A 72,089-nucleotide genomic window follows, 5' to 3' on the forward strand; every position below is an offset into this window, starting at 1 on the left:
GCATCTAGTGAATGTCATCAATGCAATCCTAGCTGTAGGTGATGGATATTGATAAAGGCATAAAGCTGGTCTTGGAGGTCTGGGTATTTTTAAATGTCTATGTTGGTTTGAATTTTATTTGTATAAATACAGGTATTGTGAATGTTAGAAGTTGGTTCATGTGGTTCTTTGTTGCAGAAGTTATTATGTGCTCTAAAGTTAGAGACTTGTTGTTTATATGTACTGCATAGTGATTAAGAGATGTTCTTGCAAGTTTTTTATTAGCCGAGGTAGTCCATACCTTTAATTATCAAAGTTCTATTTTAGCTCTGTGTTGCCGATGTCCTTCATTGTTTATTATTATTCTATAAAATAAATGAAATTGGTCTTGGAGGTCTGTGTTTTTTTCCCATCAATTTGTGGCCAAATAATATCAATTCATGATGATAGCTCCTGAACTTTTATAACTTTGCGAATGTCACTGCAGTACTAAAGCCAACAGGTTGAGGAGGTAGAATATCCAATTGTATTTTGGTTCTTCACAAAATGTATAGCTCGAGCCCATTAGAGGTACCTTACAACTCTCATGTTTCCATTTACATTTCTCTCATGGTAACATTCATTTAGCTTCTTCTTTGGAGATAATGCTTTAAAAGTATCAATGCTGGTGAGGTTACTGTGAGATTAGTGTTTGAGAAAATGATGATTACTTAGTTATTAGTATCTTCTGACTGAATTAGAAGAATTTTTCTGTAAGTCAGTTGTGCTAGTATTTGTAGATTGTTATTTCTGGCGGAATGTATATTCCCTATGTTTTAATTGGTTGGTGTATTTTTTTTCTTCTCCTTTAGGTCATTTTCTACTATATCTTTTTGGTGTGTATATACCGTGAGATTTCCTAAGAATTTTACGAACCCATAGAGGAAAAAGAACCAATAGATGTCAAAGAAAACCTCTGACCCAAATAACTTGAGATTTTCCTTACTCGCCATCAGTTATTCAAGATCTTGTTCAAGGTCTCAAAATCTTGTTCAAGATTCAATATTTTCGGGTTGGATTAATTTTTAACAGGTCTACTAATGGATTTTAGGGCGTATGTCGAGCCTTCCCCCACCATTTCTCCACTGACTGATCGAACACCTGCATTAAAAGAATTAAATGAAGCCAAAGTACAAAGTATCCTTTCAAGTACTTGGCCATATGAAGACGATCCTTGTTTTGATTCTCGGTTTTATCTTCTTTGGAAAAGAGGGTCTGAATTACACATGGTCGTGGGTATGATCATAGCTGTATCAGAGATGGTGTGGTATAGCAATGCCTCCTCAAAACCTGGAGGCAAAGAGCGCCGCAGCCTGTCGTTGCCTAAGCAGCAAAAGAATGGAGCAGATTCTGCAGAACGAATCAGGTTATGAGGGTTTAACCAATATTTGAACATGAAAGCTCTGAAAATTATCTAAAAGACGCACACCCAAATAACGCGGTTGTTGCTATGTTTAGATACCCTAAAAATGAACCTTAGAAATCTTAATTATGAATTCTAAACATATTAAACGTGGAAAGCAAAGCCCTAAGGGGCCAAATAAGAAACGACTAATTGTAAAGTAAACAAAACTTTTCTCAACTAACTAAACCAAGTTAAATTGTGATTTCCACCAACTCTAATTTGCATCAACTATGGTCTAGCTTCCTAACGCATCACAAAATTACCGGTAAGGGTTAAGACATGAAATCATATTTAGTTCCTAACATACATGGATATGACAAGCTCTTTTTCATTACTTCTCCTTCAGGTTATGATTTGGTGTCTATTGTATGCTTACTCATTTTTCCTTCACTGCTTTTAATTTTAGTTTTCAGTTTGATTGATATATCTTTCTTATGATTATGTCTTTTCAGATCCTTGTAGGAACCATTTGCTCCCAAGAAATACTTCTCAATAGATCGTGTGTTCAGAAATGAAGCCGTCGATAGGACACATCTGGCAGAATTCCATCAGATAGAAGGTAAACGGAGTTATATAGTACTTCTTATTAACTAGTGGAGTGGGCACCTAGCATTGACTGCTTTGACATGGGTTATGAGGAGCTTATTTCTTACTCCTATTTCTAAATAATTGGGCACCTGTGAGGCAAACTTTGGCTGCAATTTTCTTGTTGCATATAAATGACTTCATCGGCGTACTGCATGATTTTTTTTCACGTTTAGGTAGGTTTGTCTTGTTTCTTCAAGTTTGTTACGGAGTATATAGACACTGGAATGGTCATATTACAAAACTATACCAAGTATAAATTATTCTAAGTATATATGACAGAGACTTTGGATAAAAATTACATTACTGATTTCAATATATTGTTGCAAACTTTATAGTTCATAGAATTCTTACATCAAACTTGCAAAAGAAACGACCACAGATAACTAGAAACAACATAAAAAGGTAGAAGTATGGTTCTTTTCGAACCCAAAAAATGGAATAAATTAATTATACATGACCACTGTCAAAAGAGGACGGTTTCCTTATTTAACTTCTATTTTTGCAGGCCTACGATGATCTTGTATGGAATAGAAAACATACGGGATCTGTTCGGACATAAGGTACTTCAACATTCTATTCTTATGAATATCTAAAACTCCGTAGTATATTAATACAACGTAGTAATCTATGTGGCATTTCGTTAAACCAATCGAATTTTCTTGTAGGGGAATACAGTTAAAATGAGGCATTTTCGCTCCCAACTTTGAACTAACGAACCTAAGAACTCATTTCAAACTTACTACATGATTCATATGATTAGTTTTAACTTTCCAACACTCAATCCGATTTATTTATGCATATTTGAGACTTGTTTGGTCGTTATAGGTCATATTTAGGCTAAATGAGACATTTTCGCTCCTAACTTTGAAATAAAGAACCTAAAGACTCATTTTAAACCCTTTACATGATTAATATGCTTATTTTTAAGTTTCCAAGACTATTTCCAATATATTTATGCACATTTGAAACTTGTTTGGCCATTATAGGTCATATTTAGGCGAAAATGACATTTTCGCTCCCAACTTTAAACTAACGAACCTAAAAACTCATTTCAAGCTTACTACATGATTCATATGATTATTTTGAAATTTTCAAGACTCAATCCAATCTATTTATGCACATTTGAGACTTGTTTGGCCGTTATAGTTCATATTTAGGCTAAAATGACATTTTCGCTCACAACTTTGAACTAAGGAACTTAAGAACTGATTTCAAACTTATTACATGATTCATATGATTAGTTTTAAGTTTCCAAGACTCAATCCAATCTATTTATGCACATTTGAGACTTGTTTGGTCGTTATAGGTCATATTTAGGCTAAAATAAGGCATTTTCGTTCCCATCTTTGAACTAAAGAACATAAGGACTAATTTTAAACATTTTACATGATTAATATGATTAGTTTTAAGTTTCCAACACTCATTCCAATCTATATATGCACTTTTATGGCTCATTAGGCCGTTATAGGTCATATTTAGGCTAAAATGACATTTTCGCTCCCAACTTTGAACTAATGAACCTAAAAACTCATGTCAAACTTTAATACATGGTTCATATGATTAGTGTTAACTTTCCAAGACTTAATCAAATCTATTTATGCACATTCGAGACTTCTTTGGCCGTTATAGGTCATATTTAGGCTAAAATGACATTTTCGCTCCCAACTTTGAACTAACGAACTTAAAAAATAATTTCAAACTTATTACATGATTCATATGATTATTTTTAACTTTTCAAGACTCAATCCGATCTAGTATGCACATTTGAGACTTGTTTGGTCGTTATAGGTCATATTTAGGCTAAAATGAGACATTTTCGCTCCTAACCTTGAACTAAAGAACATAAAGACTCATTTTAAACCCTTTACATGATTAATTTGCTTAGTTTTAAGTTTCCAAGACTCCTTCCAATCTATTTATGCACATTTAAGGCTCATTGGGTCGTTATAGATCATATTTAGACTAAAATGACATTTTCGTTCCCAACTTTGAACTAAAAAACCTAATGACTTATTTCAAACTTATTACATGATTAATATGCTTAGTTTCAAAGTTTTCAATACTCATTCTAATATATTTATGCACATTTAAGGCTCATTGGGTCGTTATAGGTCATATTTAAACTAAAATGACATTTAATCTAATGTTCCCTTCAAATTTTTGTTTTTGTAAGGTCTATACTCCGAGGACTGCGCCTTATGCTAGTGAGGAAATTGATGTGGTTCGTGAGCAATGGGCGAAGTTTTTTACCACCAAGTATTTATTATTGACCCGAGGGCGCTTGATCGAGTTGGTTTAGATGTTATAGAACAATCTTTTATGTTAAAATGTATGCGTACATTGAAATTAGAACGTAAATATATTTAAATGTATCGGTATGTGCACTTTTGGTTTTGGGATATATACAAAACTCCAATTGTTGTTTTTATATTTGTTATACAGGTTGCGTTATTCTATTATTGTTTTGACAGGTTTCTATATTTGGTGCAAGGCACTCTAGGTATCCCTAAACAAGATTAGAATTTTCCCGCCAAAATTGCTTTGTTGCAGCGTACATATATATTGTACGCTGCAACAAGGGAAAAAAATTTCGCATTTCCAGACTTGTTGCAGCGTACAAATAAATTTACGCTGCAAAAAGTTGAGTCTTTTGCAGCGTACATATATATGTACGCTGCAACAAGTCCAAATTTTTGCCAATTTTTTGGCACTTGTTGCAGCGTACATACATATGTACGCTGCAAAAAACCACTTTTTGCAGCGAACATTGTACGCTGCAACAAGTTCATACTTGTTGCAGGCCCCCCAGTTGCAGCATACGATGTACGCTGCAACAGGGGTCTAAAAGCCCGCTGCAATAAGAGTTTTTTCTACTAGGAACTCCATTTCTTTTTCCAATACGTACCCAAATTATGCTCAAATGAAGCACATCAAAACTCCCTCGCCTCACTCACTAATAGCTCCCCCAAGCTATGCTTGGGACTAGTAACCAAAGGGGCTTAAATGGGCTTGTAATATGGCTAGTGACCGAATAAAAGGGCACATGCAACATCATGGTTAGCAAGAAGGGAACGAATGTATCTAAGATCATCTAAAGGCTACCTAAATAGAAAAAATGCCTTCGTCCTCCTCAATGTGCATGTATATGAGTCATAAAACATTACTGACAGTTGTAAACCAATACTCAAAATCAATGACATACCAGGAAGCTAACACACATTCCTAACCAAATCAACTAGTCAAGCACCAAGTTCACAAATAGTTGGTCAACGTTGACCCATGCTAAGGCATGAAAACAACCAAATATCAAATCATAGCCAACATATCCACATTATTCGTCATCAAATACTAAGAATCAAAATAATTTTCAATCAAGGGGCACAAGGAAGCATGATTTAGTATTCATCGGAACGTATTTTGGTTATTTTATTTTTAAAGCAATAAATCTATCCTAAGAAGAAATTAAGCCCACCAAAGCAGTAAATAGAGTATATACAGGGAAGAAGAGAAAACATACCTAAATATACATGGAAAAAATGAACACCCCCCTAAGCTAAATCAGATAATGTCCTCACTGGCTTAGAGGGGTATGGAACCGTCTCCAACTCATCCTTGGTGGCTCGGTCCACCATCATCCATATCATCTCCATGTCCACCATGACCGCTAGGAACCTCTCCGTACCCCGGGAAATCATATCAGAATGCCCGTAGTAGCTAGTGGGTGTGAAGGTACCCTTAGCTTCTTGAACTCAATATCCCTCAAGGGGATAGCCAAACCATGAAGGGTGTGGATGCTCCTGAGGCACCACTCCCTGCCTAGCAAAGTGGTCATAATGATACAAGCCCAACTCGGCCTAAAGTTGAAACAGTAACCTAATTGGCAATTCACAAGAATATGAGGTACGTCCCTTCAAAAATTGACTCAAAGCCGAGACTCACCGATCCAAACTTGACCTAAGTTGGAGAATTGCCCGATCCGAATATGGTCACAATCGCAGTAAACTAGTTAAAATTGTACCCAAACCAAACTCGACCCGAGCCAAATCGAACCGAGACAAAATCGTTTAAACCCGATCCGATTCCAACCGAATATGAGATTGACCCTAACATAAATTAACTAAATTGAACAGATCCAAACCCGAAACAATATATGACTTCATCAAAATAGAAATTTATCTGAACCGATGAATCGACCCAAATAGAAACATTGACCCTCATCATCCGTTTTCAAGGAAACCCAACCCATTTATAACAAATCTGAAACCGATCTGACGACCGGATTGACAGCTCTAACCCTGAGCATAGGTCGGGTTTATAAATTGATATTGTTATTTTGCCTCTTGTTATTCAAATTATATGGGAGGAGCTTGAGATTGTTTATAAATGGTGTGGGTTACGTCGAAATCGGTTAATGCCGGGTCAATGGTTTTATTCGTTTTAGTTCGGATAAATTTGGCACGGATGAAGTCGGGTCATAAATTATTTCCGATTTAACTCGGTATCGGTTAGGGTAACTTTAGTTTGGGTAAATCTTGGGTTCGGTTGGAACTGGTTCGAGTTTAAAACGATTTTATATATCGGTTTGATTTGGTTTAGATAGAGTTTGGTTCGGGTGTATGTCGGTTCAAGTACAGTTTATTATTTAATATAAAAGTTACATAGAATAAAGTTTCTATATCGAGTTGGATATACATATTAGTAGATCAATTTGGTTTACTTGTGTTAGATTAATAACGACTAAATTGAATATGATTTGGGTTAGATTGGATATGCTTTATCTCAGGTGGCTTTCGTTATCAAGTTAACTCGAGTCTGGTTCTTTTCAGAAATCAGATTAATCGGGTCGGATTGAAAACATTTTGATTAAATTCTGAATCGGTTTGACGCGGTTCGGGTTGAATCGGATGTCGGCTTTTATGAAGCCGGGTTGATTGCGATTGTTATAGGGAAAAATCGGTTATCGGATTGCTATTGGATCAGATGCGGTTTCGGTTAGAAGTTATTAGATGCAGACCGAGTTACGAGTTTCCTCGGGTTACTAGCGGTTCAGATTCATATCTTGAGTTCACGGGTCAATTCGGATTTCGGGTCAACAATAGACCTGTTCAGGTTGGTTTTGTGATCACTATTTCTTGGATATATTTTGTAATGTCCCGAATTTTTGGGTATTTTATAATAAATTATTTTGGTAATTTAAGATAATTTTACAATTAAAATAAAGTTTAAATGAGTCTTACCAAAAAAAACTACAAGTATATTTTCAGATTTATTTTATAAGCTTTTGAACTTAGTCTCCTAGTTATACCCTAATACCCTAAGCTATAAATACCCTACTATAATCAAAATTGCCTTGCATAATAGAGGATACTATCAAAACCCTTACGCCTCTCTCAATTGTTTTGTGTCGTCATCTAAGTCACTTCCTCCTCCATCTTCTGGTAAGCTACGTTATCTCCTTCAACCTCAATATACCTAAGACTTAAGGATTAAAGTAATTCCTTTATTTATCTTCCGGTTCGCATACTCTGTTATTTTTCTTCAAATGCAATTCTTGCATGAGGATTTTTGTTATTATAATATGGGGGTTGACCTTCTGCCTCTTATTTCATAATCACACTCAAATTTTGAAAGATATTTATTTAATTCATGATTTTCTTTATTAAAAATCAAAACTTGGGCTTTTGTTTTATGAATTCCATGTTGTAGTAACTATTTCAAATAAATATTTGATAGTTACGCAATGATTTCGTAATTTGATTTTAAATTATTTTATTATCCAAAATTAAGATCGATAATTTATTAATTCTATTGTTGGGTATGGCAGTAGTCAAGTGGATCGACCTTCATGAAAATACTAACTCGCGATCGTACTGATTTAGGTTGTATTTCTAACTAGTTGATTACCATTCTGATTTAGGCTTGTTGTTATTTATTTGTAGACGGAGACTACTAGGTGACTCTTCCGAAGATCTCGTACCTTGATAATTACGCACGCTTAAGGTAATTTTCAATGTCCATCGTCTTTAGGTCCCGTTAAGTAAAATATTTGGACATATATATATGTTATTATGTGATAGGGAGATTAAGTGTTTTATATGTGAACCATGTGATTTGAGTTTATGGACATGTATGAAGTTAGTAGTATTATGTAAATCTTATTTGTGCTACTACCATTATTTTATGAAACAACTACTTTTGTTTATATTTTACGAAGTGGAGTATGTATTGGATAGTGTGGAAACTAGTATTGGATTGTTATTATTAAGTGTTAATGACTACGTGAACACAATGCATTAAACTATGAAATTTCGAGTTGCATCAGTGGAGTAACCTGATGTCATATGTGATAATAATGAATTAAGGTTGCGTAATTTGATATTTTGGGGTTTGTATGACTACTGTATGCGCTTCAACCTTATTAAAATATTAATTACGTAAAGTGTAATATTAGAGGGAAAAGCCCGTAAGGGTTAGGAACAGGTTGCCCTTCTAGATGTTGTTCTATCGGTGCACTTTAGTGGAGACCCGGTAGGCTTCTAGTAGGTTTCTATTATTCTGTATTAAACTTTCTGCTTAGTCTTCCTCCTAATTCTATTGGTGCGCGGTCGCGGAGACCCATAGTTAATTAATGAGGGGTGTGCACACTAGGGACATTCTGTACTCATCTTACTTTGGCCATTTTCAAGGGTTACGCGCGACCCTTAGCGTTCTCTTTCCCTCACTTAATTAATATTGATCTTTATGTGATAAGTTTAATAATGGAATTATTAAATTGACACTTGTTATTTAATTGCTTATTTTACATACTCAAAACGTTTTCAAAACTAAAATTATTTATTTTACGGGATGGAGTTGGAATTACTCAGTTTATCTGATTTTTGGGAGTTCGCGTCTCTTGTCTATTTTCTATTTATTTTTGCAGGTTGGTAAAGGTACTTGGCTACGAGTGAGGAGACGCTTAGAATAACCACCTAGTCAAGAGACAATTTCTATTTCAGATTAAGTTGGATTTTGTTATTCATTTTGTGGGAATTGGTTGTAATGTTTTTATGGGCCACCCTTTAGACCACTTAGTTAATTTTGACTTTAATGATTTTAAATTGATATGTTGTTTGCTTTGCATTTATTTTCTATGGAGAATAAATGTAGCAGTGACAGTCCCAAGGTTTGGACGATTGTTTTATGAAATGAAAACAAGGTTTTCGATTATATAAAAGGTCCAAATTTTGGGGGTGTTACATATTTAGTTCGGATCTCTGTTGGTTTCGTTCGATTTCCTAGGTTAGCCAAATATTACCCTCGTCCTACATTACACGTTACGTTCAGCTTTCCATACAGTTATAGGTGATGTTGTTTGATTACCAATCGTTATTTTATGTGAATTGTTATACAACACCCTAAGATTAAATAAAAATGCCCTAATTTACTATGAACTTCCCATTGTATCTTTCCTAGAATCTTTCCAAATTACCTTCCCCTTTACCCCTTTACTGGCTCTCTCCTCATCTATAGTTTTTTTCTCACTCTTCACTCTCTCCTCGCCTTCACTAGTTCTCCGGCACCGCCGTTACTATCCACCGCCCCACAGCGGCGCTGCCCTTTGTAGTTCTCTAACGTCCTGAATGTATGTTTTTTTTCTCGTATTTCGTATTATTTGTAATTTAGACTTTGAATGTGAGTTTTAAGCATTTAATGAACCCCGCTTAGGACTCACGCATATGGGTCATTTGGGTCGATACAGGTCATTTATGGCAAAAAATGGCATTTTCGATCCCAACTACCAACAAACAAACTTATTTCCACATTCTAAACCTTTTTAATGATTCATATGATTATTTATATGTTTATGAAACTCATTTCAAGTTCGTTATGCACGCCTATGGTTCATTTGGCCCGATATAGGTCATATTAGGCCAAAAATGGTATTTTCGACCCCAAATATCAAAAAATGAACCTAAGAACACTTTCTAAACCTTTTTTATGTTTTATACGCTTAGTTATATGTTTATGAAATTCATTTCAAGTTCGTTATGCACGCCTATGGGTCATTTGGGTCGATATAGGTCATTTATGGCCAAAAATGGCATTTTCGATCCCAACTATCAACAAACGGACGTATATTCAAATTCTAAACCCTTTTCATGATTCATATGATTATTTATATGTTTATAAGACTCATTTCAAGTTCTTTATGCACGCCTATGGATCATTTGGGTCGATATAGATCATTTATGGCTAAAATGGCATTTTCGATCCCAACTATCAACAAACGGACGTATATTCAAATTCTAAACCCTTTTCATGATTCATATGATTTGTTATATGTTTATAAGACTCATTTCAAGTTCATTATGCACGCCTATGGGTCATTTGTTTATGGCCAAAAATGGCATTTTCGATCCCAACTACCAACAAATGAACCTATTTCCACATTCTAACCCTTTTTCATGATTCATATGATTAGTTATATGTTTATGAAACTCATTTCAAGTTCGTTATGCTTATATCTACATTACAATAACTTATATCTTAACCCAAATTGTTTATATTGAAACTTCATTTGGACAACGTTCTTGTTACTAGGCAACTACGAAGCATAAGAATATATTTAGTATACCAATACTAAGACAACGTTCTTGTTACCTAAAGAAAATAATCATAAAGCCTAAGTATAGAGAGGATTGGATTCAAGTAAGGGCTAGTAACTTCAACTCACAGCATGGGTTCAGATTAATTCAAATAAGTTTATGGTTTTCACGTGAAACTAACATGCCCTAAGGCAATTTTTTTCCAGACTGCAAGACAACATAATGAAACAATTAAAGTATATGCTTATACCAAAAAGTTCAAGGCAGTTCATGAAATTTTCTATCTCCCAGTCTGCTTGTCTATAACGAGATTATGATGAAAAACTAGAAAGGCTATAGAATGACAGACGGCAGTGCACGACTCAAAACAAGGAGATAAGATTAGTGAGAAGACTGAACAAGAGGGAAAAATACCAAACTTAAGGTTCAGTTACCCTCAAATTCTTTTCAAAAATGTTCCATGATTCAAAAAATGACAAACAGCCTACACATCAACCTATCAAGGACCGTACATAGCAAATTCCTACTTTTCTTACCTCCCCTCTCATAGGAAATAGCCCTTGTTCACCACCTGTTACCTTTACCGTTGATAACAGAGTTGGCACAACTCATTATAGCCACCTTAATGGTGAAGAAACAACAATTCGTTTAAATAAATACGGAGAGAGTAGTTTAGTAATACGGATGGAGTAGTTTAGTATTAAAAAATATACTTCCTATTAAAATATCTACTCAACCCCACTTGTTTTATTAGTTTATTTCATTCAATTCTTCTTCTTAATACCCGTGCCCGGCTAAGTGTATCTCTTAAATAAATACAGAAGGAGTAGTTTAGTAATTTGCGACAAAATCACAAGCTAATGATCGGCATATATCATTTTCCATCAAATCTCTAAATAAAAGCATAAAGGTCTTAATATGTGAAACATAGCATCACACACATAATTAATTATTGCATACAAAGCATAAAACCCAGAAATTCAAAACTCATCAAATATACAAAGGTCAAACAAGCAATTCCAGACTACACAGTTCACTAGGAGATACAATAATCTCAATTGAATTCGGAAAACTTACGCAGTAGTCTCCTGGCCGCCGCCTTGTGTACCAATACTAACAAAAAAAATTCGGCAGGTTTTCCGGCCAAGGTCTGCTCCTTCCACAATTAAAATCCCGAAATTGAAATCAATTAAATCAATTTAGAGAGGAAGTTTGAGTAATTTACCGGATAGATGATGAAGCATCAACGGTTGGAACCAGAGGCCACCGACAACGGCGGTGGCGTGGCGGAGAAGAACAACACAACCGACAACATAGAGGAAAGAGAAGAAGAAAGCAGTTACCCCAACTGCCGTCACGACAGGGCCGTGTGGGAGCAATGGTCACAGCGCGTCGGCGCTGAAGAGAAGAGCTAGAGGAGGGGAGATCGAGTGAAGTGAGGGAGACAAGAGGGAGACGAGTGAGTGAAATTCAGTGATGAAGTAAGGAGGGAGAAGTTGGGTGTGAAACCGAGGAGGGAGCAGCTGGGAGGAGGGTTAGTGTGAAATGTTTAATTTAGGATGCACTTTTCCAAAATGGAGGGAAGGGTTTTTTGTTTTAATTTTTTATTTTTTTTAACCATCAAAGGTGGCACTTGTAATATAAGGGCAACCTTTGATGAGCCACCTATAAGGATTTTTCCTCTAGTGTAAATTATTCTTTTAGTTGAGATTTCTCAATGGGACTAAGTGCATATAACCTCTTCCCTACAACATATATAAGAGACATGGCAGAAGCAGACATGATGAAACTAAGCATTAGGGCCTTAAGATTACTCAAACACTAAAGCAAATCAAATAAGCAAGAAAATATGAAGAACATTGAGCACAACAAGTCGTTATTTATATAGTCGAGCCAAGCACATCCTAAACTAATCCCCAAAACGGAATGGGTTTGAAGTTTGCAGAAATTATAACACTAGCGCGAAAACTTTCTAACGCCTGGCAGAAGGCGCAAGAAAACTTTCACACGCCTCGGCTGCGCGAGAAATTTCTTGCGCCCAATAAATAGTTTCTGCACAGGATTCGTAGGATGAAACCGTGATTTACTGGAATTGTTTTAAATCGTTTCCTATAAAAACTCTTATATAATTCGACTTTATTTAGGAAAACTGAGATTTACGCAATACCAAAATCTCACTGGAATCGGATTTTTTTAAAACATTTTTTGAACATTTTTGAATTAATATACTATATCGTTGACTTAAAAAAAAAGTAAATGTGCACTTGTCATTTTTATTTTTTTCTTGTAAGGCGAGTTAGAATGTGTTCATCAAAATAAAGCAACTCAAGGCCCACGAAAATAGGCCTATTTTTCGCAAAATTGTGATTTCAGTCAAGACAAAGATGAAATGCAAGTGCAGAAAAGTAAATGGGCTACTACATACGTACGTGCCTGACAAATGAACACAAGTACGAAAACATAGTATATATCCTATGTATACAAAATATGCTCCATTGGCGCGACTAAGTCTCAGGAGGCCGAATTTCGTTCCAAACGTCGTGAGTTTCTAAAAACTCCGATAATTTTACATGCATCCATTCGTACAGTTCGATCATTGCTCCAGGAGACATTGAAAAAAGAGGTAAATCCGAACAGTAAAAACAAGTAAGAAATGTTAAGACAGCTCACAAAAATATCAAACAAAGAAGCAACAGAAAACTCGATTTTAAGGAAGTTAGAGCGCGAGAGAATTCTTGCCCCCACCAAATAAGTGCAAGAAGATTCTTGCGCAGAAATGTTAGACGTCGAAAAATCGGGCCACTTAGCCTTCGTCTAACTGCAAATCAACCGTTATAGTTCACAATTTCCTTTTCGCGGGAAAAGTAATTGTTTTCCAAAATTATTATTTATTCAAAAAATAATAATAAGTATCGTGGGGCCACTAACAGGCCATGATCTCTCGGGAAATAATCATGATCCACTAACCAGTCACGACCCCAATATCATTTTCATCGGGATTTCTCATTTCTAAAAAATAAAAATCCCCAAGTTACTTTCAAAATTTAAAATTCCGTTTTCCAAAAAAAAAGAAGTTAAATTTAAATTTTCTGTTTTCTAAAAGACAAGAGCCAAATCCAAATTTTCGTTTTCAAAACGAGAGTCAAAGTTCAAAATTGAAAGTTTTTCGCTTCTAAAAGCGAGAGTAAAGCCAAGTTTTCCGCCTCTAAAAAGTGAGAGTTAAACCAAGTTTTCCGTTTCTAAAAAACGAGAATTAAGTTTTAAGTTTTCCCCTTCTAAAAAGCGAGAGTTAAGTTTTTCCCATTTTCTCTAAAAAATAAGGTAGTAAAGTTTTCCGCTTTCTTTCTCAAAAAGAAGGACCGTCAAGTTTTCAATCCATCTAAAGTTTAAACAAAATTCAAATATCGATATGTTTTCGAAAAGTTCTATCTTTATCAACACCTTCAATGACATTGTGAGAAGGTATAAATTCAGTTAACAAATCTTCAATGATTTGTGAGGAGAAATGTTGACATTCCAAGTAACGACACTTATGTCAAATTGCTATCACTCGGGGGCTCGTAAGACACTCGCGCCCGAATCAGTTTCCCAAAATTATATTCGTTAGACGCACTCCGTCTACAATACTTTGATCTTTGTCTTAATCAGACTCAATCAAAGTGGGGGCTAACTGTAGACACCTACATTTGACCCCAGGCCAGAAGCGGTAAGTTCAGTGACGAAACAAACATCCACTTGTCAATGTATAAATCAAGCAACGAATGTTCTAAGACCGACTGACTCATTCCCCAAACCCACATTTAAATTTATAGTAAATTAGTAACTGCCATCCCAAGCAACTACAAAATATATAACCGTCCAAGTAGATTTACGCCAAAAAGGTAGATTTGTACCCCAACTAAACCCCTAAGAGTCCGTTTGGGAACTCACATTTCATTTCAAATACTGAATTTCAATTTCAGAATCACAAATGACAAGTTTCTATTCCAATTCCCCCGTTTGGGAACACTAGAATTTGATTTCTGGAATTTGAATTTTACTAAACTATTTACTCCTTCATCCACCCCTGCCCTCTTTTTCTCTCTCTCTTACCATATTTCTTTTACAAAGAGGGGAGACGGAAAGATGGTGATTTCTCAACAATAATATTCGATTGAGAAACTATGTAAAAAAAAAATCAATTGACATACGGGGAAAATTCACAGCAATATAATGCCCCAACGTGGAAGAGGAAGAGTAGAGGTGAACCAGAAGAAAAATCATGGTGGCGCCGGGTTAAGCGTGGTGGCGCGGTTGAAGCATGGTGGCGCGGTTGAAGCGTGGTGGCGCTGTTGAAGCATGGTGGCGCTGGTGAAACCATGAAGTTACAGGAGAGGAGAGAGAATGAAGAGAGGAGGCAGAAAAATGGAGATCCCGTGAATTATTTTGAAGACGGGCTTTCTACTAGGTAGTATAATGTAGGGAACAAAAGAATTTCAAATGACAGGGTAAACAAAGTAATTTCAAATCCAATAGTTTATGGGCCTTTTGAATTGGGTTGGGAATTGGGCCAATTCCATATTTGAAATAGTTCACCATCCAAACACTTGAATTGTTCAATTCCAGAATTTCAAATGAAATCCAAGTTACCAAACACACCATAAAAGAGATTGAAAAGCATAAAAAAGAGTTTTAATTGGAGATAAATCGAAATAAGATTGAAAAGCGCAAAAGGAGTTTTCATCCTGAATAAACGCGTGGATAAGAAAACGTGCGCAAGACTTTTCTTGCGCACAGGGCCCAGCCCAAATATATTTTCTTGCCATAATCCACGCTCAAGAATTATTCTCACGCCCTTATTTCAATCCAATCCAAATAAGAACTATGAATCTCATCTAAAGCCAAACCTGATAAATTTGGCGCTTGAGCTGGAGCGTGAGAAATTTCTCACGTCAATAGTTGGGCGCAAGAATTTTCTTGCGCACAGGCGAGTTTTAGCAGAGTTGAAACTGCTGGAATATCTATCTTTCACGACACTTTTTACTACAAGTAGGGCCTTAAACCACCGGATTAAGGGCACCAAATCAGAATCCCTATACTAATCCCTATTCTATACCCAAGTTATAAGGCTAAGTCTAAGCCTTCAATACGTCCTCTTAATCATCCCGTATTCATCGTAGTTCTGCCATATTAACTCTTGTTAAGCAGAACTTTGTCCGTAAAAGCACTCAAACCAAGCCTAAAGGAAGTTCTGGATTTTTTCCCAAGAGTCTAGTCAATTCGAGGAAAGTACGTTGCGTAAAAGGAAAACGAGTAAAGACAAGTTGCTAGTTTTTGAGAATCGCAATATAGCCTAAACTATATTATAACGTGACGTATTCTGCTTATTGCTTTAATCGCCATTATAAATCTGCTAACTTAATCTGATTAATCATAGCTCCTAATAAGATATTCTTTGAACAATCTGGATTATTGGTAGGTACCTTAAATTAATCTTAATCACCCTCTTGACTTTTGTTAGTTACGGAGTAATACTTTTACATTAAAATTAATTCAGATTAGTAATGTAGTTTAAATCATGTCCCGTCATCATTACATTGAATTAGTAAGGACCGTCACATGGGCTAATGATGGGCACTCCCCGTATTAGTAAATGTCCTACGAACCCTCAATCTCTACTCTGCGGATGTACATTGAGCGATCACCACACCAGGAATCACAAGGGAACCATAGGCCGCTGTGGTCAAATACGTGAGCCTGAGTTTCGGTTGTTACTCTCGTATCACAATAACTGGGTTTTGTCAGTTTTCCTCATTGTTGTTGAAAACTGAATGACGACTCCATGGTCTAGTAAACAGGAGGCTACGACCACCCAGTTATCCCCCGTTTACTTAATATTGATTGTCACGTCCGCAAGGAAAAGAATAAAGAGATTCTAAACATGTCTTTTCTGCCCCCCTTACAGGAACAAAAGAAGCGGAAGGTTCCCCATTCATAAGGGCTAAATAAGACACAGTTGAAACACATTGCATAATTCGATGAACCCATATCTCAAGGAACCTCATGGCCACTAAGATATATACCCTCCATAAAGTCCTGTTGGACTCTATCATAAGCTTTACTTAAATCAACTTTTAGAATTGCTGTGAATTTTAACCAAATTACAACCTAAGCTTAACTTCAAGAGGCACGAACCAACTAGGTTGGACCTTACCACCAAGAAGCAAGCAAACAGAAACACCTATACAAGCTCACAGAGCCAAAAACCAAGTACAATCCCTTCTACTAACCTTCTTAGGCATTACAACTTTGATTCTATCTCTCACAGCATGCTTAATGCTCTTTACAGAATTCTGCACTGTAGGAACATACTTATCCCAAAAGCTACCATTTCTGCACTGCCAAACTACATAGACAATTGCTGCAAGGCCTGCATACCAGACTTGCTTCTTGAAATGAGAATGCCTGCTATGATCAATCCCCCTTGTGATCTGCTGAAGATCAGAAGAAACACCAGGGATACTCATCCAGCTTCTAATATCATTAAGGCATTGCTGACTGTAGGAGCAAGAGAAGAACAAATGATTATGATCCTCATCCTGTTGCCCACACAATAAACACAGTGGGGACACACTAACACCAATTCTAGCAAGCTTTGTTGTGGTTTGAAGCCTAGCTTGAACAGCCATCCAGCAAATAAATCTATGTCTTGGAACATTTAGCCTATTCCAAACTAACCTGTCCCAGGTGACCAAAGGTCTAGCCTCAATTAATTTCTCATATACCACTTTAACTGAGTACTGAGCAATAGTACTAAACTCATTCTGAGAGTAATATTGCTTCAAAATCTCCTTAGTTTCACAAACTTTCCTCCAATACCAGCTGGCTGAAGCATTAGGCTGGTAATCCCACCAAACCCCATCTTTAACATATACAGCATTGACCCACTTAATCCAAACATTATTCTGTTTGGAAGCAACAGCCCACACATATTTGCCCATCAGTACAATGTTCCACTTAACAACATCTCTGAAGCCTAAACCACCCTCTTTCTTGTGACAGCAAGACTGTGCCCAAGAGATATTACTTGGTTTTGTGCTGTAAGCTTTGCCACTCCAAAGAAAAGACCTGCAGATCTTATTAATCTCATATAAAACTTGCTTAGGGAGCACATACACCTGGGCCCAATACATATGCAAACTCAATAAGACTGAATTGATCAGTTGCATTCTAGCTGAGTAGGAGAGATTCCTGGAGCTCCAAACTTTAATTCTTGCAATCATCTTGTCCACCAACATATCACACTGAGCTGTGGTGATTTTCTTAGAACAAATTGGTACCCCCAAGTACTTGAAAGGCAAAACACTTCTGGTAAAACCAAAAACCAATTCTACCCTATTAATATCAGAATCAGACATCCCATAGCAATAGATAGAAGATTTCTGTTTGTTAGGCTGTAAACCAGAAGTATCAGAGAATAGCTTGAAAGCCTGTAGCAACAGATAGATAGAAGCAAAATCACCTTTGCAGCACAAGATCAGATCATCTGCAAAGCAGAGATGAGTGAGCTTTACAGCTTTACACCTTGGATGATACTGGAACAAAGGCAGCAAGCTCATGCTGTGCAGAACTCTGGACAAATATTCCATGCAAATGACAAAGAGCAAAGGAGACATGGGATCACCTTGTCTTAGCCCTCTCTGAGATTTAAAAAACCCATGCATAGTGCCATTGATCATCAAGGAGAACATAGGAGTGGTGACACACTCCATCACAATATGCACAAAATGTTCAGGGAAACCCAATTGCTCCAACATCTCCTGTAAGAAATTCCAATCCACAGTATCATAAGCTTTTTGTAAGTCAATCTTCATTAAGCAGCTAGGTTTGACATCCTTCCTACCATAATGCTTCACTAAGTCCTGCACCACCATAATGTTATGGACAATGTGCCTTCCATGAACAAAACCACCCTGATTTTCCATGATCAAATCAGGTAAGATTTGTCTAAGCCTATTACACAACACCTTAGTAACACACTTATACAGTGTGTTACAGCAAGAAATGGGTCTAAAATCACTCACTGTATTAGGACATTTAATCTTAGGAATAAGAGTGATCACTGTGTGATTAAGCTCTTTCAAAAGCTTCCTTTGCTGTAGAACATCTAAAACAGCAGCCACCACTTCATCACCAACAATACTCTAGGAATCTTTAAAGAAAAAGGTACCAAAACCATCTGGACCTGGAGCTTTAACCCCAGGAATAGAGAACAAAGCCTTCCTTACTTCATCTGCAGTGTATGGACCATTCAGAATTGCTCTATGTTGATCATTTATGAGAGGACCTAGCTGGACCACTTGACTGAGAACTGCTTTCCTATTGGTCTGAGTAGTACCCAATAAGGAAGTATAATACTCCAAGAAAGCCATAGACACCTCAGTAGAATCTTCTTTCCAATTGCCATGCATATCATGAATACTATAAATCTGATTCAGAGTTCTTCTCTGTCTGATGCTCTGGTGAAAAAGAGCAGTGTTTTCATCACCTGCTTTGAGCCAGTCCATCTTTGCTTTTTGTCTCAAAAAATCCAAATATGCCTGATGTTTTAATATATATTCACTGATAGCCTGTAGTTCCAGATCATCCAAAGTTACATCAGAAGGATTCAGATGCATAGCCTGTTGAGCTGCATTCATATCATTAAATGCCTTAATATCTGCAGCCTGAATATCAGAGAAACCCACTCTATTCAGATCCTTCAAAGCACCCTTAACTTGCTTCAATTTGTTAACAACCACATACATCTTTGTGCCATGAAATTGCTTGTTCCATTGATGCTGAATGATCGAGAGAAAATCAGGAGAACTCTTCCACTTAGTGAAATATTTAAAAGGCTTCTTTCCCCCTCCAGTTCTAGGATAAACAGTAAGCCAACCAGGGGAATGATCAAAAGTGCCCTCATTCATAAAACAAACCTCAGCTGTGGGAAATTGAGTTTGCCAATTAGAATTTGCCATAATTCTGTCAAGCTTTGAAAATACTCTGGCAGCACCTTGCTGTTTATTGTTCCAAGTGTAATAATTCCCCACACTCTTAATATCTTCCATTCCACAGAAATGCATACATTGACATATATCCACAATCTCAGCATTCCTAACAGGAGCCCCAATCTTCTCTTCAGTGGTCATTACACAATTAAAATCACCACACATAATCCAAGCATCCTGAGTGTATAAAGCTATGAGATCACTCCAAAGATCCAATCTCTTATGACTTTCATTGAAGGCATAGATGAAAGTACAATAAAAACTAGAAGAACCACCCACTGGCTTAACCAGACAGTGAATAAGCTGGCTTGTAACTTGTAGAATAGTCACAACAAAACTGCTAGGATTCCAAGCAAGCACAATCCTACCCCCATCATGATAACTGCTATTACTAGTGAAACACCAATTCAAAAATACTTTTTGGTAAAGATTCCCAAGATTAGGAACCTTCACCTTATGCTCCAGAAGTCCTACTAGCCCTACATGGTGTTTGTGAATGAATTGCTTCACTACACCTTGCTTATGAGCTAAATTAAGACCCCTGACATTCCAAGTTACAATTCTATCCATAAGAGTGGGAGGAGTTCCCTCCTCCTAGCTCACCTGCCCCATCTTCAATGTCCACCTCCACTACTACAGGTTCAACTTCACCAATTTCCTCTTCATTTAACAAATGAAAAGTGTTTTTCAAGTGTGTTGGTGCTGCAATTGAGTTTCTCACCCTGATAGGCCTAAGAGCTTGTTGAAAACCCTCTTGATCCACTGCAGGAGCTTGCACCATTGGTTTCACTGGCTGCACTGAGTGTTTCTGCACCCAAACTTTCCTATTACCTTGCCTACATTCAGCATCTTGGTGTCCCACCATCTTACACACCCCACACTTACTAGGTTTCCATTCATACTTTATGTCTACCTTAATCAATTCACCATGCTCATCCATGAAAGAAACTTGATCAGGCAAACTGTGAGTAATAGGCATGTCCACTAAAACCCTAGCAAAGTGAAACTTATCCCTATTAGTAGTGGTAGAATCTCTTTTCACAGGTTTCCCTATTTGATTCACAATTTTGAAGAGTGCCTTTTCCCCCCAATATTTGATATTAAGTTTTAATTGGATCCATATAGGAGCAGACCTAATCTCCTCCTTCTCCATGTCCATATCTACACTCCATGGCTTCATGATCAATGGTTTACCATCAAAGAAAAAGTGTCCTGTTAACACCTTATCCCTCATGTCCATAGTGTGAAATCGAACTAGGAACATCCCTTTTTTCACCATGACTACCTTATCAAGCTTGTGATTCTTCCATATTCGTCTAACAAAACCCTCCATAACATGAGCAGGTGGATTAGCACCAACAACATAGCACAAAATAGCAGAATTCCAGAATTCTATTTCTTCCTGAATGTCATCCAAATCAATCTGAATAGGGTCTAGATTTTCAACCGATTTATTCGAAACTGATTTATCAGATATGCTACCAACTTCATCATTATTATGCACAGATATCTCATCCAATTGCTGCAAAATAGGGACAGAAATTGTACCTACATCCATGTTTGCTCTGTTTTGACGCACCAACTCAGAAGAATGGTGAATCTGCTGCATCCACTCATTGAATGAGTGTCGCACCTCTGATCTCAGTTGAAGATGTTGCACACTTGATTTCGGAGTGAGAATTTCATTCTCCATTCCAAAATCCAGTGCCTCCACGCCTAATAGTTCATCAATCGGACGCGTTCTGAGAGCCTGCGAATCCGATGAAGGTCCACGAGGCTTCGTCGTCACATTTCCATGAGAATTATGCTTGCTACCTTGCCCTTTGCCCCCAGTTTTTCGTGCCATGGCAACGGAGCACGATAAGGCTATCGTGCACCGAGAGAAAGCTTGGGGAGAAAGAAAAGGGTTTTTTGTGGCTACTTTCGTTGTTGAAAAGAATTTTGATACAAATATTTACATGCCTCTAGAACTTTGTGGGAAATTGGTCAATTACAATTGCTGTGAATTGCTTCCCCTTTTTCTTTCTTCGAACATAAGACAAAAACTACGATGCGTTATAACAATTATCCACCACTAATCTTCATGGAAAGTAAGCATTATGATAGTCGGCAACAATGTCAGGCATGATGGCCTTCAATCACAATAACTGGGTTTTGTCAGTTTTCCTCATTGTTGTTGAAAACTGAATGACGACTCCATGGTCTAGTAAACAGGAGGCTACGACCACCCAGTTATCCCCCGTTTACTTAATATTGATTGTCACGTCCGCGAGGAAAAGAATAAAGAGATTCTAAACATGTCTTTTCTGCCCCCCTTACAGGGACAAAAGAAGCGGAAGGTTCCCCATTCACAAGGACTGAATAAGACACAATTGAAACACATTGCATAATTCGATGAACCCATATCTCAAGGAACCTCATGGCCACTAAGATATATACCCTCCACAAAGTCCTGTCGGACTCTATCATAAGCTTTACTGAAATCAACCTTTAGAATTGTTGTGAATTGCTTCCCCTTTTTCTTTCTTCGAACATAAGACAAAAACTACGATGCCTTATAACAATTATCCACCATTAATCTTCTTGGAAAGTAAGCATTCTGATAGTCGGCAACAATGTCAGGCATGATGGCCTTCAATCTGTTCACCATACACTTGGAGATGATTTTGTACATCGAGTTACACAGATTTATCGGTCTAAACTTGTTCACCTCTTCCGGTCTGACCTTATGACCCAAAATGTACCTGACCTTATGACCAAAAGTGTATCAGAAACAAACAACTCGTTTACCAACTATAGGATGAAGCATACAATATCCTAGAAAAAATAATAAGATAACGAAGAGTGCACCATATTATAATGTGTGTGCGCGCAACAAAAATGTCAACAAGTTAAAGAGTACGGCTGGTGTAAGGGTAGTAAGTAGTAAGAAGGGACGTGCAAAAGATGGTAAGCACGTCTAGGATAAAATTGGAAGGCATGCATCAACGGTTACAGACATTAACCGAATTTCGCGCCCAACAACTAAATCCATCCTCATCAAACCCCCCCTTCTCCCTCCACCTTTGATTACTCGTTGACACCATTCCCTCATTGTCTCTAATTCAATTTTCCCATTTCTCTCTCTTCTTCTTCTTCGTTTTCTCTCTCTCCCCTCTGTTGGAGATCAGGGTGTTCTGGATTTTCGAAAGATTCATCTTTTCCAGCAATTAATTTGGTAATTTGCTAATTTAATCTTCTGGCTCGTCTTTGATTTTTGTGTTCGGATTGTGTGATCATGGGTTCAATTTGTGTTTGTTTTCTTCTTTTTTCTGGGAATCATTCAATTTCTTAAATATCTTTCTTACATTTATGTTGGCTATTATAATGAGGTCTTATCTATTCAATAGGCAATGAATAATGATTATATGTTTTTAGGTAAACAAAATTATGTTTTCCTGCCATACTTATTTCGGCAGCCTTTTTTCATAATTTTGGAACATTTGAAGTAATTCTTGTTTAATTTTTGGGTTTTATCTTATGCTATGATCGTAATAGGGTGTTTACTATGCACCCAGATGCACCTAGCTCTTGATTAATTATCCAAATGAGCAAGAAAATAGTCTTGGGTGCGAAACATATTTCCATTATAGACTTTATAGTGTTATTGACTTTTCATGATCTTACAGCTAAAGCTTTTGAATTACCAAAATTTTCCTTCTCTTTGATGATATGGTTCTTATAACCCCTTGAACAGATGTATTATTGAATTATTAATATATAATCGTATCCCATTATCTGTAACAATTTGGTGATGCAGGAACTTGATTTGCTACATATAACTGCTCAAGAACGATTCAGGTTGATAAAAAAGCGAAAAACAAATAAACAAAAAACAGACCATTTGTGTGTTGAGAGAAGGGGGTGCTGCACTAACAACTTGAACTATGTTCTGCTGTGGAGGTGCAGAAGAAGAAAACGCGGGCCCACCTGCTAATTACTCAGCCCCTCCTAGAGGAAATAATCCAGTTGGTGGTAATCACTCATCTAATTTGGCTTTTCTGAGGAAAAATAAATTCATTGGTTTATTTGTGTATATATGTTGCAATAAGAAACAAAAAAAATTGGAATATTAGGGGAAGGGGGTTAAGTGTGAGCAATGCTTCCATTGACCTAGCTAGGCTGTGGAAGAATTGCTACACATTGTGCTGGAATATTGAAACCTTGTACTTGATTCTTGAATGAGTCGAGTTCCACAAAAACATACTTTGTACACTATTTTGCATGTGTAGTGAAAATCTCTTAGTTTTTGAAACCGAAGTTTGATTAGGGATAATTTTATAGGCGGCGATAGAGGAGAGCCAAAAAGTGGTAATACCAGAAGTGGAGCTCCAGTAAAAGCTTTACCAATAGAATTGCCAGCTGTGCCTTTGGATGAACTAAACAAATGTACCAACAACTTTAGTCAGAAAACATTGGTAGGAGAAGGTTCTTATGGCCGGGTTTTTCATGGCAAGTTAAACAATGGCCTAGAGGCTGCAATAAAGAAATTGGACACAAGTTCTGCACAGGATTCAGATTCTGACTTTGCAGCTCAGGTACCTTATATTTTTCTTCAAACACTTGTTAACTAATTTGGGATAGTTATTCTTAATTTACTTGTTATGCAGTTGTCGATAGTTTCAAGACTAAAGCACGAGCATTTTACGGAGCTTATGGGTTATTGTTTGGAACAAAATAACAGAATTTTGGTTTATCAATATGCAACCATGGGTTCATTACATGATGTGTTACATGGTAATTCATCTGTTTCCTTAGTCATCTCTTAATTGATAAGTTTAGCAGTTTTGGTAATCAAAATAATCTTGTATTGGTGTGGACAGGAAGGAAAGGAGTTCAAGGTGCAGCACCAGGGCCTGCTCTAACTTGGGCACAAAGAGTTAAAATTGCCTTTGGAGCTGCAAAAGGACTAGAGTACCTGCATGAAAAGGTGCAACCATCTATTGTTCACCGAGATGTTAGATCTAGCAATGTCCTGTTGTTCGATGACTACTTGTCAAAAATAGCTGATTTCAACCTCACAAGTGCGTCTTCAGAGACAGCAGCTCGCTTGCACTCTACTAGAGTCCTGGGAACATTTGGTTATCATGCTCCTGAGTATGCTTCTCTTTTCATCTTAATTCCATTTTATAAAAACAAAATTATCATTCTTGGGACTAAAATCTTGATAAGTTATGTCAAGATTGATAGAGAAATAAGTAAGAATTACTAATCAAAGCTCTGAATGATCTGTCAGAACACGATAATAATCCCTGCCCTTTTCTTAACCAGGTATGCCATGACGGGGCAAATAACTCAGAAAAGTGACGTATACAGTTTTGGTGTTGTTCTTCTTGAGCTTTTGACCGGACGAAAGCCAGTAGATCATACTATGCCTAAAGGGCAGCAGAGTCTTGTTACTTGGGTATGTTTCCTTGTATTGTTGCTTGTGTTTTTCACTTGACTTTTGAATTGCAGTTTTTGTTACATAAATATCTTGTTACAGGCAACTCCTCGGTTGAGTGAGGACAAAGTGAAACAATGTGTTGACCCCAAGCTTAATGACAATTATCCACCAAAGGCTGTTGCTAAGGTTCTTCCTCTTTTTTCTTAGAATTTCACTTTGAACTATTGTTCTTTCTACCTGTTTACTTACATTGGCTCTTCGGTATTGATCAGATGGCAGCAGTAGCAGCATTGTGTGTTCAGTACGAAGCTGACTTTAGGCCCAACATGACGATTGTGGTTAAGGCTTTGCAGCCTCTTCTGAATGCTAATAAACCAGCAGGAGCTGACGCACCAGCTTGATTATTAAAATGTGATACCAAAGATATTTCATCATTCTTTCTTTCTTGTGCTCTTTTTGTGTAACTTACACTTTTAGTATTTCTTCATTTAGACATTTGATGCAGATAACAGTTCCAGTTCGGTTCAGAAACACTGAGAGTGAGTCAGTGTTACTCTATCATTGCCATTTACACATTTTAGTGGCTGGCAACATCAAGTCTTGTTCATTTAGGCAGAAAATTTCTCCTAGTCAAGTCTTTTGTACAAGATCAAATTTCAATTTAATTTCACAAGAACGCGCATATGCATGCTTCTCTTGATTTTTTGGATAAATGAGTCATGCAGCCTGTTACAACACTGTACCATTTATTTTCTTTTCTGTTTTAGTTTTCAAGTCTTTGCAGCACAAGATCCTATTATTCATGGACTATACAATGCTTTCACTCAATTTCTCACATTTTTCTTTTTCCTATTGACTTATAAACTCAAAGCGAAAAATATTGAAAGATGTTATGAAATAACAAAACCATTGACGACAGTTAGTTATGTATAGCTCACAATTCATAAGCACAAGCACAAGCACATAGACAGATGACAAAAAACGAAGTAGTAAAGTAACACTATATAAAAAGTTTTGATCTACCTAGAAGTTGTAGCAGAAAAAAGAAAAGAAGAAAGATATTACTTAATAAAGTAAGGGTTACAATAAGGTCATAAACTTGAATAATACGAAAATCATGAATCCATCAATCTGTACTTGTTCCCGGTGAATGGTTTGATTGTCTTCCCTGTATTTGATGGTTCCAAACTTGCGTCTGCAGGCTTGGTGGATCTATTTGACATTATAGTGGTGGTCCCAACACCAAAAACAATCTTGTTGTTGCTCTTTGATGAATCAACATGATTAATAAGCACAGGATTAGCAGCAGATAATTCTTTGGTCTCATTCAACCTCAACCTCCTTGAACTACCAGTAAAGGGCACAAACATTGATGGTTCTTCTTGTTTCAATTCCTTGGGTTTAGATACTGGTTTATCTGGTGGTTTATAGTCCAAAGGACAGGCAAAATCGACCTCAAGATCAGTTTCAATGACACAAACAGCATTCGATGGCATAGCTTCAACAACATCAACATACAACTTGTTACCCTGATGCATAATCAGAATAGTATCCCCAACTGTCAAACAAGCATACCCAAAAGTAAAGGTAGCTTCAAGAACATCTTTAGGATTTAGAATATTTAAAAAGTCAACACTATGTGGCTGCAACTTGACATAAGTAGCCCTATCAAGATTAAGATTTTCTAGTTTGATCATACCTCCTACTTCTAAGGACATGTTTTCCATCATCCACTCAGGCATCACAACAACACCTTCTTCGCTACTAAACTCCAAAACGCCGCAGTGGGAGATTTTGCCATTGTTAATGTTTTCAATCTTGAATAGCATCGGAAATCCAACTCCTTTATTCATCAATTCCTCGAAAGCAGACTGTGGCATAATGATTTTGTTTCCTTCCTCCAAGTGTGTTTTCTCAATCCAAGATAAAGGATACACATTATACTTTTTCCTAAACCCTTCCTCCCATCCATCATCACCGTAACTTTCCTCTTTCTCCTCCTCCTCCTCCTTGACATCGTCTTCGCCACCAACACCACTCAATTGCTCATCATTATAATTTACATTATAATCATCATTAAAACATTCTTCATCATAATAATCTCCATTATAATCATCATTAAAACATTCTTCATCATAATTATCTCCATTATAATCATAATTATCTCCATTATCATATTCTTCATCATATTCTCCATTCAAATCTTCATATTGCTCGTTATAATCACCGTTATTGTTCAACTCCTTGTCGGCTGCGCCCTCATGATCATCAGAAGCATCCATGGAGAATAGAGAATTACGGATGCTCTTTGTTTTGTTTTTTCTTTTGATCTCTCAAGTTCTGTGTGAATTATAATACGGAGTAGGAAACACCCAATTTATAGACTTGGGAAACTTGAGTTTAAGTAGGTATTCATCTTCTTTTTCCAGTCGGTTTTGGAAGTACATTATTTAATTCCTACGTAGTATTCTGTATTAATTAGCATACGCATAAAATTATGTCCGGTATTATAATATTATTTAAACATCTTTTATGTCCGTATTACATTATGTCCGGTATTATAAAATTATTTAAACATCTTTTCATAAATATTTAACTGAATTTTTTTTTATTTTTTTTAAAGCTTATATAAAAACCATAATTACTTAATTAGGTCTTTTTCCTTGCTTGAGTAGCTGGGATATGGGCCTTATTAATACAACTTCTATGGACTTTTAATATAATACACGAATTAAATGATTTTGCTCTTTTCCTAATCACGAATTCTTATTTACAATGGATGTACAATATATATTGTACACCGGAGTAAAAGTTAACTTAAAATGTTTAAAAGTTAAGCATATATATGTAAAAGTTATCTATTTTTCAGTGATTGTTATGAATATTATGTGGATGCCCATTATACCCCTAGTATGTTTCTAGAATATTCTAGATCTTAGGGTTTATTGTTCCTCAAGCAAACCCTATTCTATTGTATGTATATATACCCTATTGTTCATAGAATAAGATACACAGTTGTCCTCTCCCAATTTCCTCTCCTTCCTCTTTATTTCACAACACGTTATCAGCACCAAACCCTAACCGACTGAGCGAGCGAAAAGAAAACAGAGAATATTACCGTCATTAAGATAAGTATAATTTATCCATCACATTACTTAAATTTGATCTTCATGATATACTTATATTATGAAACAAATCATACAATAGATCGATATATGCGTTATTGTTTGTGTAATTTAAGATTAAATTGGTTAAGTATTGTGATGCGCGTAGTGATTTATTATTGATAACTTTATTAATGCGATGATTCAATTCAAGTACGTATACCGGTGATTGTTAAGTTTACCTTCATTTATTTACAATTTGGATATGCCGAGTTGTCAATTGTTGCACCTTACAAATCCTAAGCTTTTCTATTAATGATTACTTTTATTGTAATATGTATTTGAATGGGCATTGAATTCCGTGTCAATATGATTGCCTAAGGAACAAGTATTTTTTCTTTTGTACTTACCGAAATTATTTATTTCGGTGGATTAGTATTTTTGGTCGGCATTAATCATGATTCATAATTCATGATGGATTAATTGAGTTCATGCTTGAATTGTATTATCTGCGTTGCATTTCTTTTGTTATTTGTTTATTTTAGTTTGAGTGTTAGATTATGAATTTTACTCATACTTTTATATGTTTGAATTATTTTGTCTGCATCAATTCATGATTACAAGTATTATTTGAATTTGCGTCAATTCATGAACAAGTATATTTCTCTATTACATGGATTGTAATATGTATACATTATTTGATCTACGGTATTGGTTTCCAATTTGTGATGAATATGTTTATTATTTAAGTCATAATTCGTAATATTCACTTTTAGTGTAAACTATGTCGAATCTTACAAAACTTGAATTTGCGGCCCTAGATATTACTGAAAAGAACTATATGTCTTGGGTGTTAGATGCCAAAATTCACCTAGATGCAAAGGATAAGTGGTGATACAATCAATGAAGTAAATATATGAACAAGGCAAATACACAGTGGTCTTAAAATTGAGTTTTTGACTGTAAAAGATCCACAAGTGCTTTGGAATAATCTAAAGGAGAGGTATGACCACCAGAATACTGCAATATTACCTAAAGTTCGATATGACTAGTTACATTTAAGACTACAAGACTTTAAGTCTGTAACTCAATATAACTCAGCTATATATGTTCAGAATTACTTCACAATTGAAATTATGTGGGGAGAAAATCATCGATGCAAAAATGATGGAGAAAACCTATTCTAACTTTCACTCAAATAAGTTGTCCTGCAGACACAATACAGTGATTAGATATTAAGAAATATTTTGAACTTATATCTTGTCTCCTTGTGGCTGAAAAAAAAATTAATTAACGAGCTATTGATTAAAAATTAAGATTCACGTCCAACAAAAGTGGATGTGACATTCCCTTAAGCGAATGTGACATCCCATAATGGGAAAGAAAATACCACACAACAAAAGTGGTTGAGTACGTGGTCATAGACGTGGGCGTGGATACGAATATGGCCGAGTTTGAGGCCGAGATGGTTCTCTCAATAACTCATATCCCCACCAGAAGTGGGACAAAGATGTCAACAAACAAGAACAAGATAAAAAGGATACTTGACCAATGTATGTTACATCTATGGAGAAAAAGGGTATTGGTCTACTAAAACAAGTAGAATTTATAATAGAATTTACTAGATAATATTGAAGAACTTAAATATGTGGTATTGCTCTTCCTTGAAGAAAATTATTTATCAAGGGTGTTATATGTTGAAATGCGAATATACCCTTGACTGTTGTTTACAAGTCAAAATAGGTTCACGACTTAAGTTTTGACTTTTGACCATTAAAGGCCCGCAGACTTTTTGGTGAAGTACAAGAAAATATGACCTAGAAAACTATAATAGTTTCTAAATCTTGTTGTCAAGATACCCTACATTTCTTTCATGAAACTAGTGTGGTCCTGCAGACACGATATTTTTGAGAGAGATTTAAGAGTGTTTTTAAATAGTTATATATTGTCTTTTTGGTGGATGAGACAAATAACGAAATCCTGAAGAAAAGTTTATGATCACGTTCAATTAGGTAAACCATTCCCAGAAGTGAATGAGAAATTGTATGACTAAAGATAGTGAAGATAATTTCAATGGTCATGAATGATGATGTGAAAGTAAAATATAGTATAATCATGGGTGAATAAATGAGTACAAATGTAATTTCAAAATACATATATACACACCAGAAGTGAGATTGTAAATGATGAAAAGCATGTGAAAGTTAATGATGAGAAAATACAAATTTTATATTTTTGGTTGGTTGCAGAGGAAAAATGAACAAATGTTTGGCCCATTACACCAAAGCATCTTGTTGAGCTTTATTAGCACCCATCAAAAGGGAATAAATTTTAGATAAACATGGTGTATGAAAATATATGTCTAGTAAACATTGTAGCGCTCTCCGAACCAAATTTATACATGAATACATGCAAGGATATGATTAGTGGGAAATAGCTCTCAACATAATAAAATTAGTAGTATATGATCAAGATTATAATACAATATGTTAAACTTGGTACAAATATTTGATCATGTCTTATTGACTCGCTCTATGAGCATGAGTAATATACTACATTCTGAAGATGTATACTTTTGTGATATGTACCAAAGTTGTAATGGATACTCTTGAAGAGTACAAGCTATCTTCCATAAGTTTTGTTTAGATTGTCTTGCCGTTATAATTGAGACACCAGTTTGTGTCGTTATATCACATCACAATATGTTCAAATTATAGTATTCTATAATTACAGTGATCACTTTGAGAAGATAACCAGCAGTTATCGAATGAAATATTTTATATGATATTATATACGCATGATGTGATAATCCAGGCCATCCGGGTTTAAGAACACCCATTATGAGAATTTGAAAATTCTTATCAAATAAAATTTTATGTGCTGACACTCCCTCATATGTTGTATATATATTCAAAGGCAGGACAAAATGATGAGGTTGAGTTGTATTTCAATCGAATAGTTATAATGAATCGATTGAGAAAATAAATACAAGAGATATTAATGATTTTGATAAATTGTATAATGATAGGTGATTTGAAGTTCACCATGATAGTAAGTGACCTGAAGTTCACCAAAATGATAGTAGGTGACTTGAAGATCACCAATAAGTTTACAAGTATTTTGTGATTGATTTAAGTATCATAAATAAGCATCATAAATCTCTTGATCGGGGCAATCATACGTCAGCACGAAAAGAGAAAATATGAAGAAAACAACTGCATATTATATCTACTCCCCAAAATCAATGTTGATCTCCAGAAGAAAACAAAAGTATGTAATACTTATCAAAATACACGTTGAAAAGTGTATTGTTTAGTTGGTGAAATTTTTTATGCCCCATAACATATTGAAAATATTTTCCCAACTTAGGGGGAGACGAGCAAGAATAAGTTGGCAAAATTGAAAGATAATAAATTGATCCCCATATGAGTAAGTGTACATGCCAGCTTTATGTCCTCGAAGTATGTTTGGACATAAATATCTATGACTTAATAATGTTAAGTTTTACAATGTCTAGAGACATAAAGTTGTATGATAGTCATAGTGCTCGATGTTACATATAGTAAGTGTTGAGAAATATATATCTTGCCAATATTTATTTAAATCTCTACACCTGAGTGTAGATTATATATACGGTTCCAACATAGTGATTATATGAAAATGATGGCAAGATAATGCAGTTGATGATATTTTTGAAAATAAACATAACACTATTAATTATATAGTGTATGAAAAACCCTTGAAGTGGTATAGATATCTGAACAATAATAGATGGCCCGTGAGAAAAAATGAATGGTACCTATTGAATAAATATTCAGATATCATTGATGAATAGCATGCAAAATATATGTTGAAGAATTTTGATGATACCGGTAGATGATGGAACCGAAATATAATGCATATGCGAGAAATAATGGATTTTGAATAGGGGATCGTAAATCTATGTCTGTTTCAATGTAGACATAACTATAATGATCAAATGAGGTCATGGACCTGAAGTCCAACAAGTTATGGATTTGAAATATCCACACTGTACAGTGTTTTGCATTTGAGTCTTACATTCATGCACATGTGTAGTTAATAGTTAAATGCATCATTCATCATACATTTAGTTTGTTTTATGTTTTATCATGGTATGATATAGAATTAGCTAGTTATAATTTCATATAACATGTTTCAAAACTATTATTATGTCGTATATGAATATGCATCCAAAGAATGCTATGGTGAGATAGATTTGCAACTTTATGAAAAATTTATAAGTGGAGATTCTTAATCCATTGGCTTAATAGTTGTGAAAGAAGTATATATATAATGTTGATTTAATAGCATGTTATGAATCATGCAAATAAGAAGAGTTCCAGAAGAACTATACATGATGTTCTTAAACATCTAGCCTTTTAAGTTTTGCACATGAATATACAACATTGGTAAGATATTATCAAAACTCTAAAAGTGTGTTTTGGAATGTCGTCTCAACCAGTAGTTTGAGTACTTGAGAGTTTTGAAATATACATATTAATTTATTCATGAAAGAATTCTTGTACAAATATGAATCATCTTAAAATATAAGATAAAGGTATGTAATGCCCTTCCAGTGGATATTATGTCATGGTCCAGAAGAACCATAAATAACATTATTAGCTACATTATACCTCCAAGTTGGATGATGATATTGTTATTTAACATGTATTGCCATGAAAGTATGACCAAAAAAAAGGTTTGATCAATATTGATCAAAAAATTACAATTTATGACCTCCAGAAGAAGGTATATATGTCCAATATGTATGGATAAGTCTTATAATATCATATACAAGAAAATGTATCTATCTAAGGTGAAGCTAAAGTATTATGCATCGAGAAACTCGAAAACAAACGTATCGAATGAGATAGAGAAAAACAAATGATCTTACAGGTATTATTTTCGAAGCTTTGGTGATAAAGATATTCACTTCATCTGTTCAAGTAAAGAATTGAAGATTCAAGTTAAACTATGGAGAATCGAGTTTCAAGGAACTCCATGATGCTGCATTTGAAGAGCTACTCAGCAGTATTGGATTGATTGCACTTAAAGATCTCAAACATTGTATTCATCAGGGGGAGAAATACGCGTTGCACTCTTTTTCCCTTAACTAAGGTTTTGTCCCACTGGGTTTTCCTGGTAAGGTTTTTAACGAGGCAACATCTCAAGCGTATTATGAATAATGATGTACTCTTTTTCCTTCACTAGGTTTTTATCCCACAGGGTTTTCCTAGTAAGGTTTTAACGAGACATAACCTTCAATAATGGACATCCAAGGGGGAGTGTTATGAATATTATGTGGATGCCCATTATACCCCTAGTATGTTTCTAGAATATTCTAGATCTTAGGGTTTATTGTTCCTCAAGCAAACCCTATTCTATTGTATGTATATATACCCTATTGTTCATAGAATAAGATACACAGTTGTCCTCTCCCAATTTCCTCTCCTTCCTCTTTATTTCACAACAGTGATAAATTTTTTCATTTTAGTAAAACTTATTTCTTCAAAATAACTAATAATGTATAAAATTAAACATTTAAGCCTTTAAAATATTTATCTATCAAATTTTTTTTACGAATATAAAAGTTAATCAAAACTAGGTTAAAGTTACAAAAAAAATGTTAAAGTTATCTTAGTGTACAATAAATTTATTGTACACCTTGTGCGCACAAGACCTTTTGTTTTATAATATCTCTGATAATGGTCTTGATCTCCATTAGGGCGTTGGAATCACAGACAAGTTCCTGTACACAGCTTGAAGAGTCTGTGTTTCTAAAGTTATCGAATGATTAATAAATTTTGGGAAGGTTTTTCAATGGCTACAATAAAATGGTAGCCACCATAATTTTAGTAAATCTCAACCCTTCAATTTTAAAGATAAATATAATCCTTTTATTTGGTTAACTATAAAAAAAAATTAAAAAAAAAAACTGCATTTCAGAAAACAAAAGGAAAAAAATAGCATAGTTATCACTCTTATCAGATTGGCAAACATCTCAAATCCACATTATCAATCAAATACTTGTAGGAAAAAGAATTTCCTAACATCTAACACAAGATCATATGCATAACATTAATATGAATCAGATTATGATGGAAGAATAATAACCTTTGTAGCGTGTTTTAAACAACAGTTGAACACCAACGTCTGCTAGAACGGAAGAGAAAAACTTCTCTTACTTTTGGTGGTAGTATAAGGGGCGTTTACAAGGGAAGGGTTTTGTGTTTTCTTTTGTTTCAAAGTTACTAATTCACTTCTTGTACGTAAATTAAACTTAATATTATATCAATATATAATACTCCCTCCATTCCTTTTTGTTGTTCCCATTTCCTTTTTTGGCATTTCTTTTTGTTGTTCCCCTACTGAATCTTTACTATTTTTGGCCATAGATTTTTTACTAATTTACCCTAAGATTCCCCACTATTTACCAAAAAACCCTAAGATTCTACCCTTTTTCCAACCTAAATTTCACCACTTTCATTATTTTATTCATTCCCTCCCCCCCAACTTACCCGTCCCTATCTTCATCTCTCTCTTCTTTTCATTATGTTATTCGGACCTCTCTCCTCCTTCCCCTCTCTCTCCTCCTTCCTCTCTATGTTTCTCAGAAGAACATCTTCATTTTCCATCTTCCTCCTCTCACTTCTCCCTCTCTCCTCCTTCCTCTCTCACTTTTCTCTCTCTATTTCTCTCAAGAACACTAAAATGTTCTTCATTTTCCATCTTTCTCTCACATTTCTTTCAAGAACACTGAAATTCTAGATCGCCGCCACCACTACCACACCTCCGCTACCGCCACCACCCTCCAGAAAAAGCTGTAGAATACGTATTATGGCTTTAGATGGTGAAATTCGACTATGAAAACTCTAGATCTAGAGTTTTCATGGTCGAATTTGACCTCTAAATCCTCAAAATCGTGACATTGAGATACAGTGAGTATTAATTTATTTTTGTGCGTTTTTTTGTCGAAATTTTTGGGTGATTTTTGTCGAAAATTTGGGTTGATTTTGTTTGTTATTTTGGCTGAATTTTTGGGTTAAATTTGGTCAAATTTGGTGGTTGATTTTGGGTATAATTTTCTCGAATTTCAAGGTTTAATTTTCTGTTTTTTTGGTCGAATTTATGGGTTTAATTATCTCGAATTTGGTCGAATTTTTGGGTATAATTTTGCTCGATTTCTGGGTATAATTTTGGTTGAATTTTGTTGAAATTTTCGGTTGAATTTTGGTCGAATTTTTGGGTTTAATTTTCTCAATTTTTTGGGTTTGATTTTGGGTTAATTATGGGTTGATTTTCTCGATTTTCTGGGTTTAATTTTGGGTTGTTTTTCTCGAAATTTTTGGGTTGAATTTTCTCGAATTTCTGGGTTCATTTTGTACGGATCTTGCTTAAGAAATGAAGATTAGTTGTTTTTCTCGAATTTTCTCGATTTTTTGGGTTCATTTTGTCGAATATCCTGGGTTTTTTGGTCGAATTTTCTTGATTGTTTGTTTGTCGATTTCTTGATTGTTGATTTCTTTTTCTTGATTTCGTTGAATTCTTGATTGTTGGTCGAATATTCTGGTTTGATTTTTCTTGATTTTTTGTTCGAATTTTTGTTGTTATTTGGGTTTTTCTTGATTTTTTGCTCGAAATCCTCACCTAGATTTTTTGTTGTTGATTTTTGATTTCAAAACTGGGTGATTTTTTTGATATCAAATCTGTTTGTTTTTTGATTTTTTGATTTCCCCAATTTATCTTATTTATTTAATATTTTCTCTCTCCTTACTTTATTTTAAATATATAATCTCTTACACACAATCATTATTCTTACACCCAATCATTACTCATATCCCAATACAACTCAAGATTCCAGTTTTCTTAAAAACCCCCCAACATTCCTTATGGGAACAACAAAAAGGAATGGATGGAGTATTAGAGCTTTAGGTAAATTAGAAGAGTCAAATCTCCATCCCCTTTCCCTTATGGTCGGTTGGTACAAGGCCCGCTACTGGGCTTGTGTTGCTTTTGTTCAACTAATGTTGCAATGTGTGACCTCATAAGATTAATATATTTTAGTTGTAGGCCCAATCAATTTTGTCCTACTAATCACATTTATTCTCTAGCAATCAAATATGATTACTAAAATAATTAACTTATTATCTACATCATTAATTCCTATTTATATTTAGTTATTGCCGGAAATGTCTAAGGACATAATTCCTTCAATATCCCACTTGTCCGAAGACAAGGACGCAATGCTAAATTCCTTAAGTCTCTTAATGCAAATTTGATAACACGATGTTATTTCAAACATCGATGTTTCTTGATTGTTGAGTTCGAACTGTTAAAATAAAGATTAACCTTTAAATCTCATTCTGCATGGCCATGCAATTTTTCAGTTCTCGCTCATCAAGAGGCCCAGACACCATTCCTATCTAATAGGAAGACTTTTTCACTCTTGTATGACCATAACTCCCATTCAATTCCTAACCCATCTGATCATTGCCTTTATAACCTCCTTTTACGGCACGACGTTTAACAACGTCAAGGTTAAACTAACTGTTTAATTCTTTCCAAGGCAATAATGTAGGGGATATAATGCCAACTAAAAAGAGTAAACAAAGTGAAAGTGTATACTGATATCTTGTCTGCAATCTCTTCTCTCTCGGCTTCTGATTTGCTACGAAATGAGTTTCCCTCATCAAGTTTGGTTCATTACAATCTGCATCTGAAGCTAGGATATGATACCACACTCCAGAGGTATCGCTTTAGCAGTCTGAAGATTGTCACCGGCGACCATGCGCACCTGAAGCCACATCAGACAAGGATTAAAAGTGGGATTACCATTCTAAATAAATACAAAAATAAAGCATGATAGATCCTAGGAAAGTTCGGAAGAGAAAATCCGTCAAAAACTCAAAAGCATAAGAAAGTTTGTGGAACCTTAAACTTGACATGTCAATGAACCAATGAGATATTGCCTGGACTCATACCGAAATGCATATACTCCCTCCGTCTCTCTAAGACTCCCCCCATTAGAGTACGTAAGTAAGTAACAACATGTAGACAACAAACGTATGAGGAAATATCTTGGATATTCTCCAAGACGTTATTTTTGACTTTTCTGTATCCAGAAAAATCAGGTTCGTTATTATAGTTTCAACTAAAGATCAAGATCATAAATTAACAATCCGACCGTTGAAAACCAAGCCCAAGATGTCTCGGATATTATGTCAAAATTGCAGGACAATCGGACCATGGATGAGCCTTGATCGGAGTCGATCTTTGAGAATGCTCCCAGAAAACGTGAATGAAAAACATCTTTGGAAACCCTCTAAATTTCCTTTATCTTTCACTCAAACTCACTAATACAAATTTTCTCACAAATCATAAGAAGTATTTAGCCATTGAAATATATATCGTTTTTAAATTGTTGTAAATATTGGGTTTTCAAGGTAAAATGCTAGAATAAGAATAAGAACGTGTTTAGGAATTCGTTGTGCCGTGGTAACCAAACCACTGCCTTAAAAACGATATTCGGTGCAACCAGGGTGCACAATTATATTCACCGATTAGTTCCCTAAGGTTTACACAACACTCAATACACAAATGCACTTTTGGGTGATGAGGTGGAGCCACATAAACTTATGCCCAAAAGAATAAGAATGAAAAGGGTTGAAGAGATATGAATAATCATGAATCAAAAGTCTTTCATCCAAAACAAAGAGAAAAGGAAGAGGAGAGGAAGACATCTATATATTGTGTATCACAAAATCAGAATATGAAGAGTATATATAGGATTAGTGAAGGAGACAAAACAACCCAAAGAAATCAAAGGACTCAAAGAAATCCAATGACATTAATCAACCAATTAAACCAATGATAATGAAGGGTTGATAACCCCCATAATCAAGTGAAATTATGGATCAACTTAATAACCATAATCAGAATGATAATTATCTATAAACCATAATTAAAAGGTTTTTATAAAAGAGGAAGCAAAAGAGATAATAAAAAATCGGACAAAAACGAAGAAGTGTTCTCAAAACCGATTAGACCGGTTTCTCAAAACCGGTCGGGGCCGAGTGCAACCATAAAAATTCATACATCGCGCCGTTCTCAAAACCGGCCGATTTTCGGTGCAATTCACCAAATCCATTTTCTAACCCGATTTTCCACTTGTGCTCAAAACCGACCGGTTTTTGAAAATCCGGTAGGTTTTGGGCGCACTTTTCCGAATTTAAATTCCAACACCACCGTACGATGAACCCTCACCATCATCATCACCATCGTCACAACAATTTCTTGTGCTTAAAGGCTTGATCGACTTTTCGGCTTATTGGAGGTGGTGGTGATTATTTTTATTTTTTTTATTATTAATATTGGGTGATTGTGGTTTGTGAAGATCTTGGATTTTGGAAGTTTATCGAGATGTAAATTTTTAGTTTCTTGATTTGTTTTCCTTTTGGATTTTTTGGATAAAACCATCTTTTAAAGTTCAACTTTTTGAAATAACCACCTTATATGTTTTTTTTAAAAAAAAACCACCTTAAATTTCCAAAGTTTAAGAAATCACTACCTTCTGTTAACTTCCGTCAAATGTTCCGTCAGTGGGGCCCACATCCAAGGGCCAAACATTCGGAAGTTAACGGAACATTTGACGGAAGTTAACAGAAGGTGATGATTTCTTAAACTTTGGAAGTTTAAGGTGGTTTTTTTTTAAAAAAACATATAAGGTGGTTATTTCAAAAAGTTGAACTTTAAAAGGTGGTTTTATCCAAAAAAATCTTTTCCTTTTTTGTGTGAATTTTAATCTTTTGTGTGAGATAAAATTCAAGTGATTAATTGTAGTACGTATTGACAATGATGAAAGTTTGGTAATTAATGATATTGTATGATACTATTACAGAGTTGTACTTAGTAATTAAGTGCAGTTTATGAGAAGATAATTTGGCCATGTTAGATTATTATTTAACCGAAACTGTTTTTCGGTTTTGGCCCTATTTTCTAGGATTTTTTGCATCTGTTTAAAGAGTACTAATATAAACTCTTTAGGTGATAACCTAGTTGAATTCTTTAATATGTATTAACACATTGTTAGTGAAACACATTAAATCCTTGTGTTTTTTTTTTTTTGGTAACAATTAGTGTTGTCTTTCCCTGTGATTATCATAAACTGACTAGCTAGCATAATGAACAAAAAAATAAGGGTTAACCAAGTACAATTTATAACTAAAATAAGTTTTGATAAGTTAATTTAAATTCAATTAAATTTAGATAAGATAAGTTCAGAAAAAATAAGTGAAAACAAGGTGAATAAAACACACCCTAAAGAAAATTTTCTTAAGGAATTGACACATGTTGAAGAAAAGGGAGAGAAAATACCACCTTAGAGCATCTCCAATAATGGTTGTAAATAGGGACTAACTTGAAATTTATAAAAGTTTCAAGCTAATAGCTAGACCATTAGAGTGCAAATGATAAATTAGCTTGGCCAGGCAAATTAGCTTAACCAAGCTAATTTGTTTGACAACTAACTCTCAAAAGTTGCCAATTAATTTATTGATGAGTGGGACAAGTGAGACCAATTTAAGTAACAAGCTAGTTGCTAGCCGTTGGAGCACAAATTTTCTAGACAATGAAACAGCTTAAAATCTTATGTGGCATAACAAACTAATTGACAAATTAACTTACCATTGGAAATTCTCTTATAAGCTTGTGGAGTTACTCCCACTATTATCAATTGGTTGGCCTTATAAGTGGACCCAACTCTCCTCCTCCTTATTGGGTTGCCTTTTAAATTTTTTGAACTTATTATTTCAGAAGAACGCAAGTTTAACTAACATAATCAAATACTTCTCCTTAATCATATGTCTCATTATATCCTCAAATTTTAGTTAAAGCAGACCTTGTTAAATACTGATTGTATTTGTGGAGATAAAAGCCCAAATTAGATTTCTTATTCCAAAGAAAACCTAGGTAGATCTACACCGTAGACTAAGTGTACGGGAAGCCCTACCGGCATACCGGTAGGACAACCCATAACAGCTGTATCATAGACATATATACTCACAAGAAGCACCAAGGGTGCAGTCGGTATCCAGGGTTTACAATCCCAGTCGGCATTGCTCTGGCATCATCTACCTATCAGAGCCGAAAGAGAGGATCCGGAACCAACGGGTAATAACCCGGGTCATCCGTACAAGTAACCCGTCTATATATACGGACCCCCATCAATGCCAAAGGTACGCAATTCCACCCCAATCATTCTTATAAGCATTTATTGCAGAGCTATCAGCATAATCTGACTTAGGCATCGGAGGGGTAATTCTCGGATCACCCTCGAGGCTAGTTAACGGTTTCACTGTGCAGGATCCAGTCAGCAATCTCAGTCGGAAGTCAGTCATCCCTTTCCTGTTCCAAGTCCGCTACCGGAACAATTGACGCTAGAAGGAGGGGACCCCCACTTGTAAACAGAACCCACAGCCAGACACAAAAAAAAACAAAAACCCCCGGACCATCAAAAATCACCATTGAGAATGGAGAGTACGCAGTCGGATTCGTACAAGAAAAGCGAAAAACAGGCCTCGAAAACAACCCCACAGAGTACACAGACGACAAAAGCAACAACCCCATTGAAATCCACGCTGTTCTCAGCAGAGCCAATAATAACACCCGTCAATGACCAACCCACCCCCAGCTATGGAGCCAGTCGGTAGTCAGCAAAACTACGACTGCAGCAACACCCTTACATGTCCTCGGATACTCAGTCGAGGACGACGACTCAGGCGGAGAACCCGAAAGCCCAGCCCAGGATGATACACAAATACCGTCTGAACTCGCCGGTCAATTCTCGGAGGAACAGTTGGCTACGGCAAGAGCGGTGATGGCCGCGTTGTCGGCCCTGAAGCCAGCGAGAAAAGCAAACACAGAACCCGCATCCAGGACAGTCACAAACCAGGCTACGGAAACACCAGTCGGCGAAAAAAGGAAGAGACTGCCGATAAGAAACCTATTCGGAGAACAAATCCTAGTGCAACACGAACAACACCCCAATACAAACCAGGCGATTGCTCTGCGCAGTCGGCCAGAACCCATGGTCATCGAAGAGACAAGAGAAGCGCCCCAGAGATACGCGCCGCGCCGTTACACCATCCAACCTGCAAACTCCCCCCTGTGCGCGGACATTCTGGAAGAACCAATGGAGAAATCGAAGTTCCCACTCTGCAAGTATGACGGATCCACGGATCCGGAGGTCCATTGCAACACATTCGAGCAACATATGATGCTGTATACAGATTCCGACGCCATGTGGTGCAAGGTATTTCCCTCAACACTGCTGGGAGTGGCATCCGGCTGGTATAAGGGACTTCCAAAGGGGTCGGTACACAATTACCGACAGTTAGAAGCAGAGTTCATGCTACGGTTCATCAGTCGGCAGCAGAGAAAGAAAACGTCGGGAGAACTGATGGCAGTCACCCAAAGAAGCGGAGAGTCCTTAAGAGATTACCTCACCAGATTCAACAACGACTCCACCAGCATACCAAACTTGCAACAAGAGATAGCTGTGGTGGCCCTGATGAGAGGAATGAACCACTGCGAGTTCAAAAAATACTTGGGAAGGAAATCCTTCACCGATCTGGGAAGCTGTGAGGAGGTCGAAAAAGCGCGAGGCTAATGCGTGACCTTGTCCCTCGTGGGTGTGACGATTCTTTTTATTCAATCAAGTGTAATTGGATTTCCTGTGAGTATACATCCAATTGACTAGTAATGTAGGAGTCGCCATTTAGTTTTTAACGACAATGAGAAAAACTGACAAAACCCGGTTATCGTGACATAAAGGGAGTGCAATTATGTTTGACCACGACGGCCGTAGGTTCCCTTGTGATCCCTGGTGTGGGGATCTCTCAATATACACCCGCTAGGTAGAGATTGAGGGTTCGGGGGACTGTAACTACCGAGAGGAGTACTTCGCTCGTCGATAACTCCAGAGGCAGGATATCCTTACTAGCTCAGCATAAATAATTGAAGGGACATGCGTTAACTATTAAACTAATCTGAGTTGATTTTAGCAATATGCAACATATAATACTAATTCGATCGTGATTATCTGATTTAAATAGCATTAAGGGACCTAGCATGATAATCCGATTTCCCAAAAATATTATATTTGTTAGGCATGATAGAACAATCAGATTAGGTTAGTTTAACAGTTCATAAAAAGGGCGAGAAAGCGGTTAAATCATCGAAAAGGGACACATTACGACGAACCCTTGAGAGGTGCGTCACGGTTCTCAGAAAACTAACCACTTTGACTTTGCTATTTCTCCTTTTTATTTAACGAATCTCAATTATGGGACAGGATATGTTCTGTTCGATTTATGGATCGATTGCGACAGAACGGGTGAACAGTTTCGCAGCGAGAGGCTTAGGCTAAGGGTTGGAGTCAATACTCAGAATATAATTGTGTGTTGTTGTGTGTTCTTTCACGTCGAATTTAGGGGCCTATTTATAGGGAAGAGCTCGTGGAAAGATAGAATTGCAGAGTTCTAGTCCACAAAGAATTAGGAAAAAACACGTACCCAGGTATTTTCAGCGCCCAGGCCTGGGCGCCGAAGATTTCGGCGCCCAGAGCCAGGCGTTGAAAATAGGGTCTGGGCAGTTTTCTTTGGTCAGATTCGGATGAAGGAAATAATGCCCTTGGTCCAAGTATGCATTCTATGTTAAGTCTAATAAATGCGGTTCAGTATTAATTAATAAGTTAATAATTCAGTGAGATCAAGTGAGCTGAATGCCTAGCTAGAGGCCGCTTCAGTTCAAGTGGAATTAATGATATTAATCCACAACTTACTCTTGACTGAACCCGTAGGGTCACACAAATAGTACGTAAACGGATCAAGTATTTAATAGCATTAAATACTCCATCTATGGATATTCGGAATCGACGGATCTTGGTTTCAGTGGGAGCTGAGATCGTCACAGGCAAGAAATGAATACTCCGGAAACGATGATATTGCCGGAAACGGAAATATGGATCGTATCGGAAATATAAATATTATCCAAGTCGTAGATGTTGCCGGAAACGGAAACATGGTACGTATCGGAAAATATTATCGGAAATGGAAATATTGCCGGAATCGGAAATATTGCCGGAAACGGAAATATTGTCAGAATCGGAAATATTATCGGAATCGGAAAATAATTCCGGAAACGGAAATATTAAATATTTGTTCGAAACGGAAATTAATTCCGGAATCGGAAATATTAAATGTTGTTCGTATCGGAAATGAATTCCAGAATCGGGAATTTAATCGGAAGCGTATCGTACGAATTAGCATCGGACGAGGCCCGCTAGACGAAGGCCTAGCACAAAGCCAGGCCATCGCCCAGCGAGCCGCACGCAGCAACGCACGCCTCGACCAGGCCCAGCGCAAGGCCAGGCCCAGCCAAGGGCGCGTGCGCACGCAGCACCGCACATGGGCTGTGCGCTTGTCGTGGGCCGCAAGGCCTGCGCAGGTGCACGGCTTGTACGATGCGTGTGCGGGAAATCCTAATTCTATTAGGATTCGTGCGAAGATTAAAATCCTAATCTTATTAGAATTGCTTTGTTATTTAGAGTCCTAATAAAGTTCTAATTAACAAATCCACATCCTAGTAGGATTACAATTCCTTTTCCATACCTCAATAAATAAGGGCCTAGGGTCATTATTTATATACAAGTTTTCAAGTATTCAAAGCTAGGATTTTTAAGCAGAAAAATCAGCCATAACTCTTGCCCATTTAGCCGAAAATAAGTAGTACCTTAAGGACGATTCTAGTTGGTCAATCTTAAGGCGGATCCGGACGTGCTGTGGACTATCTACGGAGGGACGACACTTGGATTCCTAAAGACTTGTTCTTGTTCGGTTCGGGCGTAGCTAGGGAAGGCACGCAACAAAGAGTATGCATCTAAACTATGCTAAATGATTATGTGTAAATAATATGCTTTCCTGGCTTTATGGTTTTTTCCGCATGATTTATGAATTGTCATATGTATCATAACCTAACAGTGGTATCACGAGCCTCTTATTATTTTCATAATCTAAATTGCATGAACATGGTTAAATATTACAAATTTGCAAGAATTAAAAGGGGTGATTAATTTTCGTAATTGTTAATTAATTGCAAATTGCGTTTATTTAATTATACGTACGCAGTTTTTCGGCAGTTTCTTCGTTACTCATCCAAATCGAGTGATTTTTGTGTCAATTCCTCATGTAAAAGGCATTCTAAAATTTTGACAAAAACAGTATTTTTCGGCCGAACCCAGAATTCTCAAATTCGAAGCCTAACTATGACTTTTCGAAGGTTTTAGTTTTTCGAATGCAAAATTTCGTAAATTTAAGATGTTAAATTAAATATTTGCGATTCTTGTTGATAAATCTTGAATTTTTGATTGACCTACTGTATATGTTTAACAAGTTTGAATGCCTAGCCTTGTTAATTATGCAATCTAATTTGTAATTATGATTAATTTGTTGAAAATTGGAATAATTTGGAATTAATTTGATTTTCATAATTAGTTATAATTTAATTAGATACCTATGATTAAAAACCACCATAAAAATTGTAAATTTATGTTAAATTTTAAATTTTTATGACCTAGACTTGAATCCATGTTAATCGGAAATCAATTGAATAATAAATTTTCGATTTTTCGCCCGAAAATTATGAAATTAATATTAATTATTAATTTGTCATTAATTTTGAATATAAATTTTAAATTTTATGCGATTCGCTCATATAACTTGCACGCACAAAGGAATGGATGCTACGTGTTACCCTTAAGGGGTGTTGTATAGTGCGGGCATGTGACGACGAGCAAGGGAGCTCGTCGCCCATGCGGTACGAAAGCAATGAGCAAGGCCATGGTGCACGAGCACAAGGCAGCAGCCCTGCCTTGTGTCGTGGGCTGTGTGCAATGGGCGAATGGGCGAGGGCGAGAGCAAGGCACGAGCAGTCGCGTGTGGGCAGCAAGCGAGCTGCGCCACAGCGCGCACTGCCTCGCGCAAGCTCGCGTGCCACGAGTGCTACGCCAAGCATCGATCGCTCGCGCGCAGCGAGCGCTGTTGTGCGTGCAACGAGCGCTGCGCCCAGCGATGGCGTGCGAGTGCTTGTTGCGACATGCGACGAGCGCTGCGCCCAGCGATGGCAAGCAGCTCGCTATTGCGACGTGTGACGAGCGCTGCGCCCAGCGATGGGCTGCGGCAGCATGCTCGTGCGTCGAGCGCTGGCGCGCGCAGTGAGCACCAGCTCGCGTGATGCCTTGCGATGGTGAGCAGCAGCAATGCGAGGCAGCGCATGGGCTGCGCGCACATGGCCAGCGATGGCTGTGTGCGTGTGGCCCATGGGCGTGCGTTGCGTGGGGTTGTTGCGTTACGATTAGATCGTTTTGAAATTTTAATTTGAAATTTTCAGTTTACGTAATTTTAATTAATTTTAAAATCAATAATTTAAATTATTTTCTTGGATTTTAATTTTGAATATTGTAATTATAATAAATTTTATTTATTCTAATTATTTTACTAAAATTAAAATCATGAATTAATTTAAATACGACTGAAATTAAATTAAACTTTTTGGATTCAATTATAAATTTATATGAGCTTTAAATTTTAATTAAATTTGTATGTTTCCGGTTAGACTAGAAATACATTTTTATGTTTAAAATTAGTAAAGCATATGAATTTATTGGTTTAAGTGGGAGCCCTTTTTAGTCATAAACTCTTGATTAGGTCTACAAATCCTTAAGGTTAAAACAACTTGATTAGAATTAATAAGGACTGAATAATTTGTAGATTATTGGTGCCCTTGATTAATTGCTGCAAATGTTTACGTGATGCATGATGTGTTTTACTAACCAGCTATGTGGGCCATTCATGATAATGAATGGGTGAATGGTATATATTGTATATGTACTGTTTTGCAGGTTATGAAGTGACTAGTATGGCCCAAATAGGATAGAAAATATGGTCTGCGTACCATTAATTTGAATGTAATTGGTCTAAAGTACCAAAATTGTTTTTCAATTCAAATATGGTCTGTGTACCATCAAATAGTTGTAATTAGTTTTAATTATAGCTTATCCTATTTGAAGAAAATGGTGCCTCCCACGGAGATTTTCAAGACGGACTTTGAAGTTAAAGCTTCAAGATGAAGTCGGACCATACTAGATCACATTTATCTTATGCATGTTTTAAGTTATTTATTGCTTTTAAATATGTCTTAAAATGCATGAGATCAAAAGCTTGATTATGTTGCATGATTAAGGATTTTAGTTCACTTAAAATCTAACCAACATAGTAAGAGCCTTAAGTTCCAAACTTAAAAAAAAATTGAGTTAAAAGGTGCCATGCCAAAATATACACTTGCTTGGATATCCTTTACATCAATCTAGTAATAGTTTTCGCTCAGCGAGGTGTTACTTATTGGTCCTAAAGGGGCAAGGTACACAAACAATTGTGAGTACATGTTAGTTTTGGTGAAACTCAACGATATAAGTAAGGAGTCCTTTTATGTCGTGGCAAAATCGATAGGTTTATCTAATAAGTTCTTAGACGTACCTATCAACCAAGAATAGTTTCTAGACTATTAGCAAAAGGCTTTTGCTTACCTAAGATGTTTTAGGATTAAGTCGACAAACTGTGCTTAGTTCTTCAATGATTTTAGGATCTTGGAATCATTTTATTCACACCTGCCGGAACACATAACTTGAATAAAATGCTTAATGAACATTGAATTATGCATGAATGCTAGAATTTAAGTTTATTAAGAGAAACTGTGAATGGTTATTTATTTGTTTATTCTTTTCAATTGTAGTTTTAAATATGGCAAACAACAATCAAAACATCATCATAGGTTCTGAGCTTATGGTCAAGCTGAACCTGGCAAATTTTCTTGAATGGGAAGCTAAGCTAGTTGAAATAGTCAAACTCAATGGACTTGAGTATGTACTGTCACATCCCATGCCAAGCTACTATGCCAGAGACATGACCCCTGAGAGATTTTACGCCTGGGATGCGGATCTCAAAAAGGTTATGAGTCTCATGCTGAACAATATCCCTGATGATTGGGCTAGAAGGTTTGTAGCCTATGAACCTTTTACGCTCATCAAGAATCTGAGGGATATCTGTCGTGGAAGCACGGAGGACAGGGACCTGAACGTCCATGAGTTGATTGAATAAATGTCTGGTCTAAAGGTTAGTTCTCCCAACAGGTGTTATAGGATGGAAGTCCAAGAAACACATGTTCAGCTCCTTCGCACTAAACAGAGGGTAGGCGTCCCACTGAGGTTCCATGTGGATCTTATGCGTTCATACTTTGATCGCCTAAGTCAACTAGGAACACCAATAAGCAAAAGGATGGCAGTCTCTATCTTGCTCAATTCACTACACAGTGGGTTTGGTCGCTTCAAGCAACTATACCTAAGTGAACCAAGAGAAGAAACAGTTGCAGAATTTGTTCACCTTGTCAGAAAGGCTGAAATAATACTGGACTGTGAAGTCAAAGATTTACTCAAGGCTAGAAGGAGACCGTTCAAGAAAAGTGGAAAGTCCAAGGGCGATGCTAAATCAAAGCAGGACAAGTCCACATCAAGCTGTCTTTATTGTGATGGAATAGGCCATTACAAAAGAGAATGTCCGAAGCTAAAGGAAGATCAGAAGAACGGAACAGTCGTTCCATCTTCAGGTATTTTCGTTATAGACTGTATACTTGCTAATTCAACTTCTTGGGTATTAGATACAGGTTGTGGCTCACACTTATGTTCCAATCCACAGGGACTAAGAAGAAGTAGAAATTTAAGCAAGGGTGAAGTCGACCTACGAGTGGGAAATGGAGCACGGATTGCTGCATTAGCTGTAGGAACTTACTATTTGTCGTTGCCCTCCGGGCTAGTTTTGGAACTGGAAGAATGTTTCCATGTTCCAAGTCTTACTAAAAACATCATTTTAGTTTCTTGCTTAGATGCTAAGGGATTTTCCTTTTTAATAAAAGACAATAGTTGTTCGTTTTATTTTAAAAGAGATGTTTTATGGTTCTGCTAGATTAGTCAATGGACTTTATTTATTAGATCACGACAAACAAGTATATAACATAAATACCAAAAAGGCCAAAAAGGATGATTCAGATCTCACCTATCTGTGGCATTGTCGATTAGGCCATATAAACTTGAAACGCTTAGAAAGACTTCAAAAGGAAGGAATTCTAGAACCATTTGACTTAGAGGATTATGGTAAATGCGAATCATGTTTACTTGGCAAAATGACAAAGCAACCTTTCTCTAAAGTTGGAGAAAGAGCAAATGAACTATTGGGTTTAATCCATACAGATGTATGTGGACCAATGAGTACAAATGCTAGAGGTGGTTTCAGCTACTTTATCACTTTCACTGATGACTTCAGTAGATATGGTTATGTCTACCTAATGAAGCATAAGTCTGAATCCTTTGACAAATTCAAGGAATTTCAGAGTGAAGTAGAGAATCAATTAGGCAAGAAGATTAAGGCACTGCGGTCTGACAGAGGCGGTGAATATCTGAGCTATGAATTTGATGACCATCTGAAAGAATGTGGAATTCTATCAGAATTGATTCCTCCTGGAACAGCACAATGGAACGGTGTGTCGGAAGGGAGGAACAGAACCTTGCTAGACATGGTCAGGTCAATGATGGGTCAGGCCAAACTTCCATTAGAATTTTGGGGACATGCACTAAATACAGCTGCACTCACTATAAATAGAGCTCCGTCTAAAGCTGTCGAAAAGACTCCATATGAATTATGGTTTGGAAAGCCTCTAAATGTGTCTTTTCTGAAGATTTGGGGATGTGAAGTATACGTCAAACGATTAATTTCAGACAAACTTCATCCAAAATCTGACAAATGTATCCTTGTGGGCTATCCAAAGGAAACAAAGGGGTATTACTTCTACAATACATCTGAGAACAAGGTGTTTGTTGCTCGAGATGGTGTCTTTTTGGAGAATGCTCAAGATGACATTCAGGATGAAACTCAGAGATCTTTAGAAGAATCTGGTGAGAATCATGGTCAATCTAGAAATGTTACCCCGCGTAGATCGCAAAGATATAGATCTCAACCGGAAAGGTACTTAGGTATTTTGACGAACGAGAGCTATGCCGTTCTATTACTTGAAAGTGATGAACCTGCGACTTACAAACAAGCTATGACGAGCCCTAGCTCCAAGCAATGGCAAGAAGCCATGCAATCTGAATTAGACTCCATGTCTGAAAACCAAGTATGGGATTTGGTCGATTTGCCAGATGGCTACCAAGCCATTGGAAGCAAATGGGTTTTCAAACTGAAAAAGGACAAGGATGGGAAACTTGAAGTTTTCAAAGCTAGATTGGTTGCAAAAGGTTACAGGCAAGTCCACGGTGTGGATTACGATGAAACCTTTTCACCAGTTGCAATGCTAAAGTCTATTCGGATAATGTTAGCAATCGCTGCATATTACGATTACGAAATATGGCAGATGGATGTCAAAACTGCTTTCTTAAACGGCGTTTTAACAGAAACTGTGTTTATGACACAGCCTGAAGGTTTTGAGGATCCAAAGAATGCTAAAAAGGTATGCAAGCTAAAGAAGTCAATCTACGGATTGAAGCAAGCATCCAGGAGCTGGAATATACGTTTTGATGAAGCAGTCAGTGACTTTGGTTTCATCAAGAACGCAGACGAATCTTGTGTATACAAGAAGGTTAGTGGGAGCAACATTGCTTTCCTAGTATTATATGTCGACGACATATTACTTATCGGAAATGACATTCCTATGTTGAACTCTGTCAAGATTTGGCTTGGGAAATGTTTTTCGATGAAAGATCTAGGAGAAGCACAGTACATATTGGGCAGCAAGATTTACAGAGATAGATCTAAAAGGATGATTGGACTTAGTCAAAGCACTTATATCAATAAGGTGCTTGATAGGTTCAAGATGGCGGACTCCAAGCGAGGCTACCTACCCATGTCTCATGGAATGACTCTAAGCAAGAATCAGTGCCCAAAAACACTTGATGAGCGTAGACGAATGAATGGGATTCCATATGCATCATTGATTAGTTCAATAATGTATGCTATGATATGTACACGCCCGGATGTTGCGTACGCACTCAGTGCTACGAGCAGATACCAGTCAGACCCAGGAGAGGCGCATTGGACTGCTGCCAAGAATATTCTGAAGTACCTGAAAAGGCACAAAGATGACTTCCTAGTCTATGGTGGAGATGATGAATTAATTGTTAAAGGCTATACGGACGCAAGTTTCCAAACCGACAAAGATGATTTCAGATCACAGTCTGGGTTTGTCTTCTGCCTCAACGGGGGTGCAGTAAGCTGGAAAAGTGCTAAGCAAAGCACCATTGCGGATTCTACAACTGAAGCGGAGTACATTGCTGCACATGAAGCAGCAAAGGAAGCTATATGGCTAAGGAAGTTCATAGGTGAACTTGGTGTAGTCCCCTCCATTAAAGGACCAATAGCCATGTATTGTGATAATAACGGAGCTATTGCACAGGCAAAGGAGCCTAGACACCACCAGAGAGTGAAGCATGTACTTCGTAGATTTCACCTTCTACGAGAGTTCGTTGAAAGAAAAGAAGTCGAGATAAACAAGATTGGAACTGATGACAACATATCAGATCTATTAACTAAACCTCTGCCGCAGGCGAAGCACAACTCGCACACTGCAGCTATGGGAATCAAGCATATTGGAGAATGGCTTTGATGTCCCTGTTTAATGTTTTAAAGTTTTAGAGTTTAAATCTTTGTAAAACATTATTGGTTAATCATTCACAACAAATGAAAAGAATTCATTTTTCCATTTAATTAGTGGTTTATTAAATGATGAGTCCCTTCAATTTGACGATATATTCAAGATAGACTGTCAGGACCAGTCCTGTGACTAAGAAATGTCTATCAAGTGAACTTGAATGTCAAAGGTTGAAAATGGTCCCTAGTCGGAGTTTTCTATAAAATTGGACGCATAGAAAACGTTAGACGATTAGAATGCAAGATGACTAGTAGTTCTGTTTCTTGAACTATGTGGACATGGCAATGTCATAATCATTTGCATAGATACTTACTTTGGGAAGACTAGTATCGGACAAGACCTATGAAACTTTACTGTAAGAGATGAAAATCTGTCATAAGTAAACTTCACTAAAATTATTAGACACTAAATCCTCAATACCTGAGTGATCTGAGATTACTTGTTTGAGAACTGGTTACTTTGACGTTGACCAACCGTCGCACCGTAAAAGGAGGCTATAAAGGCAACGCTCAGGTAATCACCTATCAAACGAAGTCTAATCTCAAGATCGCAAGATTGGGATTGTCCTCCCATAAATCGGGATGAGATGCTTAAAAGTTGTACAAGGCCACTCGGAGAGCTAGAAACTGTGAAATGCATGGCCGTGCTCGGATGAATCATAGGCTATGATTATCTGTTTATTTGATCAGTTGAACTCTGAAACCGAGGAACACCTCTGGACATAATAAGGATGACAACTCTTACCTTATGTTCAAGAGCAAGCATCGAGCGACAAAGGAATTAGGAAATGCACACTTGTCCCTAAGGACAAGTGGGAGACTGAAGGAAATAATGCCCTTGGTCTAAGTATGCATTCTATGTTAAGTCTAATAAATGCGGTTCAGTATTAATTAACAAGTTAATAATTCAGTGAGATCAAGTGAGCTGAATGCCTAGCTAGAGGCCGCTTCAGTTCAAGTGGAATTAATGATATTAATCCACAGCTTACTCTTGACTGAACCCGTAGGGTCACACAAATAGTACGTAAACGGATCAAGTATTTAATGGCATTAAATACTCCATCTATGGATATTCGGAATCGACGGATCTTGGTTTCAGTGGGAGCTGAGATCGTCACAGGCAAGAAATGAATACTCCGGAAACGATGATATTGCCGGAAACGGAAATATGGATCGTATCGGAAATATAAATATTATCCAAGTCGTAGATGTTGCCGGAAACGGAAACATGGTACATATCGGAAAATATTATCGGAAATGGAAATATTGCCGGAATCGGAAATATTGCCGGAAACGGAAATATTGTCAGAATCGGAAATATTATCGGAATCGGAAAATAATTCCGGAAACGGAAATATTAAATATTTGTTCGAAACGGAATTAATTCCGGAATCGGAAATATTAAATGTTGTTCGTATCGGAAATGAATTCCGGAATCGGGAATTTAATCGGAAGCGTATCGTACGAATTAGCATCGGACGAGGCCCGCTAGAGGAAGGCCCAGCACGAAGCCAGGCCATCGCCCAGCGAGTCGCACGCAGCAACGCACGCCTCGACCAGGCCCAGCGCAAGGCCAGGCCCAGCCAAGGGCGCGCGCACAAGCAGCACCGCACATGGGCTGTGCGCTTGTCGTGGGCCGCAAGGCCTGCGCGGGTGCACGGCTTGTACGATGCGTGTGCGGGAAATCCTAATTCTATTAGGATTCGTGCGAAGATTAAAATCCTAATCTTATTAGAATTGCTTTGTTATTTAGAGTCCTAATAAAGTTCTAATTAACAAATCCATATCCTAGTAGGATTACAATTCCTTTTCCATACCTCTATAAATAAGGGCCTAGGGTCATTATTTATATACAAGTTTTCAAGTATTCAAAGCTAGGATTTTTAAGCAGAAAAATCAGCCATAACTCTTGCCCATTTAGCCGAAAATAAGTAGTACCTTAAGGGCGATTCTAGTTGGTCAATCTTAAGGCGGATCCGGACGTGCTGTGGACTATCTACGGAGGGACGACACTTGGAGTCCTAAAGACTTGTTCTTGTTCGATTCGGGCGCAGCTAGGGAAGGCACGCAACAAAGAGTATGCATCTAAACTATGCTAAATGATTATGTGTAAATAATATGCTTTCCTGGCTTTATGGTTTTTTCCGCATGATTTATGAATTGTCATATGTATCATAACCTAACATCGGATTCCTGAAATCCGTAGAGTTTGAGATTAACTCGAGTCTTTTAGCGCGTATCAATTTTATGACGGAATGCGTCTGGGCCCGTTACGAACTCTAGGCTCGTTAGGATTTTAATTAATACGTAACTCTTATTTCCGAATCATATTAGGAATAGGATTCTCGCAGTTTTCTATCTCATTTAGGATTTATGTTGGAATGCAACACCTAATTCTGACGGGTTTCTATCTTTTATGATTTGCCACTTTTAGAAGCTACCTTTTACGGCAGTTACTATTTTTAGCAGGTTTCCATAAATAGCAGGTTTCGGGTGAAATGAAATGGGGGATCGAGATTCGTTTATTTCATATGAGATGCGTTGTCAAGTGGAGATTTACGTTTTCATCATCGAACCTTTCCCTTGCGCGAATGGGGACAAAAGTAGGTGTCTACAGTTAGCCCCCACTTTGACTGAGTCTTGGAGTAAGACGATGGTCAAAGTATTAGACGGAGTGCGTCACACAAGCCATGGTGTATGTGACCTGTTTTGCGAGGGTCTTACGAGCCCCCGAGTGATAACATTTGACTTAAGGGTCATCACTTGAAGTGTCGACATATCCCTCACGTGTCATTGGGATTTGTCAACTGATAGCATAGAAACTTCCTCACTTTGTCATTGGAAGATTCTAAAGGTGCGTAGAAACTCCCTCACTTTGTCATTGGGAGTAGCTACAGAGTTTTTCGAAATCAAAGCTATAAAGTGTAATTGGGCCTGGCCAAGCCCAATCACGAGGTAAAAACGTTTTTTAAAGATTCTCATTTTCAGGGCTAGCTAAACGAGAAAACCCCCTTGTTTTTATAGGACGTAAAACGAAGGAAAATCCAGCACATCGTTCTTTTTTGGAAAAACGGAAAACCAATCCTTTAATTTTTGGAAAAAGGGAAAACCGAAAAAAGTTATCGCTGCAGCGACTAAGGACCTGCGCGGTTAGTGACGCAGACCCCGCCCGCTGAAGGTGGGCGAGCCTGTCCGCTGAGGGTGGACGCCCCGTCCGATAGAAGTGGACGAATATGTTTTGATGTTTTGAAAATAAGGACCTACGCGGTTTGTGACGTAGACCTCGCCGGCTGAAGATGGCGAACCTGTCCGCTGAGGGTGGACGCCCCGTCCGATAGAAGTGGACGAATCTGTTTTGAAATTTTATTTTGTTTTTTTTTTTAAATAAGGACCTACGTGGTTTGCGCCGTAGACCCCGCCGGCTGAAGATGGCGAGCCTATTTTAAATTTGAAGACTTTATTTTTGTCGAAAACTGAGGACCTGCGCGGCTAGTGACGCAGACCCCGCCTGCTGAGGGTGGGCGAGCCCTGTCCGCTGAGGGTGGACGTCCCTGAATTCGTTTTCTTTTCGATTTGGGAACTCGCGCGGTTTGTGACGCGATCTTGCCGACTGAAGATGGGCAAGTTCCTATTTCTTTGGTTCTTGTGATTTCTTTTGAGAATTTCTTTTATTCATTCTTGCAAGGGCGAATTCTTTCGAGGGGTGCTCGAATTTAGTTGTAACCTGAACGTGGGCTGACAACGTGTTCAGACGGATCTTTGTCTTGCGACCGTCCGCTTTCGTGATTTTGAGCTAGTCTTTACGGCTCGACTTGGTCTTTGATCAGAGGACCGTGCACAAGCGTCAGTGACGTCTTTTCGATGAGGTCGAACCTATTGTTGTTCTCTTTTTTTGAGATATCTAAACATGATATGGTGTATGGCGCAGTCTGGGAATGTGATTTTGATTGCGCGCTCCTCGTTGGAGTCTATTTTTTTCGCGAGCCCCCAAGCACTGGGGCTCGTCGGTTGTTTTTCGCATCTTGTAATCATGTTTGGGGTCATACTCGTATGTGCGAGCGACCTCCTATAGTAGTGTGCTACTTTAGCGAAGCCGTGAAGTGCAACTTTAGTTTTCAGGCGACATCCGGTTTTAGCTTGGCCCGGATTAACCCTTTGACAGACAGACATTTTTTATTTGGAAAACCAATGACTTGACGACACATATTTTTGGTGTTTCGAAGAATGACCATGATATTTAACTTGCCTTCTTTTTTTTTGAAAAGTGTACATTGAGCATTTTCTGAGACGAGTCTAAGTTTCAACCAAGTTTTAATGTTATATATATTTTTTTTTTTTTGCTTATTTGGGAGCTAAAGGTGCTTTGGGCTTGATCCTACTTGCAATAGGGCCTCGTGTTTAGCAACACGGTCTTAAGTCCTTTCCTGTTCCGTGTTTTGTGAAATCTGGGCCTTGGGCTGCATTTTCAGCGCCCAAGGCCAGGCGTTAAACATTCCGGCGCCCAGGCGTGGGCGCTGAAAGTCCTTTCCTGGCAATATTTGATTTTTGGATCTCCTAACACGTTTCCGAATGGGATCAGGATGTCATTGGGTGCGTTCAGCTATATATAGGGGCTAGATACGTCCTTATTTTCCACCACTCTCAAATTCTTTCTCTTCTTTTGCTGTGCTCTAATTATTTACTGCTTTTGCCATGTCGATCCCTACTTTCTCACTCCAACGAACTTTTAGGCGTTGGCTACGGGCCCTTACTCCCACAGAAAAAGCTTTGTTAAAAGAATACCACTTAGAGGCACTTTTAGGCTTACAACAAATTAATATTGATTATAATTTTCTGCATGCTGCCCTGAGCTTTTGGGACTCCGATCATCATGTTTTTGCCTTTCCGGGCAATGAAATATGTCCTTTGTCTGATGAATTTGCTGCGATCCTTGGTTATCCTACTAATGCTACTCCTGTTACCCCTGGCACTATTGAAGGGGGTAAAACAACCATAAGGGCTTTCCTAGGGCTAGATGATAACATGTTTGCTGAAATTGTTGTAGATGATAAGGTTAACTTGGCAAAACTTGTAAAACATCACTTTAGGCCTAGTAAAAATATGACCGAACAGAAATTGAATATTCGAGCCCTTGTATTTTGGTTGTTGAGTCATTATTTGCTGTCGAATAACAATGGTGATTTCGGTGACATAAGGTTGATCCCCTTGATTAGCCAGATGGAAAGTTGTTATTCTATCATGCCGTTGGTTGTTGCCGAGACTTTGCTGAGTGCGGATGAGCTGAAGAAGGATGCCAAATCCGAACATTTTAAGGGAAGCCCCCTATTACTGCAGGTAATCGATTTTTTTCTTTGCGCGCATACACGTCCCTTTTGCATATATTTCTTTTTGCCTGGGGCTGAGTTTCAGCGCCCAGGGCTTGGCGCTGGAATTTTCGGCGCCTGGTCCTGGGCGTTGAAACTGCGCCCCAGGAACTGTTTTTTTTTCCTTTCTTTTCATTCTTTTGATTCGATCGTACCTGTTTTTGCAGATTTGGCTTGCGGAACTGCTTAGACTTTTGGAAGCTCCTGCCGATCCTAAACATTATCGCCCTATAGCTTTGGGTAACCGAAAATACTTGCATCAAGGCCAGGACGAGGCCGAATGGACCTCCTTTTTTACTTATGGCATTTGTTCTATTAAGTGGGTGGTACCATGGTGGGGTTTGTACTATGACAGGGGGTTCTGATGTATCGATTTATGTTTCTTTGTTGGGGCTATCTCGTCCCATTTATATTTTCCCTTACCGAGTCATGCGTCAATATGGTTTAAGGCAGACTATCCCCTTTTCTGATACGATACCACCTAAGGTAGCGGCCTTTTCACAAACACAGGTCCTAGCGTGGGCCAAGTATTATGATGGTCTCCCGCGTTGGGCCGTAGCTAAAAATGGCTTTGTGGGTCTTTCTGAAAACTACAAGTTGTGGATGAGCTCCGATGACAAAGATGTGAGGGCCGAGGCTCGTAATAGGGAGCCGGCTGAGCTTTTGATACCTCGTATTCGTGTTAAGTATGAGGGTCCTAATTCTGCCATACCTCGTACCTATAGTATTAAGACTGTGAAAGCTCGTCCTGATCGAAAGAGAAAGGAAGTTCCTCCCCGTTCCAGTTTCAGGCCTAAAAAGATGCCTAACATGAAGGGGCCTGCTGTTGTTAAAAGAAATGCAAGCTCTCGCGGAGATCGTCGCTGGAACAATGTATGGGTTAGGAAGGCTCAGCCGCCTGTAGAAACAGTGGCTAGTCTAGTTGATGATAATAATCCTTCTCCCACCATTGTTTGTGCCCTTGAGGCTGAGCGGGCTATAACTGAGAATGTTTCTGAAGCCTTGGCATCTTTGGAAGTTAGTGTCCAGGAGCCGGTTCTTATGGAGATTGACATTGGAGCAGCGCAGAGGACTGTGGGAGTGGACCCTGCGAATATTGCCCTCTACAAGACTTTATTTGATGATCTAGAAGAACTAGAGTAGTGTAGTTCTTGCTAGGGTGTAGGTGCCCTCTATTTATTTCAGTCGTGTTTGTTTTTATTTTTAGCACTCTGTTTTCCTTCTTATTATATTTTAATAAAGGCGTATTTTTAGTTTTCATTTTCACTCTTTTATTTTGTTTCTCCTCTTTTTTATGTATTTTATACGTCTAACACTTTTTGCACAAAGAATATATTTTTTTATTTGGACCGAATCCTTGGTAAGGATTGCCTACGTATCTTGTCAGAATCAGGTCGCGCGTAGTTCTAGCTTTAGAATAAGTTCTAGTATGCCGGATTTTGGTAGATATGTCCTGAAGTGGAAACATATTACTTAATTGGTCAAATGAGTGAAGTACTTATCATTATTTTCATCTGCCGTTTTTTTTTTGCCATAGGTTGCGTAAAATTCGACTAATTTATATAGCTATATTCTTGGTAAACCTATTTGGATACGTACTGTACCCCCCAAGTGTTCGTTATTTTTCCGTTGTGTGCGGATAAAATGACGAGCACTTTCGAAAAAGAAAACTTTTGGCAAGCAGAGAGTTTCAACGCCCAGGCTGGGGCGTCAGAAATTTCGGCGCCCAGCCCTGGGCGCTGAAAATGACTTGGGCGGTCAATTTTGACGCTTTGCTTCACATGTTCTTGCGTTTATTTCTATTTCTTTTTTTTTTGTGCCTTGATATTTTGCTTTGTATTTAAAGTTAATTTTGAGGCTATTTTGGAGGCTTTTTTACTGTTAGCGTGAAACGCATTTTTGTCCAGATTAATTTTTTCTATTGGTGACTCAAAACAGTTTTGAAAATGGAGTTAGGGTGCGGATTTTATGGAGATCTTTGTGTAGGCTTTGGAGGTGTTGTTAGCGAAGGTGATGATGGAATCTATGTTTTATAAATCTGTTTTTTTTTTTTTTGTAACATTCGCATTGTTTTTGGATTTTTGATTTCCTTTGATTTTGGGTTGCATGGATTGGCTCTTATGATGACACTGTTTGGCTTTTTAGGTTTTGGGGATATGAATGGGATAGTGTGGTTTATTTTGTGGGTTTCGGGAATTGGTTCCCATGGCACTATTTCAAAACCGAGTGGGCTTTGTTTGTTGGGCCTAGAGTGGGCCGCCTCTTTATTTTTGTATTTTGCAAGTACATTTGGTGTTTTTTTAGTGTTAGAATAAAATTTTTAGGAGAAATATTACGCCTTTATTGATTCGGGAAGTAAGGAAAACACACTGAAATAAAACTGACCCATATTCTAAAGGGCCTTAGGACCATCTAAAGTCTCTATTATTTTTTTTTCTATCAATCTAAAGAACTACTAGGCGCTTTTTACTAATGGTGCTCTATGTGGCTCAAGCCTGGGGTTTAGTCTCATAAAACTTCGGTCCTTCACCGGTACTCATCTTGAATTCCATTCCTTTTGCGTTGACCCACTGATATGTCTTCACCCATCCGTTCTCGACCTCTTCTAGTGTTGATGCAGGAGAGATTAACCGGGTTGGATTGAAACCTTCATCTTGTAAAGCTAGGGTAGTCATCACAGTCTCGTTCTCCATAGGCCTCGATTCGTTAAACAATGTCCATAGAGCCTGGTTGTCCAATATTTCAGCTGTTTTAGCCTTGGCGAGGTGGGGTGCCTCATCCAAGGTGTGGCAGTCATGGAAAATTTCAAATCCGGGTTTTAGCAAGCCATCCTGAACGAAGGGTTCAGGGAAATCACAACATGGGTGTTCTTCTCCTTCCCGAATGAACATCCCGTTAAGGGTCCTTTGATATGGGGGAAGGAGGGTGGTTTGTTTGGTTTTGTTAAGGCGTAGCCTGGATAGGCGGTCAGCAATATCTTCCTCCGTTGGTTCATAACCTAAGCCAAAGGGAGTAGATTTGTCGGGAAAAGGATGGAATGTGCATTCCTTCTTCCTTATGCCCAATGGGGTTCCTGGAAAATAGCCTTGAGCTAACAACATTCTAAGGATGACTCGGGATGCATGCGGGTCTAGGAATGCTAGATCATAATCTTCGATGAACTGGATTGTTTCTTCCATTTGAAAACCATAAAGGTCGTTTGCAGTTTCAGCCGTTCCAACCATAGTACAACTGACGTCGAGAGGAGGGGCGCGGATTTCTAGTATTACCCCGTTATGGTTAAGTTTAACCATTTGGTGCAAGGTAGAAGCCACACCTCCTAAGTCATGGAGCCAAGGTCGCCCCAAGAGGAGGTTGAAAGTGGGCTTGATGTCGATTATTTGAAACTCCGTGGTGCTTGCCACAGGCCCGGTTTGTATGGTAAGGTTGATTTTTCCCAATACAGGCCTTCGGGAGTTATCATAAGCTCGTACCCCTTGCGTGGAGGTTTGGAAGTCATCGTTTCCTAACCCCAAGCAATGGGCGGTTCGCAATGGGCAGAGATTAACCGCCGAACCATTATCTACGAGCGCTAGGGGGATGTTTTGTCCTTTGCATCCAACCACTAGGTAAAGGGCTTTATTGTGAGCACCCCCCTCTTTGGGTAAGTCTTTATCAGTGAAAACTATAGCCTTTTCTCCGGCGTCTCTCGTGACATGGCTAACCAATGAGTCAGGTGTGATATCTGTAGGTACTGAGATGAGGTCAAGTGAGCGAATAAGCTTTTCGCGATGTTCCTTTGAAGTACACATAATATCCCAGATGGTAATCTCAGCCTTGGTTCTTTTTAGTTGTTTCAGGAGAGGATTTTCAATGACTTCCGCGACGGTGGCGTGCCGTCCATTCTCAGGAGTTTGCCTAACCGGGATGTCGTTCATAGGAGGTGGGTGAATATCCGGTTGGTATATCCTTCCGGATCGGGTGAGGTTGTCGACCTCGGGCTCCTGAGGGGTGGTGTCAATGAGAGCATACCCGGGCCAAGTTTCAGTGAAGAAGTCCAGGCCCGAGACTTGAGATAGGTAAATATCTTCAGCATCATCGTTCCACACACCGCACACTTCCCTCTCGATTCGATCCATAGGGACCACAGCGAGTGGTGCGCCTTGAGGTGTAATATACACCGTGGGGTCGAAATTCTCTGGTTGGTCGAGAGAGATGTGACAAGAGCCGAGTGGGCTCTTGTTGTTGTTGGGTTTGCCAACGTTAGGGAGAGGTATCACTTCATCCTCTGTCATGTCCTGGATCGTATGTTTTAGACTCCAGCAATTTTCAGTGTCATGCCCATTTCCTTGATGGAATTTGCAGTAAGTACCTTCGACCCAATATTTGTTTTTTACAGGAGGGTCACGGGTGGGACCTATAGGTCTCAACTTTCCTTGATTGGTTAGTATTTCAAAGGCTTGTACCAAAGTTGACCCGAGTGGGGCAAACTTTCGGTCTCGGACCCATCTTACAGGGTTTCGTCGGGCGGGAGCCTCTTCTACAGCATGGACTTCTTGGGCTTGGGATGTGTTACCCCGATTATAGGTGTTGTTTTTATATGTGGGTTTGCTCTGTATGGTTTTGGCGAGGTCGTCCTCGATTTTTATTCCCACATCATAAACTCTTTTGAAAGTGTCGAGTCCCAGGTACCTAAGGTGTTGTCTGTAAGCCGGGTCCAGGTTATCAATGAATTTTTGGACCAATTCTGTTTCGGGAGGCCTATTGATTAGCTGGGCCGCCTGGTCCCTCCATCTAGCAAAGTAGGTTGTGAAACCCTCATTTTTCTTTTGGAAGAGAACTTCCAGCTCGCGCATGGTGACTTGGAAATCCATGTTCGACGAGTATTGCTTGATGAAGACATTGACAAAGTCTTCCCAAGTGGGGAAGAGCTTAGGGTCCTGGTGATAGTACCATTTGAGCGGCACAGGTTCCAAGGACAAAGGAAAGGCAGGTAAGTACATGGACTTGTCCACGCCTTTCAAGTTCATGGTATTCACAAAGCTCAGTAGATGATCACGGGGGTTGTCCGTGGCCTTGAACTTTGGTAAGTCAGATGAACTGAACTTTTCTGGTAATTTGCCAGGAAAAGGTTCAGGATCGAGGGAGAAGTATTTGCTCCCCATGGTTTGCTGTAGGACCATTTTTTCAATCCTCTTCTCGTTTTCGAGGTCATTTTTGGCTTGCGCAGCCGCTAAAGCTTCATTTTCCATTTTCAGTTGGCCCATAAGTTGGGTCATTTGGACCATCTGGTCTCGCAAATCTTCGATGAACATGTTTGAAGGTGCGAATCGAGGTTGGGGAAGCGGAGATCCTTGAAATGAGGGACGACGGACGGAGCTTGGAGTTACTAAACCTGGTGTTGGCGATGTATCTTCGAGACGCACTAACCGTTGATTCCCTGATCGGCACCAAGTGGCAGGACCAGTCCTAGGCATAAGATAAGCTAAAGTTTTAGGTTCCCAAAGTTTCAAGCATTACTTAGTCTAGACTTCGACTCTCTAAATTGGTTTTTCACTTTTTCTTTTGTCGGTACACTTTTCGGGGTTTTTTTTATTTTTGGTCATTCTTTGGATTTTCGAAACAGTTGCCCGTGTGACATTCATAGTCGTTAGCATGTTCGGTTTTTGGTGCCGAGCATTGCCGTCGTAGGAGGCCCAACAACGACACAAAGAGTTATTAATTTTTTTCACAAGTCGCTTTTGAAATCGAGTGCTTTTCTTACGCCCTCGTAGAAATTCTTTTGATGAACATTTTTTTTTTTTGCGCTACGTATTTTCCTTTCGCGCGGGCACCGAGGCTGCTGCGCCTGACCAGAAGGCCAAGCAGCAACTTCAGCGCCCAGCCAGGGGCGTTGAAAATGCGTCCCTGGCTGGTTCTCGTTGTCTGTCTTCTGTTTATGCGACTTCGACTTGCGTGCTTGCCTAATAACGTCCTTTACGCGTAACAGCGTTTGTGGGATTCATTACAGGCCATCCCGAGCGTCGCTTATTTTGTGGCGATCATTCGGGTTTGCGGAACACGTGTTTTGATATAACTCTTTGGCAAATTAGTCTATGAATGTTTGGGCAATTTTTAAGGTCGTTGGTTTTCTAGGATAGTTTGTCACACACAATCACATATTTCGCTACACATAACTACATTACAAACATGGATTTGAAAGTTAAATACGCCACGTAGTTTATGATAGGCTTCTATGGGTAGTTTATTTGCGCCTGGCTTGGTACCGCTTCTATCGTAGATCCAACACATGCCCCGGTCGACGTAGTGTCTTCAACAAACGAATTTCGCTCAAGAGGCCAACCCGCAAGTGCAAGCCAAGGGGGCATGCAGGCGAGAGGGACCTAATGGGCGAGCGATTGGGTTCGAGATAGGTGTACTACCTGCACAAGTACCGAGTGGGAAACATGCGCGGCGTATGCACCCCCCTATAGGCGAAAAGAGGTATCCTTAGTCCCAACTCCCGAGGGAGCCGAGATTCGTTATGATGTTCTGCCCGTTCACATTAATATGCTGATTTTCAGGTCGTCCTAACTTGATGGGGAAATAAACGCGGGGTAGGATCGTTTCACCCTTCGGCTATTTTGATTACCTACAAGCACGAGTATTTCCTTCACTATCCCCAGTGGAGTCGCCACTGTGAGGGGGTCAAAAAAGCGCGAGGCTAATGCGTGACCTTGTCCCTCGTGGGTGTGACGATTCTTTTTATTCAATCAAGTGTAATTGGATTTCCTATGAGTATATACCCAATTGACTAGTAATGTAGGAGTCGCCATTCAGTTTTTAACGACAATGAGAAAAACTGACAAAACCCGGTTATCGTGACATAAAGGGAGTGCAATTATGTTTGACCACGACGGTCGTAGGTTCCCTTGTGATCCCTGGTGTGGGGATCTCTCAATATACACCCGCTAGGTAGAGATTGAGGGTTCGGGGGACTGTAACTACCGAGAGGAGTACTTCGCTCGTCGATAACTCCAGAGGCAGGATATCCTTACTAGCTCAGCATAAATAATTGAAGGGACATGCGTTAACTATTAAACTAATCTGAGTTGATTTTAGCAATATGCAACATATAATACTAATTCGATCGTGATTATCTGATTTAAATAGCATTAAGGGACCTAGCATGATAATCCGATTTCCCAAAAATATTATATTTGTTAGGCGTGATAGAACAATCAGATTAGGTTAGTTTAACAGTTCATAAAAAGGGCGAGGAAAGCGGTTAAATCATCGAAAAGGGACACATTACGACGCACCCTTGAGAGGTGCGTCACGGTTCTCAGAAAACTAACCACTTTGACTTTGCTATTTCTCCTTTTTATTTAACGAACCTCAATTATGGGACAGGATACGTTCTGTTCGATTTATGGATCGATTGCGACAGAACGCGTGAACAGTTTCGCAGCGAGAGGCTTAGGCTAAGGGTTGGAGTCAATACTCAGAATATAATTGTGTGTTGTTGTGTGTTCTTTCACGTCGAATTTAGGGGCCTATTTATAGGGAAGAGCTCGTGGAAAGATAGAATTGCAGAGTTCTAATCCACAAAGAATTAGGAAAAAACACGTACCCAGGTATTTTCAGCGCCCAGGCCTGGGCGCCGAAGATTTCGGCGCCCAGAGCCAGGCGTTGAAAATAGGGTCTGGGCAGTTTTCTTTGGTCAGATTCGGATTCCTGAAATCCGTAGAGTTTGAGATTAATTCGAGTCTTTTAGCGCGTATCAATTTTATGACGGAATGCGTCTGGGCCCGTTACGAACTCTAGGCTCGTTAGGATTTTAATTAATACGTAACTCTTATTTCCGAATCATATTAGGAATAGGATTCTCGCAGTTTTCCATCTCATTTAGGATTTATGTTGGAATGCAACACCTAATTCTGACGGGTTTCTATCTTTTATGATTTGCCACTTTTAGAAGCTACCTTTTACGGCAGTTACTATTTTTAGCAGGTTTCCATAAATAGCAGGTTTCGGGTGAAATGAAATGGGGGATCGAGATTCGTTTATTTCATAGGAGATACGTTGTCAAGTGGAGATTTACGTTTTCATCATCGAACCTTTCCCTTGCGGGAATGGGGACAAAAGTAGGTGTCTACAGAAGCGCACTGGTGAAGGCCTATGAATACATCAAAAGTGATGAGCTGATGACAATCCCAAATCATTATCAGTCGGCACAGACTAGAAATGTCGCACCAAGGCCGGTTCAGCCGGCGCAGCAAAGTCAGAACAGGAGATTCAGAAAGGATGAACAGAGGAGGGACACAAGAGGGAGAGATCACCAGAAACAGTCAACCAGCATATACCCCACATTCCATGAATACACCCCATTGAACGCCCCAAGAGCCGCAATTTACAATGTCAATAAGAACGAAAACTGGAAGAGGCCTCCACCAATGAGCGACAAACCTAGACCACAGTCGAAGTACTGTGCATTCCATGATGACTGTGGGCACTATACGGAAGACTGCAGAGATTTGAAAGATAACATCGAGGATATGATCAGGAGAGGCTACCTGACGCAATATAAAGCCCGACAGAACAACAAAAACAACCAACAGAATAGCAGCCGGCAGGGTAATAACACAAACAGCAGGTTACCATCCACCCAAACACCACTCCGAATAGAACAGAAGGCACCAGAAACCAGTCGCAGCGGAGAAGCTAGAAACAATGGCCAGAAAGGGCCGACAGTATGGGTCATATCCGGAGGACCGTGCCATGGAGGAACAATCAGTGGAGCCGGCAGAAGTTAGGGCGAACACCGCCACCTGATAAACTACCATAGCACCAGAAAATGGTCGTCACCCCGAGTCATGCCAAACAACTCGTTCACCCCAGCCGACTGCCGCGGAATTATATACCCTCACGACGACCCACTGGTTTTGGGCCTCGAAATAGCAAACTTCCCAGTAAAACGAATACTGGTGGATGGAGGGAGTTCAGCGAACATTATCTTTTGGAAAGCCTTCGTTCAGCTGAAAATAGACGAGAAAGAGCTCACACGAGTCAACTATCCTGTCATAGGATTTTCCGGAGCCACGGTCTTTCCAGAAGGTAGCATCAGACTACCGGTGCAGATTGGAGAGGGAAGGACCGCAAGGGACCTAATGGTAGACTTCTTGGTAATCAAAGTGTCGGCTGCATACAACGTCATAGTGGGCCGGCCATTCATCCACGATGCACAGGCAATGGTATGAACATACCATCTAACCGTGATATACATGTCCAACTTTGAGAAGGCTGAGAGAATCCGAGGCAGTCAAGAGTCAGCAAGATCATGCTACTTGACGGCATTAAAAACACCAGGTCGACTGACCCCATCCAGGAATATAGCGAGAGAGGCAGCAATGAAAAGACCGGCAAAAGGCCAAACCCCAAAATCAAAGGGTGAGCAATCTCTGTTGCCTAAGAAGGAGAAAAGGCAGAAACTTGAGTCACCCACAATCGAAAGCATCGAAAAGGGGGCTACTTTACCTAGGGTAGAGGCCGGAGGAGAGTTGGAAGAAATCGAGCTGGTAGAAGGAGAAACTGGCAGAACAGTGAAGATAGGAACCGACATTGACCCCCAGTTGCGGGTAAACATGATCGGTCTATTGAGAGAACACGCGGATGTGTTCGCATTTTCTGCAGACGAAATGCCAGGTATAAGCCCGGATGTAATCGAGCACCGACTGAATGTCGAGAGAGCAGTCAGGCCGGTAAAACAAAAGAAAAGAAACTTCTCAACGGAAAAAAATCAAGCAATACAGGAAGAGGTAGAAAAGTTGTTGGCAGCGGGATTTATTGAACCATGCGACTACCCATAGTGGTTGGCCAACGTCGTAATGGTTAAGAAGTCAAACGGCTCGTGGAGAATGTGCGTAGATTTCACAAACCTGAATAGAGCATGCCCGAAGGACTGCTACCCACTGCCAAGAATCGATAGGCTAGTCGACTCCACATCTGGCCATGCGCTGCTCAGTTTCCTTGACGCATTTTCCGGGTACCACCAAGTCAGCCTTGCAAAGGCCGATAGGAGAAAAGCAGCATTCATCACTGAGGGGGGAGTATTCTGTTACAAGGCCATGCCGTTTGGGTTAAAGAATGCTGGGGCAACATACCAAAAGCTGGTCGACAGAGTGTTCGCAAACCAAAAAGGCCGCAACATTGAAGTATACGTCGACGACTCCATAGTGAAAAGAAAATTAGAGACCGACCATTTAGACGACCTCAGGGAAACGTTTGAAACTCTACGCCGGTACCAAATGAAGCTGAACCCCAAGAAATGTGTGTTCGGAGTAAAATCGGGGAAATTCTTGGGTTTCCTTGTCAGCGAGAGAGGCATAGACGCAAACCCAGATAAGGTAGAAGCAATACTCAGTCTGCCCCAACCAAAAAGCGTCAAAGATGTACAAAGGCTGACAGGAAGAATGTCAGCTCTGACAAGATTTGTTAGCAAATCAGCCGACAGGTCGATCCCATTTTTCAACACTCTTAAGCAGAACGGAAAATTCCAGTGGGGAGAAACCGAGGAAAGGGCCTTTGAGAAGGTAAAAGACCATCTTCGTGCTTTGCCAACGATAGCTAGGCCGGAAGAGGGCGACAAGCTACAGTTGTATGTGTCCGCTTCAGCCCAAACCATTGCTGCCGTACTAATCAGCGAAAAAGACAAAGTCCAGCAGCCGATATACTTTGTCAGCCACATTTTGAATCCGGCAGAAGCGAGATACTCGCTGATATAGAAAGTAGCCTATGCAGTCCTGATAGCCGCCCGAAAGCTCAGACCATATTTTGATGCACATACCATACAAATCCTGACGAACTTCCCACTAGAGAAGGCTTTGCAAAAAATGGATACAGCCGGCAGGCTGTTGCGATGGGCAATAGAGCTGTCGGAGTACGATCTTGAGTTCCACCCGCGCAATGCAATAAAAGCACAAGCCTTGGCCGACTTTGTAGTCGAAGCATCTTATCAAGAGGATGAAACCAAAGCAGAATCCTGGGAAGTATCAGTGGACGGATCAGCCGCTCAGTCGGGAGCGGGAGCCGGCGTTGTCATGACTTCTCCGACAGGAGATAAGTTCGAATACGCAATCAGATTCACTTTTGCAGCTTCGAACAACGAAGCAGAATATGAGGCAGCCATCGCAGGGGTACAACTATGTTTGTTGGCAGATGCCAAGAGGATAGTAATGACAACAAATTCTCAGTTGGTGGCAAATCAGTTTTCGGGAGAGTATGAAACAAAAGTGTAATACCCCGAAATTTTAAACTCGATTTATTAAAATTAAAAATATTTATTAACTTAATTTCGTTTTAATTAAATTACGAATAATCAAATTTCGTTATTTTAATCGTTTTTACGAATTATTTTAAACGATAAATTTATAAACTGAAATTATTTATTTTCGTTAACGATAATTTATTTATTTTTAAGGAATTATTTTAATTAAACATTTTATTACAAATTCTGAATTTTTTGCCAAATATTGTGAATTTATTAAATAAAAAAAAAAATGAAAATGTCAGCTTTATTTTCTTGCTCCCCACGCTCAAACCAGGAAGTCAAAAACTTCCTTCCTTCCCACATTTCAGTCCAAATGCAAATGCTTGGACCCCAAGCACAATTCCTAGCTTGTTCAACACAATTCTCATGTACAAATTCAGAAACTTTAGGTGGAATTTCAACAACAATCAAATTCAATCTCAAACTCACTCCCTTGTTCCCTTCGATTCAGTCCACGAACCACCACCGCAAGCACCACTGCAACCACCAGCCACCACTACTGCCACCATCGTCCAACAACCAACAGAACCACCCTAATCAAGCACAACCGCCGCCACACCCACCGCAAGCACCACCTCACCTCCCCTGCTCTCTTCGACTCCCCTGTTCTCTCCCCTGTTTCCTCCCCCTTCGCCCCACCGCACCAACACCACAACACGCACCACCACCTCCAGCCACCTTCACCACCTAGGCAACCACCTGCTGCCATCGCCGCACCTCCTTGTCACCGCCCAGAACCACCCACGAAACACCCCCCATCTCCCCTGTCTCTCCTCTCCTTCGCGCCCCTTTCTCCCTCTCTCGCCGTTCTGCCACCACCAGTCAATCACCACCATCGCCGCCTCACCTCTGGCACCGTGCCACACCACCGAGCCACCCAGCCACCTCCCTCCTCTCCTCTCCTTCTCTTCGTGTTCTCCCCTCCCCTGTTCCGCGCCCTGCTCCCAGAAAACCAAAACCAAAATTTGGTTTTCTTTGGTTTTACTCTCCTTTAAAAACCCAAAATCAAATTGGACCAAATTAATTTGGGCCTTGGGTAAGAAACCAACTTATGATTTCAGATTTTCCTAATTTATTAGTTTCATGTTTTAATTTATTTCTATGATATAAATATTCACTAATAAAATTATTTACTATTTTTCAGGTTTAATTATCGATTTTAATAAAGGAAATTACTAGTTTTATTTAACAAAAATGGAATTTAAATAATATTCATGACAAACAATTTATAAAATAAATATATATACATATATACATTTTGATTGAAAATTAGATTAATATTAGTTTCATTAAATTTCAAAAGTATATTTTATTAAAACTCTTTATTTATAAAATTTATTAATTATAAATCTATGATTTTATGAACTATTGATTTTAAAGTATATTATCGATTTAACTAAAATCAGTTACTAAATGGATTTATCAAGGACAAAACTTAAATAAGATTTTCGTGTAAATTAACTAAGGAAAATATATATATTTCGATTGAAATTTCAATTAATTATATATTCTTCACTAAAATTGGCGTTTAATTATATTTTCATTAAAACTATGAAATTATATATATATTTTTTTTAACATTATTATTAGAAAAATTGGTTAATTATAAAGTTTCGAAATTATTAAGTTAAATTATTTATCAATTTGGTACTAATTCAACTATTTAATATTTTTAAAGAAATTGGACTCGGAGCTCAGGACGAACGAACCAACGAAAACCCTTAGCAAATCGCGGAAGTGAGGTAACGGCTATTGCTTGTACCCGCAATTCCCTTATAAATGCGTTTATGAAATTACAATGTTATGATTTATTTATGAATTGAATGTTTTGACATGTTTTATGAATTGCGGGAAATGAAATGTGATTTGATTGGATTATTTATTATATTATGATTGAATGAAATTCTTATAAAACGATCTTTATAAGAAACCATGAATGAAATGATGTTTCTATGATGCCAGGAAAGAAATGATATTTTATTGATCCCAGGATCTAAATGATATTTTATCATGATCTCATGATTTAAAGGAATTATGTTACTTCTACTGAAGTAAAAAGGCTAAAATGTAAAATTAAACGAAACATGATAAATGAAAGTGAAATTCCTAGTCCGTTTGGCAGTATATGTTCACAGGTTACGATTCTCGGTCATGCATGTACCCATGGGGCATCCGCCCATTGAGCCAAGGCTCTCATGTTCTCGGGCCAAGGCCCCATGTTTTATGGACAGCGGTCCATCGTGGAAGACATTCCACCATGTCATACTTGCCACGGCTAGCATGTGCACCATAAAGTTATGAATGAATTAAATAAAGGACTTTATAAAATGTTTTACATTATTCTATTCTCCCTGTGTTATTAAATAAAACGAATTGAAATGAATTTACGTTGCTAGAATAGTTCGTTACTGAGTCTTTGGCTCACCGTTATTTTGTTTTCTGTTTTAGGTACCGCTGGGAACGATGGGAACGAGTAGTGGCGAGGATTTCACCTTAATAATATTCACTTAGTTTATGCTTAATGTTTTAATAGTTTAATTAAAGACTTTTAGTAGTTTATGTACCTTTATTTTGGTAATACAAAAGATTATTATATTAATTTTTGGGATTTAATATCTTATGATTGATTGTTGCCTCATAATTCCCAAGAGGGAGTTACGGCAGGTAATGCCCCGACCAATTAGGTTAATTCCGCTGCTAATTATGCTTAAATAATGTAATTAGAGGTCGGGGTGTTACAGTTTGGTATCAGAGCAAAGGTTCTGGACCATAAGTGCTAAACCTTACGGTTTTTCGCACGAATAGAATTCATTAGGCTTTAAGTAAAGAATTTTAAGGAATGAGTTAAAAAGAATGTTCTAAAATCTTGCTAAATTAAAATGAATATGAGTGTGAGTGTAGGAACGGGATTAAAGGGTTTATTTTATATTATTATTTCGCTTCAACCAGATAAGATATGATTTGCAGAATGTCGACCATCGATGCTATCAACGATGTTACCAACGGAGCTCGCAACGAGCATCATGTTCACGATGATAATGACATCACTCATGAAGAGTATGTCCATGTTAATGGCCATGAGGAAAGGATGGAACGATTGGAAAATGTGAGTTCAATGTTGGCCGAATTAGTCCATGATTCTCGGAAAAAGAAAGATGTTAGTGGAAACGAGAGCGCAACGATGTTCAAGAACTTTTCGTCACTCAACCCACCATCCTATGATGGCAAGCCTGATCCAGTTGAGTTCGAGGATTGGATAAGTTGCATTGATTAGTTTTTTGAAACCCTGCAGTTCCCTGAGAAATGGAGAGTTGATTTCACAGTGTTCTACTTGTCAGGCCAAGCAGGATTATGGTGGAAAGTTAACAAGGAACGAAAGAATGGGCCTGGATTTGGTTGGAACGAACTACAGAAGTTAATGAGAGACAAGTTTTATCCACCATCCTTGAGGAAACAAAAAGAAGATGAATTTCTACACTTGCAACAAGGAACAATGAGCGTGTTGGAATACGCAAATAAGTTTATGGAGTTGTCAAGGTTTGCACCAGACTTGGTGTCGACAGAGCAGTCCAGGATGAATCGTTTCGAACGAGGTCTTCACCTTAAGTACCAGGATAGGTTGTCCACTCAGAGGTTTACTTCATACTAGGATATGGTTGATATTGCAGCTAATGTGGAGCGAGTGGTACTACTTCGAGAAGCGAAGAATGTTGGGTATAAAAGGAGAAATGATAACCAAAGCCAAGGAGGAGCAAAGAAGCCTAACCAAAGTTACCAGGGAAATCAAAGGAGGAATGATGGTAATCAAGGAAATAATAGGGGACAAGGATTTCAAGGAAGGAACAATCGGTCGCAAGGATGTGCCAAATGTGGAAAAAGGAGTCATGTGGAGAGTGAATGTCGTGTTGGCACGAATGCTTGCTATCGATGTGGAAGCCATGATCATTACGTCAGAGATTTCCCAAATCAAGTGACGCCAACCATGAGAGGACCAGTTCCAACTAACAACGATCGTGGTCGTAACAACAACTACGCCTCAGGTTCAAACCGCAACCCACCTCGACCACCGCCAACTGGAAGAGTGTTTGTGATGAGACAAGATGAAGCAGATGAGGATGATAATGTTATCACCGGTACCTTTTCTATCCATTCGTTACCTGCCCATGTTCTTTTTGATTCTGGAGCTTCACATTCCTTTGTTTCACCATTGTTTGCTAAATGTTTAAGTTTAAACCATGTTGTGATTTTCATGCTATGAGTGTTTCCCTTCCTAGTGGAGAAATAGTGAAATGTAGAGCCATGTATAGAGATTGTCCCATTGTAATAGAAAAAGTAGAGTTTCTAGCAGACTTAGTAGCTTTTGACCTATCTGAATTTGATGTAATCTTGGGAATGAATTGGTTGACTAAGTATGAAGCTAACCTTAATTGTTCAAGGCAAAGTGTGACCCTTA

General features: G+C 38.3%; 2 protein-coding genes across 2 annotated transcripts; one reads left to right on the plus strand and one right to left on the minus strand.

The window, feature by feature from the left end:
- Positions 1-22,615: 22,615 nt before the first annotated feature.
- Positions 22,616-25,798, plus strand: LOC110796604 (probable protein kinase At2g41970). Its single transcript, XM_022001663.2, has 8 exons — positions 22,616-22,845; positions 23,428-23,642; positions 23,952-24,205; positions 24,278-24,404; positions 24,491-24,764; positions 24,939-25,071; positions 25,153-25,239; positions 25,326-25,798. Exons 2-8 carry the CDS (start codon positions 23,555-23,557, stop codon positions 25,452-25,454), a joined length of 1,092 nt encoding a protein of 363 aa, XP_021857355.1. The 5' UTR covers positions 22,616-22,845; positions 23,428-23,554; the 3' UTR covers positions 25,455-25,798.
- Positions 25,799-26,168: 370 nt separating this feature from the next.
- LOC110796602 (uncharacterized) lies at positions 26,169-27,335 on the minus strand. Its single transcript, XM_022001660.1, has one exon. The coding sequence runs from the start codon at positions 27,333-27,335 to the stop codon at positions 26,169-26,171; it is 1,167 nt and encodes a 388-aa protein (XP_021857352.1).
- Positions 27,336-72,089: the final 44,754 nt, after the last annotated feature.

Source organism: Spinacia oleracea, chromosome 3 (genome assembly GCF_020520425.1).
Source record: "Spinacia oleracea cultivar Varoflay chromosome 3, BTI_SOV_V1, whole genome shotgun sequence".
Classification (NCBI taxonomy): domain Eukaryota; kingdom Viridiplantae; phylum Streptophyta; class Magnoliopsida; order Caryophyllales; family Amaranthaceae; genus Spinacia; species Spinacia oleracea.

Bases quoted from the DNA above. Each gene is read 5' to 3' on its own strand.
- LOC110796604 (XM_022001663.2), top strand. From the start codon at position 23,555: ATGTTCTGCTGTGGAGGTGCAGAAGAAGAAAACGCGGGCCCACCTGCT. The intron at 24,765-24,938 runs GTATGCTTCTCT...TTTCTTAACCAG, and splicing joins TTTGGTTATCATGCTCCTGA to GTATGCCATGACGGGGCAAA. The intron at 25,240-25,325 runs GTTCTTCCTCTT...GGTATTGATCAG, and splicing joins CACCAAAGGCTGTTGCTAAG to ATGGCAGCAGTAGCAGCATT.
- LOC110796602 (XM_022001660.1), bottom strand. From the start codon at position 27,335: ATGGATGCTTCTGATGATCATGAGGGCGCAGCCGACAAGGAGTTGAAC.